This window comes from Triticum aestivum, chromosome 6B, assembly GCF_018294505.1.
Source record: "Triticum aestivum cultivar Chinese Spring chromosome 6B, IWGSC CS RefSeq v2.1, whole genome shotgun sequence".
NCBI lineage: Eukaryota > Viridiplantae > Streptophyta > Magnoliopsida > Poales > Poaceae > Triticum > Triticum aestivum.
In genome coordinates this window covers 216,197,184-216,269,272 of record NC_057810.1, presented here as the reverse complement: position 1 = coordinate 216,269,272, position 72,089 = coordinate 216,197,184, and the positions used below count along the sequence as shown (strand labels likewise).

Genomic DNA, 72,089 nt, shown 5'->3' with positions numbered 1-72,089 from the left:
TCTTGCAATTTTACGATGCAGGTTTTGCCATGTGACATTCATCACAAAATAAACCGTTTGGTTTGCTCTACGATGGCTATTTTTTGTAGGTTTCACTTCTTATGTCGTGTCAGTAATGAAGGCACTGTCCATCACTTATATAACTAGAAAAAATTAGATCAGTCTGTTGTCTTAGTACAAGCTGAATCCCTATGATGAACTGCAGTTTGGTTTAACAAAAATGCTACAATTAGTCCTTCTCGCGTTTAAAAGAAATGAAGAAAAAAACTGGATCACGGTCACGGATCCTAGTCAAGTTAGAAAGCTGATCATAGCAGACCAGACACGATTGCCGCTGTCTCGCACATCGGTACCACCTTCAGCAACGGATCGAGCACCGGCAGTTGTTCTAGCACTGACAGCGGCAACAACTCAGTCTGATCCAGCTGAGGATTGGGCACCGACCGCGTCAGCGGATCAGTCTGATCTACCGGAGGATCGGGCATCGACACTAGCACCTGCTCCGACACCGGCACCAGCTCTACAAGGAGGACCATCTCCTGCAGCAACGGTGGCTTCGGCACCTGCACCAACACTTGTACTTGCATCTGCTCCGACCCATGTAGCGGCAACCAAACGAGCAGTTGCACCGGCAACAGAGTGGGCTGCAGTTCGCACTTCACATACCAAAGTCCTTACAAAAACCGACATGTCCACCTTCTTGGTAAGCATTGGCCGCCCAAGTGCTTTGTTCTTTTTTCTTTCCATGTTGTTTCACATGATTCACTGTTTTGATCTAACTGTTTGGGTATGTCTTCTTGTTTGCAAATAGAGAATTCCTAGAGCAACGAGGGAGTCGTTCAACAATCCGGGCGACCGCGGCCAAGTATCTCTTACCATGTGCAGCCTTGGTGTGAATGAACCTGCTCAATATACCATAAGTACAAAGGATGGTCGCATGATGATTGATGCTAAAGGATGGTCAAGGTTCAAATCTAAATCATATCTTGCGGTAGGGGATGATGTCAAAATCTAACTTTCTCGGCAAGGAGAGCTGGTCCAAATCAACTTTGAAATTTTTCAGTAGCAGCACACAACTGCCGAACTGATCTATCCTCCGAGAGATTTTGATGTAATAATCTGGCATGGTGAAACAAGTGTCCTTTGTGTATAAGTAGTACGACAATATTATTTATCACATGGTATATCGTTGAGAGAGTTGCAACTCTCATTGCTGGTTAGGAACTGTCGTTCGATTTCATTCCAACAGCTGCCGTGCTTTATTCAATTTTATGTATTCGCCTTGCGACATCATCTAAAACCAGCGCCGTACCGATCGCTTGCAACATGAAAAGCGCTGAGGTAGAACACATGGGCCCCCAAACATGCAAGGTGGGCCTGCGGCCCAAAGTCCAGAACCATGAGCCTGTCTGAGTATTATATTCTCAGCTGAACCCCCATAATGCCCGTGCATTGCACGTAACATCAAGATGCATTTATATGAGTATTTTATCTTGTGAGAGAAAAGGATGAACGTGGGAAGGCCTTATTTGCAAATGTGGAGAGGTGTGTGGGTACCTTTTTGCAAAATTGCCATAGTTTCCTTCCTATTCGTTAGATATAAATCGGTCGGCCTATATTGCAGGATGGCAGGCACACCATCATCACCAACTCGTCTATACTGTGTTAAAAACAACTCTATTTTTTATAATTATATATGTTATATATATATTCCCCTTGATTTTTCTTATGTATAAAGTTGTGATGTAAAAGATTTGTATATTTCTTTACACAGGGAGTATCTCTCTATCAAAAATATATTTATATGTAACTAGTTACTCCTGTCTTTCTACTTCCTTTCGCTGATATGTGGGGCAACCGGCAATGGGGTCCACATGCCATATGCACAAATTAGAGTGCACAACTGCACGGTAGACACCCCCCTTTCCAGCTTTAACAGTAAGCTGGATGGACGAAGCGACAATATTTCACTGGGCCTGAATCCCCTTCTCCCTCGTCTGCTTGTTCAGAGAAAACCCCCTCTCGGCGATTGCATAGGGTTTTCTCATGGAGAACCAGGTACGAATTCTTCATCCATCCCCAATAAATCCATGTCCCTTGGTCGCAGGTAATCCTAGGATGGCAGCCGCCGCCGTTGATGCATTTTTCTTCCTACTGAATCTAGTGTGTTTCATTTGCAGTGCCCAAAGTGCGAGGACCCTACAGGTTTCTGCGCCCCCGGCAAGACGCCACACTTTTTCCTTCTCATCCTAACACAGTATTTTAAACCGCGCACAATATGTTCCTAGAATCCTCTTTTCTATCCGGTAGGGTGGGGTTTTTTTGAACATGTTGTCGACTAATTTGGAAATTTGGATTGCTATATTTAGATAAAAGGTACTACAAGTACGATGGTCAACACTGACGTGAAGGAGGAAGTTATTTCTAGATTTGGATAGGGAATACATTGTGTTCTCATATTATTTTTCCTGCAGTGCATTGTTTGCTCTGCCAGAACACATGTACTCAAGATGCTCGGCCTTGCCATAACTGAATACACTAGTTTAATGGTCACAATGAAGACAAGCCATGGATATAAGTTCCGAGTTGGGTTCATGAACCAAGAAGATCGCTGCTTTTTTATGGCCGAACTTGGATAAACTTTCTCAAGTGTTACGGACTTAAAGTTGGCACATGAATGTTGATGGAAATAGCAGAACCTGGTCTCATTTTCACTGCGATCTTCCACCCCGACGTCATTCCAATTATTCATCCATGTTAGTTTTGTATCTGGTTCTTCCTTGTAGCCTCGATTACTTCTTAACCCAACTATTCTGTCTAACTAATCACAATTTAACTTTAGAAGTAGCAACGAATCTCTCATGAAGATGCTACTTCTAACTAATATTTTCTTATAATTGGTGGCACATGTAGGTTTTTTCAGAGTTAAGCAGGCTGCTCGTTTGTTATTCTGTAATAACTTGGCTGTTACTGATGGCACTGAAGTTGACTGGGACGACATCCACAGGTTCCTACACTTTATTGATCGTCTTGAGGTCCTTGTGGGGCGTTTCAATGGTGGAAGGCCACGTGGGACATGTGTGCCACTGCTGCACTCGTTGAACAGGTCCAACTGTGTCAAGAAACTTATGGTATGAGCTATTTTCTGTTATATATGTTGTTCATAAACTATTGCTTATACACAATTTTACAGATGTGATCTTCTTGAAACAGAAACTGCCCAGTTCTATTGTTCCTATATAGATGCCTGACCATGGTCGGGCTAGACTTGCCCTTGGTCACAACATGATGTTTATGTCGACCTACTCCATTCCCCTTGGAGGTGAAAAGATACTTATTCATGGGTGGTCTAAAATAATGAAGGCCCGTCCATCTTGGAGAATAGGACAGAAGATTATGTTCATGCTTTTCCATGGCTCTAAAGCGAATATCCTGTTTATTGACCACATTGCGAGATGAAGCCGCTTTCAGAAGGTTGTGGATGTGCGGGGTGGCACCTGGGCCTTGTCCTGGGGCTTGGCGGCCTCACCCTTGGTTAACTGTAGGCAAAGTAGCACTGTTCGAGGCGTGCTTTGTATAGTTGAACCTGTATAAGTACTCATACTGCTTTCAACTTTGGTTGTTAAGTGCCCCTGCTGGTTTCAGTTAAGGTTGTTAAGTACTCCTGCTGCTTTTATAGTCTGTCGTGTTTCTTCAGTCATGTCTTCCTCCAGCCGCCAAAACCAAACCAGCGCCGGCGGGGCCGCCTGCTTCCGCCTTCCACGGCTAGTTGCGCCTCAGCGCACGATCACCGCCCCACCGTCTCCTAAATCGTTAACACCTACGTCCTCCACGCACTTTGGTGCGCTCGCCGCGGCTCCGCCCTCTCGTGTTGTCAACATGGTTAACAAACAACAGGAATCGGCAGAAGTATGTGGAGAGGATGACAGTAGGGACCCACCATGTCAGCGTATGGAAAAATAAAATGCTTCCTCCTAGTGTTTTCCTAACATCTGGGACCCATGACATTGTGAGCGTATATAGTCAATAGACAAGAGAACAGCACAAGATCGGCTGACACCTGGGACGTAGCTGCTCGAGCAGTACTTTTTTTTGTTATTCTTGAGACGGAGCAAGGTTTGAACTGGGTTGTGGCCCGTCTAGCCCAGGCTTATATTTTATGTTCACCATGTGACTAGCCTAGCTATTTTTTCTTTGTGAAAATGAGCCTAGTTTATTTTTTCTGAAGAATACCTAATCCAGGCCTACTTATTTTTCTATGCCCTGATGGGCTGCAACTCTTTCAAGACGCCTGCAAATCTTGAAAGTAATATGAAATGGGTTGTAAATATAAAAACAGATGACAAATTGGCAATTACTTTATAATTTCTGATTTTTTTTTCACATTTTCAGATTCCTATTTCACTGGGCATTAACCTAATTTAAATATATCTTCAAAGTACTTTAAATCTGGCTCGACATTTTGGTATTAAAAATAGTTTGGAACCCACAGAAATATGCGAAATTGGCCCTGGCCAACCAAAAAAATGACTCCAATAAATTGCATAAGAAGTTGCAATGAGCTATATATAAATTATTAAAAAAAAGAGGGAGTGGTTTGACTTGTGGGCCTATTAAGTTGACACGTAGGCAAGATTTCTTTAGTTATTATATACGTCAACAAACGATTCTAGCCCATGTAACCGTTGGATGTCAATCAAACGGCCGTCGTGTTTCTTCAATCTCTGATCTTCTTGCTCCAGCCGCCAAAGCAGCGCCAGCGGGACCGCCTGCTCCCACCTCCCGTGACCGGCTGTGATGTCGCACAGGCCTCAGCGTCCCGTACTACTCCCACCGCTGGCCAGGGCATCCCTCTACTCACCCACACCCCCTGTTATTCTGCGGTGCCGGCAGCCTCACACCGCAACCGAACTAGTGAACCCTTGTACTCCTCTCTGCGCGGGCTTCCGCTGCCGTGTCTTCCCCAGCTCCGCGTAGTCCCCTTCCTAGGCCTCGCCGTCGTCCACCGCCCTGGTGCTCTCGGCGCGGCGTGGTCAATGTGGTCAACGATCGACTTCCATCGGAAGAGTACTGTACGTGGAGAGGCTGACAACTGGGTCCACGGCAGCCGCAAGGAAGTGCCTCCTTATTACGAGGAAAATAATTATTCCTCCACCTGATAGCAGGGACCCACCGGACGGGCCACCAGTATTTCGCGAAAAAACGTTTCTCCCTGACTGCTGGGACCCACCGGACGGGCCACTGTATTTCGCGAAAAAAACGTTCCCCCTGCTGTCAGCTCGGACCCACCGGAAGTGCCTCCTTATTACGCACAAAAAAATGAATACCCCGTGCTAGCTGGGACCCACCTTGGTGGGAGGCTGACTTGTGGGCCTACTAAGTTGACTGGTATGGAGGCCTTTGTCAACTTTAGTCAATATGAACGATTCTAACTCCAATGACCGTACGGTGTCCATCCAACGGCTGTAGTGCTTCTTCAACCTCTGGTATTCTTGCTCCAGCCGCCCAAAGCAGCGCTGGTCGTGCCGCATGCTCTTGCCTCCCGGGGCCGGCTATGATGCCGCAGAGGCCTCATGCCCCCCTACTACTCCCACCGCTGGCCAGGCCATCCCTCTACTCACCCACACCCCCTGTTATTCTGCGGTGACGACAGCCTCACACCGTAGCAGAACCAATGAACCCTCATACTCCTCTACGCGTGGGCATCCACTGTCGCGTCTTCCCCTTCCTAGAACTCACCGTCATCCACCGCCCTAGTGCTCTCGGCACGGCGTGGTCAACATGGTCAAGGAACGACTTCCATCGGACGCGGACTGTACGTGGAGAGGCTGACAGCTGGGTCCATGACCGCAGCAAGGAACTGCCTCCTTATTATGCGCAAAATAATGATTCCTCCACCTGACAGCAGGGACCCACCGGACGGGCCACCGTATTTCGTGAAAAAAAAACGTTTCCCCCCTGACTGCTGGGACCCACCAGATACATCTTCGCACGCAAGGAAGTGCGTCCGAAAAAAAAACAATTCGCCCCCCTAACTGCTGGGACCCACCAGCTACATCTTCACACGCAAGGAAGTGCGTCCGGGCAAAAAATAAAAAAACGATTCGCCCCCCTGACTCCTGGGACCCACCATCTACATCTTCGCACGAAAGGAAGTTCCTGACAGTCAGGACCCACCTGGTCGAAGTGTACGTAGCGTTGTCATTCTGGTCGCGAATGTGTACGTAGAGGCGCGCACGTGTCGTAGTAGAGGCGTGCACGTAGCATGTACATGTACATACAGCAGCCAGTGTGCACGAAAGAAAATACGGTCACGTATGTACATATGGGTGGGGTCTCGAATGCCTACTCGCGCATATATACGTACGGCCAGGGCTCGTGTACATGGCTGAGTTGGAACGGAGAAACATCATTGTCATCGTGTTCATGGGGAGCCAACCGGCTGGGTCAGAATGGAATGTGTCTTCATGTTCATTGGGAGGGCTTGGACGGAACAGGTGATGGAAACGAGGCCTGGCGTACCGCAGAACAGAGGAAACAGCCTTGTGTTCGACCGGCCACGTTCGAAACAGGATCCTGTTCATCGGGAGGGGTCTGGCGTACCGCAAAACGGAGGAAACGGACTTGTGTTGGACCTCCTACGGTCGAAACGGGGTCCTGTTGATCGGGAGGGGTGTGGCGTACCGCAAAACGGATGAAATGGACTTGTGTTGGAGCGCTACGGTCGAAACGGGGGTCCTGTTCATCGGGAGGGGTGTGGCGTACCGCAAAACAGGACTCCACGGGATACTGTTCATCTCCACCGTCGACCTCCTCCAGCCTCCACGGGCTACTATTCATCCACCGTCGACCTCCTCCAGCCTCCACGGGCTCCTGTTCATCCACGGGCTCCTGTTCATTCAGCCTCCACCGCGCGCTACTCCACCGGCTACTGTTCAACCACCCGTCTCCATGGGCTCCTGTTCAACCACCCCTCCACGGGCTACTGTTCATCCACCCCTCCACCGACTACCGTTCATCCAACCCTCCGCGGGGTCGTCTTGTTCATCCAGCCCTCCACGGGGTCCTGTTCATCCTGCCCCAACCGGCTCGATCGATCGGGGTCCTGTTCATCCAGAGGCAACACCACGGGGTCCTGGTCATCCACCCCACTGCTCACTGTTCATCCACCCCCCTGCAACGCTCACTGTTCATCCAGAGGTAGCATCGATCGGCTTTAGTTAGCAACAGTAGCGAAGGAATCAGTCGATCACTTGGGTTCAGTAACGCGTAGCCTGTAGTGCAATCGCTCGGATTCAGTTAGGCGACGCCTTGCTCGGGTTCAGTTAGATCCCAACGCCTCGCACACACGCGCGTACGTGTATGAGAGAAACGCGCATCGCTCGACCCCGACCACCCATCGTAACCGGGAACTCCCCAAAATTTTCCTCGCCCTCGCTTCTACCACAGTTTTTTCCGTCATGGACGGCCCAAAGAATGTCATGCAGCTACGTCTGTAGCCCGCCCAGGACTAAAAGCCCATTTTCTATCATGATTTTTTGTCATAGAAGTAGGAGCCCACCACATCTACGATGATACCGGGTTTTGTCACAATTATCATCATAGAAGTGTCATAAGTATGATAGAATTTTTTTCGTTCGACCCAAAATGTCACGGTTGTGTCTTCTTTTTGTAGTGTTTGGAGGGACGATGATTAGCAAGCTCCCCCGGGTCGAGTGGCCGGAAGGTACCTTCATAGATACCATCAAAATCTGGCAAAAAGACAGGTTTTATATCACCGAACCACGTGGCGCCAGCTGTGCAGGAGCCTCAAAATTCATATCGGACCTCCCACAAGGCTGGTGCCATGGACCAAGAAGGGCCTAGACTGGGGGTCGCCAACGGAGGTGGAGTCATGATGACCCACAAGTGTATGGGGTCAATTGTAGCACTTTTCAATAAGTAAGAGTGTCAAACCCAACGAGGAGCAGAAGGAAATGACAAGTGGTTTTCAACAAGGTAATGTCTGCAAGTGCTAAAATTGTAAGTAGCAGAGTAGTTTGATAGCAAGATAATTTGTAACGAGCAAGTAACAATAGTAGTAACAAAAGTGCAGCAGGGTAGTCCAATCCTTTTGAGGCAAATGACAGGCCAAAATGGTTTCTTATGATAAGCAAAGTGTTCTTGAGGGTACACGGGAATTTCATCTAGTTACTTTCATCATGTTGGCTTAATTTGTGTTCGGTACTTTGATAATTTGATATGTGGGTGGACCGGTGCTTAGGTGCTATTCTTACTTGAACAAACCTCCTACTTATGATTAACCCTCTCGCAAGCATCCACAACTACGAGATAAGTATTAAGAATAAATTCTAACCATAGCATTAAAATTTTGGATCCAATCAGTCCCTTATGGAATAGTGCATAAATTGGGGTTTAAGCTTCTGTCACTCTCGCAACCCACCATCTAATAACTACTCCACAATGCATTCCCTTAGGCCCAAATATGGCGAAGTGTCATGTAGTCGACGTTCACATGACACCACTAAGAGAATGGCAACATACATACCATCAAAATATCGAACACATATCAAGTTCACATGATTACTTGCAACATGATTTCTCCCGCGACCTCAAGAACGAAAGTGACTACTCACAAATGATAAACATGCTCAAGATCAGAGGGGTATTAAATAGCATAATGGATCTGAACATATAATCTCCCACCAAATAAATCATATAGTAATCAACTACAAGATGTAATCAACCCTACTAGCCACCCACAAGCACCAACTATAGTTTTGACACAAAGATTCAACACAAGAGATGAACTAGGGTTTGAGAGGAGTTGGTGCTGTGAAGATGTTGATGAAGATAGCCCTCCCCAAGATGGGAAAGTTGTTGGTGATGATGATGGCGATGATTTCCCCCTCCGGGAGGAAAGTTCCCCCGGCAGAATCGCTCCGCTGGAGGGCAAAAGTGCTCCTGCCCAAGTTCCACCTCGAGGCGGCGGCGCTTCGTCCCGTCCTCTCCTGATTTCTTCTAGGTCAAAATGACTTATATACTAGAAGATGGGCACCAGAGGTGGGCCGAGGAGGGCAGCACCCACCAGGGCGTGCCTGGGCCTCCTGGCGCGCCCAAGTGGGTTGTGCCCACCCGGTGGCCCTCCTCTGGTACTTATTTGCTCAAATATTTATTATATATTCCATAAAAAATCCTTGGGGAGTTTCAGCTCATTTTGAGTTGTGCAGAATAGGTAGCTTGACATAACTTTTTCAGGTCCAGATTTCCAGCCGCCAGAATTCTCCCCCTTGGTGCATACCTTGCACATTATGAGAGAAAAGGCATTATAATTACTCCAAAAATCATTATATGATACAATAAAACAACATAAATAATAGTAGAAAACATGATGCAAAATGGACGTACAACTCCCCCAAGCTTACACCTCGCTTGTTCTCAAGCGAAAACCGAAATCGAGAAACATGTCCACATGCTTAGAGAGAGAGGTGTCAACAAAAACAAAAATACGACATAACAACATCATGTGACTTATTATAACAACAAAAAACTTCAATATAAAATTTTATTATAGAACTTTTATCATAGACTTCTCATGAACAAGTGACAATTCATCACAACATTGAAGTATAAAGCATAAACTCTATTGTAAACTAACAAACTATGTTCTCAGTCAACTTTGCAACTACAATTCATCATCTTTTCAGGAAGGGTCACGTATCAGAGCCTTTAAGCAAGTCCACATACTCAACCATCATTTAGTCTTCTATGATTGCTAGCACTCACCGTGTAGACATGAGCAAAACGTTTCAATCGGACACAAAGAAAGATGGGGGATTATAGTTTCGCCTCCCAACACACTCACCTCAAGGGTGATGTCAACAATAATAACTTATGCTACCCATATTCAACCAGACATATGTGCCTAGATCTTTCCTCACCACATGATGCTTGCCAAAGGAGAAAAAAGGAATAGAGAGAAAAACTTTGACTCTTGCATAAAAGTAAATATGAAAGTAAAAGATAGGCCCTTCACAGAGGTAAGCATAGGTTGCCATGCCCTTTTTGTTTGTATGCTCAACCCCTTAGTGCAAGAGAACGTCACATTATAATGCCCCTTATGATGTAAAACTTTATTATGCACTCTGTGGCTTTTATTCTTCACCATCACAAGTTCGTACAACGCTCAATTTTCCCTTACACTAAATGATCTCACATTTTTATAAGCAATTTTTATTGCCCTTTTTGCACCGATTACAACTTACTTGAAGGATCTTACCCAATCCATATGTAGGTATGGTGGACTCTCGAACAATATAGGGTTTAAGGGTTTTGGATGCACAAGTAGTATTTCTACTTAGTGCGGAATTTTTGGCTAGCAAAGATAGGGGCAAGGACCATATGTTGAAGGATCTATGACAATATAACTTCTATGTGAATACGAACAAACATAAATCATTAAGTTGTCTTCCTTGTCCAACGTCAACAATTTTGGCATATAATATTTTGATGGGTGCTCACAATCACAAAAGATTTCCATGATAGTGTATTTATATGTGAATCTTCTCTTCCCTTGTTAATTCTTTCATGTGTTGCATCATTGACCAATGCTATGTTTGTCAATCTACAATAAAATTTTCTACATATACTTTTCCTTGTGTAATGTCATCACTTACCATAAGATTAGCATATGATCTTTTTCTTTTATTTCCTTTCTTTTTATTGCAGCAAGAAAGTAAAGAAGGTAAAACTCAAACTAAACTTTATTATATCTCGAACATGATTACAAGGATTGATCACTAAGCAAACTCACAAAAACAAAGGATAAAACTAAACTTTTATTCATCTAATAGCAAAATATAACCATGGATCGAACTATGAAAGTAAAGGCAAAAGGTAGTAGGGATGATACGATACCGGGGAACCTTCCCCAAGCTTGGCGAAAGCAAAGGGGAGTGCCCATACACAATACTCAGTTTTCTTTTGGTGGTGATGAAGAAGATGATGGTGATGAAGTAGAAGGTTTCTTGTCTTTCTTCCTTAGCTTACGCTTGAGGACGGAATTCTCATCTTTCAGTTCGTTGATCTCCCACTCAAGTTCCAATACCTTGTTGCATAAATCTTGCTTGCATTCCTGCAAAAGACGAAAGGGGATAAACTGGATCTTAGGCTTCTTTGCTTTATTTGGGAAACTCGATTTCTTAAGTTCAATGTGCATGTCCCCAAGTTGGGGCAATGGGACTTCGTATTCCTCTGAGCTCGTATCCTCCTTCCTCTTAGGCTCATAGTCTTCTTCTTCCTTCGAAGTCCAGCTATAGTGCTCCACATCCCCATATACCTTGGAGTTTCCAATATAATCAACAACGTAGCTCTCACCCTCCGAGTTTTGAGACGACATAATTTCATATCTGTCAGAGAAACAACAAGGAAAGAAAACAGAAGATTTCTCCGCAATACAAAGGTTAACAGGTTTGAGAGGATTTTTTTATCTTGGAGAACAAGCAGAATGGAAGAAAAACGGAGACCGAAAAGTACCCAAGGTGGGCACAACCCACCTGGGTGTGCCATGCATGCCTGGTGCACACTGGTGTATCGTGCCCACCAGGGTCACTTTCCTGGAAGTTTCTTATTTTCCTAATTTTCTAAATATTCCAAAACTGACAGAAAATATTTTTGCGGATTTTTCGGAGTCCTTTTACTTACCGTATCACGTACCTCCCTTTATTTTCACGATTTTGGAGTGTTCCGGAAGGACTCTTTTTTGTGTTCTTCTGGTGTCAAAGTTTGGATAACATTGCTTTCAACATTAATGGGCATACCTAGATATAGTGTTTTATTCGTTTCCCATTGACAACCTTCGGGTTAGTCCCTTCGGCATTATTTATTTTGATAGCTCCGGATTGATAGACCTCCTCGATGACATAGGGTCCTTCCCATTTGGAGAGGTGTTTTCCTGCAAAAAATTTGAAAGGAGAGTTGTACAAAAGAACATATTCTCCGACTTTGAACTCACGCTTTTGGATTCTTTTGTCATGCCATCTTTTAACTTTTTCTTTGAATAACTTAGCATTTTCACAAGCCTAGGTTCTCCATTCATCTAATGAGATAATATCAAATAACCTCTTTCTCCAGCAAGTTTGAAATCATAGTTGAGTTCTTTTATTGCCCAAAATGCTTTGTGTTCTAACTGAAGAGGTAAATGCAAGCTTTTCCATAAACCATTTTATATGGAGACATACCCATAGGATTTTTGTAAGCTGTTCTATCAGCCCAAAGTGCATCATCTAATTTCTTAGACCAATTCTTCCGGGACCTATTAACTGTCTTTTGTAAGATTAGTTTTATTTCTTTATTGCTAAGTTCAACTTGACCAGTAGACTGAGGATGATAAGGTGACGCAGTTCTATGGTTAACATCATACTTAGCAAGCATCTTACGGAAAGCACCATGAATAAAGTGTGAACCACCATCAGTCATTAAATATCTAGGGACTCCAAACCTTGGGAAAATAACTTCCTTTAGCATTTTAATAGAGGTGTTGTGATCAACACTACTGGTTGGAATACCTCCTACCCACTTAGTAACATGATCAACAACAACCAAAATATGTGTGTGACCATTAGAGGAAGGAAAAGGTCCCATAAAGTCAAATTCCCAAACATCAACTGGTTCAACAGCAAGTGAATAATTCATAGGCATTACTTGACGCTTACCGATATTACCTATTCTTTGGCATTCATCACATGATGAGACGAACTACGGGCATCCTTGAAGAGAGTAGGCCAATAAAAACCATATTGCAATACCTTATGAGCTGCTCTATCTCCCGCGTGATGTCCTCCATAAGATTCGGGGTGACATTTCTATAGGATTTGTTCCTGTTCATGCTTAGGTACCAAATGTCTAATAATACCATCTTCTACTTGATGAGGGCACGACCTCGGTTGTGCCGCTGATATGGCCCGATCTTTTACGATGCAATAACCTCCAAAATCCACCGATAAAAAATACTCCCAATTACACGAGCAGTACGTGTAACCTGAGGCAGGGGTGACGATGACCAACAGACAATCCCTCGACACAGGAGGAATTTCCCGCCATAGTAGATGTAACCAACGCGCAACCCGTCGGTGACATCGGACCTCGAGCCAAGTGCAACTTTCACATAGAAAATTCACACAAAATAAATAACGACGACACCCAAAGAGGGTCGCTTAATTAATAGTCAATACACATGTTGTCTACACCGAAGAAAAATAACCTAACCTTTTTATATGGCCGACGGCCTTTTATTATGCACGCAGGCACAAGAAATCCTAACCGAATAGGACTTCTTGCTACGTAAGGAAAAATATAATTAAATATTTATTGCCCTATAAACTGACTTTCAGCGTGTAAATAGAGGCCACTGAGGCGGCGTGCGGAAGTTAGGATTGACTTTGACTTGTGCCTCCTCCTCTTTTATCTCATGTCCGTACTTCTATAACAAAATTGATTCTGTTTCCTATTATATAGGAAGGCAATCTGATTTGTTTTGCTCAAAGGTGTATAACCACCAGTACTTCTATTATGCATGCTACGTGCATGCTCATATGTGCCCATAGACCAATGTAAATTCATGTACGCCAACTGACATAGGTCCCTCTTTTGTACTGGTACATTATACTCAATATGCCTTCTCCCATTATTAATCCCATTATTAATTATGACCGGGGCAATACATATCACGTAGTCCTTGAAGGTGACCATCAAGGCCTCTATTGAACTGAAACAAAATGTTGCTTTTCTTATGTTGCCCGTCCTCCTTCAACACCTATTTCGTGTTTAATATCTTGTCAACCGACATAATCGCCTCTCTAATGACCGCGTATGTTTCCACACGATTATCAAGGGTTGGCATAGACGGTGCACTAGGTGTGATTGGTATTGGATGTGCCACATCATCCTCCCCCACTTGAAGAGAAACCGTCCTCGGTTTCATGTTGTTCTTGAGAGCCCCCTCCTTCCACACCGGCAATACCACATTTGAGCAGATTAATTTCTCATCCATTGATTTCAGTATCCTTTGCCTCCCATCATGAATAAAAGTGTATGTGTTGCTCCTTCCAGCATGCTGCACACTGCGGTCATATTGACAAACCACAGACTTCCTGCGGCAAAACATCGCATTCCACCTCATCGACATACTGCCCAACTGAAAATGGTACACGCACCTTATGTGTAATTTTGAGCTTTCCACAATTGTTCAACCACTCCAAATGATATGGTTCTTCATATCGCCATGTGGACAAACTAAGCTTTTCCACCAATGTCTTGCTGACGCCATTAGTGCAGCTACCTCCATCAATTATTAACTTGCACGTTGTACCCTTAATATCACACTGAGTCTGAAATAAACTTGTGCATTGACCTCCACTCACTGCCATGCTATGTCCACCATCTACCCTTTTAAGTTGTACATTCAACCCACTCGGTGGTACTGCCCTGTTCTCCTGTTTCTCTTCATGTGCAGACATAATTTTAGTGATAACAACACCATCCTCAGTCTTTCTATTTTCTAACAACACCATCTTTTCTTGTTGTTCCTTTACATCAATTGCAGCCTGTGCATGATTGCGTCGCTGACGATCTTCCAAATATTCTTTAGAATTGTATGCTTCAAAAGGTGCCCACTGTCCTTCATGGAAAAATTTAATTTTTCTCCAAGAAAAAGTGACAGATTTATCAATCCGCAGATCCCGCTTCTTTGTCCATGGTTGGCCCAAAATCAACGAACATACATGCATATGATGGGGAAGAACATCACAAATGACCAAGTCGGTGTGTCCACATAATTTGAAGCGTACCTTCACTTGATGTTTGATAGTTAGGAATTTTCCCTGCCACGAGAGCCTATATGGATCAGGATGATCCATCAAGGACAGCTTCAAAGCATCAAATACTGTTTAACTGGTCAAATTTATTTTTGAACAACGATCCATCATCGTACCACAAGAAATTCCTCTCACTTGTACTCGTGTGTAAATCTAAAACCAAGAAAGGGCCCGTGATGGGTCCTGCTCACTCAGGGACATCTCACCATCAAAGTAGTGTTCCGTTCTCATCGTAGTTCTAGGATCTATATGAATAAATTATGAGGAAAAAGATTGCACCGTAATAAACCTAGTAATCTTGAACCAACTGATGAGGGAATGACCTCGGTTGTGCCGCTGATATCGCCCGATCTTTTACGATGCAATAACCTCCAAAATCCACCGATAAAAAATACTCCCAATTACACGAGCAGTACGTGTAACCTTAACCAGGGATGACGACGACCAATAGACAATCCCTCGACACACGAGGAACTTCCCCCCGTAGTAGACGTAACCAGCGCGCAACCCGTCGGTGACGACGGACCTCGAGCCAAGTGCAACTTTCACGCAGAAAATTCACACAAAATAAATAATGATGACACCCAAAGAGGTCCGCTTAATAGTCGATACGCATGTTGTCTAAACCGAAGAAAAATAACCTAACCTTTTTTACATGGCCGACCGGCCTTTTATTGTGCACGCATGCACAATAAATCCTAACCGAATAGGACTTCTTGCTACGTAAGGAAAAAGATAATTAAATATTTATTGCCCTATAAACTGACTTTCAGCATGTAAATAGAGGCCACTGAGGCGGCGTGCGGAAGTTAGGGTCGACTTTGACTTGTGCCTCATCCTCTTCTATCTCACGTCCATACTTCCTTGTATAACAAAATTGATTCTGTTTCCTATTATATAGGAAGGCAATCTGATTTGTTTTGCTCAAACGTGTATAACCACCAATACTTCTATTATGCATGCTATGTGCATGCTCATATGTGCCCATAGACCAATGTAAATTCATGTATGCCAACTGACAAATGTCCCTCTTTTGTACTGGTACATTATACTCAATATGCCTTCTCCCATTATTAATCCCATTATTAATTATGACCGGCGCAATACCTATACCACATAGTCCTCGAAGGTGACCATCAAGGCCTCTATGAACTGAAACAAAATGTTGCTTTTCTTATGTTGCCCGTCCTCCTTCAGCACCTCTTTCGTGTTTAATATCTTGTCAACCGGCATAATCGCCTCTCCAATGACCGCGTATGTCTCCACACGATTATCAATGGTTGGCATAGGCGGTGCACTAGGTGTGACTGGTATTGGATGTGCCATATCACTCCTTTATAAAGATGTGGGTCATCCCAAAAGTAATGTCTTAAATCATAGAAGAATTTTTTCTTTTGTTGGTATGTGAAGCTAGGTGTTATGTATTTAGCAACAATATAATTAGCATAGTCAGCATACCAAGGTGTACTATGAGAAACATTTATTGTAGCTAGTTGTTCATGAGAGGGAAGCTATCATTAATTGGTTGTGGGTCATCAAGAATATTTCTAAGTCTAGACAAGTTATCAGCTACGGGGTTCTCTGCTCCTTTCCTATCAGTGATATGCACGTCAAATTCTTGTAGCAGAAGAACCCACCTAATGAGTCTAGGTTTAGCATTTTCTTTTCCATAAGATATTTTATAGCAGCATGATCGGTGTGAACAATTACTTTAGAATCAACAATTTAAGATTTGAATTTATCACAAGCAAACACCACTGCTAAGAATTCTTTTTCAGTAGTAGCATAGTTTCGTTGAGCATTGTCTAGAGTTCTACTAGCATAATGAATAACATTTAGTTTTCTTATCAACTATTTGTCCTAGAACAACACCAACAACATAATCACTAGTCACACATAATCTCAAAAGGCAAGTTCCAATCAGGTGGTTGAACAACAGGTGCAGTGATTAAGGCTTTATTTAGTGTTTCAAAGGCTTCCATGCAATCATCATCAAACACAAAGGGAATATCCTTTTGCAAAAGATTAGTAAGAGGCCTAGAAATTTTAGAGATGTCTTTGATAAACTTCCTATAGAAACCAGCATGACCAAGGAAACTACAAATACCTTTGATATCTTTAGGAGATGGCATTTTCTCATTTGCATCAATGTTGGCTTTATCCACCTCAACGCCTCTTTCAGTAATTTTATGGCCCAAGACAATACCTTCATTAACCATAAAGTGGCACTTCTCCCAATTCAAGATGAGATTTGTTTGTTCACATCTCTGCAAAACTCGATAAAGATTGCTTAAACAATCATCAAAAGACTTCCCATAAACAAAAAAGTCATCCATGAAAACCTCAACAATCTTTTCACAAAAATCAGAGAATATAGCAGGCATACATCTTTGAAAGGTAGCAGGTGCATTACATAAACCGAAAGGCATACGTCTATAAGCAAAGGTTCCAAAAGGACAAGTAAAAGTGGTCTTTTCTTGATTAGATTGTAAAACAGGTATTTCTAAGAAGCCAGAGTATCCATCAAGGAAGCAAAAATGTGTGTTCTTAGATAATCTTTCTTACATTTGATCGATAAAAGGCAGAGGGTAATGATCTTTTGTAGTAGCTTTATTTAATTTTCTATAATCAATTACCATTCTATAGCCCGTGACAATTCTTTTTGGAATAAGCTCATTCTTATCATTAGGAACAACAGTAATACCTCCCTTCTTAGGGACACAATGAACAAGACTTACCCATCTACTATCAACTATAGGATAGATTATACCTGCTTCCGGAAGTTCCAATATTTCAGTTCTTACCACTTCTTTCATTTTCGGGTTTAACCGACATTGGTGATCAACAACGGGTTTAGTATCAGGTTCCACATTAATCTTGTGCTGACATAGAGTGGGACTAATGCACTTAAGATCATTGAGAGTATATCCAATAGCAGCCCTGTGCTTCCTTAGAACTTTCAATGATCTTTCTTCTTCATGTTCTGAAAGGTTAACACTAATAATAACAGGATATATCTTCTTTTCATCAAGATAAGCATATTTCAAAGTATCTGGCAATTGTTTTAATCCAAATACAGGATCACCTTTAGGTGGAGGAGGACCTCCTAAAGTTTCAATAGGTAGATTGTGTTTAAGCTGAGGTGGTTATTGGAAAAGATTCTATCTATTTCATTTCTTTCACGCATATGCAAATCATTTTCATGGTCTAGCAAATATTGTTCCAAAGGATCAGTAGCAGGCACAACAATAGAAGCAAGACCAATAATTTCATTGTTACTAGGCAAATCTTTCTTATGAGGTTGTTTACTAAACTTGGAAAAATTAAACTCATGAGATTCATTACCAAAGCTAACACCGATAGTTTGTTTCTCACAATCTATTCTAGCATTGACGGTGTTTAAGAAAGGTCTACCAAAAATAATGGGACAAAAGTCATCTTGTGGGGTGCTATGAACAAGAAAATCAGTAGGGTATTTTATTTTCCCATACAAGACTTCAACATCTCTAAGAATCCCAATTGGTGATATGGTATCTCTATTAACAAGTTTAATAGTGACATCTATGTCTTCTATTTCAGCAGGTGCCATTTCATCTTTAATTTCTTCGTATAAGGAATAAGAAATAGCACTCACACTAGCACCTAGGTCACATAACCCATGATAACAGTGATCCCCTATCTTAACTGAGACAACAAGCATGCCAACAACTGGTCTATGGTTATCTTTTCCTTCAGGTTTAGCAATTCTAGAAGCTTCATCATAGAAGTAAATAACATGCCCATCAATATTATCAACTAAGAGATCTTTAACCATAGCAACACTAGGTTCAACTTTGATTTGTTCATAAGGTTTGGGTGTTCTAACATAAATTTTGTTAATCGCAGTTGAAGCTTTAGCATGTTCTTTCATCCTAACAGGAAAAGGAGGTTTTTCAATATAAGCAGTGGGAACAACTGGATCAACATTGTAAATGATAGTTTCTTCTTTAGCTTTTTCCGGTTATTTAACTTCTTTTTTAATTGGTGGGTGATATTTAAACCACTTCTCCTTAGGGAGATCAACACGAGTAGAAAAAGATTTACAAAAGGAAGCTACTATCTCAGAGTCAAGTCCATATTTAGTGCTAAACTTTCAGAAAGCATCGGTACTCATAAAAGATTTAACACAATCAAACTGAGGTTCAATACCTAAATTTGTACCTTCGTCGAGTTCCCAATCTTCAGAGTTGCGCTTAATTCTTTCTAAAAGATCCCACCAAAATTCAATAATCTTCTTCATGAAAGAACCAGTACAAGAAGTATCGAGCATGGATTGATCATTACGAGAAAGCCGAGCATAAATTTTTTGAATAATGATTTCTCTCGAGAGCTCATGATTGGGGCATGAATATAACATTGACTTAATCCTCCCCCAAGCTAGAGCGATACTTTCTCCTTCACGAGGCCAAAAATTACATATATAATTCCGATCATGATGAACTAGATGCATACGAAAAAATTTCTGACGAAATCCCAATTTCAAACTGTTCCAGTTCCAAGATCCAATATCATCGCATAGCCTACACCATGTCAATTCTTTTCCCTTCAAAGATAAAGGGAAAAACTTCTTCTTGGCTTTATGCCTGGGTAAACCTGCAAGCTTAAATAATCCACAAATTTCATCGACATATGAAATATATCAAGTGCATATCAGGATGTTCGGTTCCATCTCATGCGTAAGGATTAGCTAGCAGTTGCTCTTAACATACCCAAAGGAATTTCATATTCAATATTTTCAGTAGGTGCAGTAGGTTGAGGGGTAACTAATTGTGGTTCCGGTCGAGGTGAAGATACCCCGAACAAACCCCTCAAAGGATTGTTTTCCATAGTAGCAAGTGACAATAAATTTCAGCACGTAGTAATAATGTTCCCTTACCAATTTCCACTTACCAAGAGTGCTTCACTCCCCAGCAACGGCGCCAAAAAATTTCCTTGACCCACAAGTGTATGGGGTCAATTGTAGAACTTTTCAATAAGTAAGAGTGTCGAACCCAACAATGAGCAGAAGGAAATGGCAAGTGGTTTTCAGCAAGGTAATGTCTCTAAGTGCTAAAATTGTAAGTAGCAGAGTAGTTTGATAGCAAGATAATTTGTAATGATCAAGTAACAATAGTAGCAACAAAAGTGCAGCAAGGTAGCCCAATCCTTTTGAGGGAAAGGACATACCAAAATAGTTTCTTACGATAAGCAAAGTGTTCTTGAGGGTACATGGGAATTTCATCTAGTCACTTCCATCATGTTGGCTTAATTCGTGTTCGGTACTTTGATAATTTGATATGTGGGTGGACCGGTGCTTAGGTGCTGTTCTTACTTGAACAAACCTCCTACTTATTATTAACACTCTCGCAAGCATACACAACTACGAGATAAGTATTAAGAATAAATTCTAACCATAGCATTAAACTTTTGGATCCAATCGGTCCCTTACGGAATAGCGCATAAACTGGGGTTTAAGCTTCTGTCACTCTCACAACCAACCATCTAATAAATAATCGACAATGCATTCTCTTAGGCCCAAATATGTTGAAGTGTCATGTAGTTGACGTTCACATGACACCACTAAGAGAATGGCAACATACATACCATCAAAATATCGAACACATATCAAGTTCACATGATTACTTGCAACATGATTTCTCCCGTGACCTTAAGGACGAAATTACTACTCACAAATGATAAACATGCTCAAGATCAGAGGAGTTATAAATAGCATAATGGATCTGAACATATAATCTCCCACCAAATAAACCATATAGTAATCAACTACAAGATGTAATCAACACTACTAGCCACCCACAAGCACCAATCTATAGTTTTGACAAAGGTTGAACACAAGAGATGAACTAGGGTTTGAGAGGAGTTGGTGCTGTGAAGATGTTGATGAAGATAGCCCTCCCCAAGATGGGTGAGTTGTTGGTGATGATGACGACGATGATTTCCCCCTCCGGGAGGGAAGTTCCCCCAGTGGAATTGCTCCGCTGGAGGGCAAAAGTGCTCCTGCCCAAGTTCCGCCTCGAGGCGGCGGTGCTTCGTCCCGAAAGTCCACTCCTAATTTTTTTCTAGGTCAAAACGACTTATATACCAGAAGATGGGCACTAGAGGTGGGCCAAGGGGGGCAGCACCCACCAGGGCGCGCCTGGGCCTCCTGGCGCACCCACCTGGTGGCCCTCCTGTGGTACTCATTTGCTCAAATATTTATTATGTATTCCATAAAAAATCCTCGTGGAGTTTCAGGTTATTTGGAGTTGTGCAGAATAGGTAGCTTGACGTAGCTTTTTCAGGTCCAGGTTTCCAGTTGCCAGAATTCTCCCCCTTGGTGCATACCTTGCACATTATGAGATAAAAGGCATTAGTATTACTCCAAAAAGCATTATTATACAATAGAACAACTTAAATAACAGTAGGAAAACATGATGCAAAATGGACGTATCAAGTCACTGCAGAAGCGCATCTCCCAGATGATAAAGAAGAAAGTCAAACTGACGAATATGGTTCAGGTCATGCTTCGCCGCCACCTCCTACCTTGCCAACATCGGGCTGCCCCAATGTAGTCCTACAAGCCCGAAGACCCTTCACCGTGCTCTTTTTCTACCGCACCACCTACGACAAGCTGTGGAAGGTGTTGTTCAAGCCCTAGAAGGACTGGTCGGCTAGGGAAGAAGACATCAGCCTCAACGCCGCACACCCTCTTCTGGAGGTACAATAAAGTTTTACTCTTATGGTCGGATACTATATTTTACAAGGAACTTGACCCCTTCTTCCCCACATTTGCAAAGCTGGCTAGAGAAAGCTGTGCAGATGATGGCCCGAACCCGCTGCCCGAGGGCCCCAGGATGGCCTTACTGATGGAGATATTGGCCGTGGTGCCGTATAAGTTGCGGAGAAGAAGGAGATGAAGAAGGGCGAGAAAAGGGAGGCCCGAGAAGGCCTCTACCCAAGAGGACCCCAGGATATATACTAAGTCCAAGGAAACCCAAGACCCTTCCGCTCATGAGGGTGAGCAGGGAGAAGATAGGGAGGAGAGCGGCTCCTCCCGAACACGGAAGAGGGTGGCATCAGACGATGCCGAGGAGGATCAGCCTCCTCCTACCCCGAAGAAGCAGCGCAGGGCCAAGGTGGTCTTGTCCGATGACAGCTTGGACTCCGCCGAGGAGTCCAAGGCTTTCGAAGAGGTCCCCTAGAGGAACCCCAGGGTCAAGCCCCCGGCCTAGAGGTATGCATCCGAAGACGCCTCCGTGCGTTTTAAGAAAGATCATTACTAACCGTGTGCCTGCCTTTCACATTAATTGTAGCCCTCCACGCAATCTTTTCATCGATCGAGTCTCGGAAGGGACTCCCCGCCAACCAAGCTGGCAGAGAGCAGGACCGCATTGTGCACTACACCTCCTTCGACCATCAAGGAGAACGGGGAGGTGCTGTCCCAGAATACCCCTCCTGGGACAAACACGAGGGGGGAGGCAATGACATCAAGCCGAGGTAAATACCTCAGTTGCCAAAGACCAGAAGGGGGATCCCTCCTGGTAAACAAAGAGGGGAGCTCAGTAGGTCCGAGCTCTCTCTGAAGACGGTCTCGGAGGCCCCAAGGCCCCCGGAGTCGTCCACTCTGACCCCACCGAAGGGGGAGCCAAGGTGTTGACACCAGTGCCACCCATAGCAGAGCAGCTCAAAACTAGCTAGGTGGTCGGCCGTGGTGGAGGAGGCTTTGAATAGTTCCTCCATCCTCGAAGAACACCACACTCTGATGGCGCAGTTTTACAAAGCATTCGGTTCTTTGATAGTGGATCGAAGGAGGCTTTCGGCGGCCTCTTGACTAGATTCAAGGTAAGTCATGTAATACCCTTTAACAAGGAGAATTTATTTTATGAGATTATGCAATCGTCATATATAGTAGCCCCCGAGCCCTGGGTGAGTTTGAAAAACTTAAGTGGGGGTCGAATAGTTCAAAAACACTGATGATAGCAAAAGTGAACCGTAGCCCCCGAGACTCTGGAAGTATTGAAGAAAACCTGGCAGAGGATCTAAATATCGATAACTCAGGAGTCTGACATGTTGTGCATGCCTCGTCTTCAGCGGCAGCCGCCAACACCGTGGAGCTGGCTGAGGTGAGTCAGAAGCTCAAGAGCTCCGACGAGGAGCTCGACCTTCTCAACAAGCTGTTCGATGAAGCACAAGGTGAGTCAGGACTGGACTGTTTTAATACATTGGGTTTCCTCATCAAGTGAGGTATTTAGGTTTTATCCCTAAGTGCGGGGTGCTCATTATAAATGCAATTTTCACCGCGGAGGTTGAGAACCTCAAGGCCGAGCTGAAGAAGGCAAAGCAAGAGGCCGCATAATAGAAGGCGGCAGCCGAACGAGCGGCCGCCGAACTTACGACGGTGAAGTATGTCAGTGACAAGCACAAGGCCAGAGTAGCCGAGGTGCCGCAAGAGCTCAAGGAAGCCGTCACTAAATGTGAGGACCTTGAGCAGAAAACTAAGTATCAAGCCACTGAGCTAACCTCAGTGAAGTTGTCGATCCAGGAGGCTAAGACAGAGGTGAGAGGCGCCCGAGAAGAACTCCGCCAAGTTAGGATTTTTGCAGATGGTAAGCCGTACTTACTTCAAAGTGTCTTTGGTGGTAACAGGTTCGCTTTGCTCACGCGAGTATGGCATTCCCCAGGCACTTTTGCGGATCTTCTGAGGATTGTGGTAGATGCGGCGAGGCACTTTGCGTCCCAGGAGGGCGATGCCGAGCATAGGTTGTTTTGGGTGCAGTTCCGGGCGCCCGAGCACCCTCCCCTCTTTAACAACCAGATGAAGCAGTTGATGGAGCTACATCATATGGCGGAGCTAGCCATGAAGGATCTCTATCCGGCCATGGCCTTCAGACCCATTGCCGAGCAGCTATGATGTCTACTATGCAACTTTGTTCTTGTAGACGCGTGTTGGGCCTCCAAGCGCAGAGTTTTGTAGGACAGTAGCAATTTTCCCTCAAGTGGATGACCTAAGGTTTATCAATCCATGGGAGGCGTAGGATGAAGATAGTCTCTCTCAAGCAACCCTGCAATCAAATACAAGAAATCTCTTGTGTCCCCACACTGGTACGTGTCGATGCTATACAAATGGTTTTTAACCCCTTTCCGCGATGGTGTTTGGAACCGTCACCTAGTGAGTCTAGGCGATAGGGGGGTCCTTCCCACACCAACCTAGAAACCGTCGGGGACATGCCCTCCTAGCACACATGCTCGGCGAAATGAGGTCGTGTGCGACCGATGAGCGAGCAAATACGGTTATACGTACAGTAGTGCTAAAAAAGCAATTATACATGCAAAATCGTTTCTGGTCATAAGTACATCCCACATAGTCAGCCCCTAATAAATGTTTCCGTTCATATGCATATTCCACACAGTCGATCCAAGGTATACGTTTCCATTAGTATGTACATCACAAACAGTCAATAATTTTGAAGCGTGTGGCTCCTGGGTTCAAATTAATGAAGGGGACACTGCCCTTTTTTGGGCTGATAATTGGAACCTTGATAACGCAGTGTCTAGTTTGCAGACAAGATTCCCAAGGCTTTACTCTTTTGCCAAGGATCCCTGGATCTCAGTTAAGGAATCTTTCAATACCCAGGATATTCATCAACTCTTTCACCTCCCCTTATCTGCTCAGGCCTATGATGAGTTGAACCAGATTCAGGAATTGATGAATTCCCACAGCAGAGACTCAAGTTTGAGAGATGTTTGGTTCTGGCAAGGATCCACCAAGTTTTTCAAACCCAAGATGTTCTACTCACACACTTCTGTGTCTGAATCATTTAATCCCTTGCTCTGTGGGGTTTGAAAATCCTCTTGTACCCCCAAGATCAAGGTTTTTGCATGGATGCTTATTATGGACAGGTTGAACACTAAGGACATGGTTGAGAGAAGGCACTGGCACATGGATGATGGGGTCCATTGTAGGCTTTGTCCTTTGCAGGTTAGAGAAACCAGGGATCACCTATTCTTCAACTGCAATTTCAGTGTCAGGGTCTGGAATTATCTGCAGATTGACTGGTCTACTGGCACCTCCATGATGCAGCAGGTTACTCAGGCTAAAAGAAGTTTTGATAAACCCTTTTTCTCTGAAGTGGTTTTCATTGCTTGCTGGAATATTTGGATCATCAGAAATGCCAAAGTATTCAGAAATGAGAGAGCTAGTTTCAATAAATGGAGGTTTGCTTTTAAGCATGATATTAGCCTTATGCAGCACAGAATCAAATCTGTTTACAAGGATGAACTGCTTAGATGGATCTCTTTTCTCCCACCCTAAGCTAGTTTTTGTAAGCCCCCCTTTCTTGTGTTACCTTGTACCCTGGTTACTCCTTGTAATCACCCTGTTGTATTACTTATTCTTTTTTCAATAAAGTTTTGATATGCTGTGGGGGTTTTGCCCCACAGTTCCTAGTCAAAAAAAAATTTGAAGCGTGTGTGATAAGGTGACTATCTCAAACATTTAATAAGAAAGAACTGTGTGCAATGCTGTTGTTAATCACACACATTTTTTCTTGGGTGATCATGTGTGCAGTGGAGATTGATCGCACATGTTTTTTCCTGGTTGATCGTGTGTGCAGTGGAGATTGATCACACACATAGTGGATCCTAGAAACATGTCTGATCTCCACGTCTATCGCAGACATTTCGCTTTTGCAAACCGTGTGTAGTGTAATCCCTAATTAATCCCTGATTGATCCCTAATTAATCCCTTATTAATCCCTAATTTAAAAATCACATTTTTGAATTTGAAAGTAGGCAATCACTTATTTCATATCCAACCAGGTTTATTACAAATATAGGTTCAACCACGAATGCATAATTCGATGCACAGGTACATATACTGAAGAACTATAGAAGCACCAAGTAAAGAATGAAACTACAAAAAAATACACTTCCGTGATGATACGTGTTTGTCATAGTAGGTCGCGTTTCTTGTCATGCATGTACATCCATGACGATTTTATGAAGTGTTCCATGACATTACCAAAATTATCATCACGGAAGTGTCCACTTCCATGACGATAAATCGCGCATCACAGAAGTGCTTTCATCAAGGGTGACCGACACATGGCATCCACCGTAACGGAATGCCGTTAAGCTATCGGGTCGGGTTTTGGATCCGATAACCCGTTAACAGCCCTGACCAATGGGGATTTTCCACGTGTAAAATCATCATTGGCTGGAGGAAACACGTGTCGGCTAATCGTTGGGACAGATGTCATCCACATATTGGACAGAATGCGCCTATGATAGATCGACATGTGGCACGACCCAATAGAGGCCCATTCCTGTGAAAAGGCCGGCCCGTTTGACTTGGTCAAAAGGTGGCGGGCCGGCCCATGGAAAGCCTGTTAACAGCCTATTCGCATATAGCCCATTTACAGCCCGCTAACCCAAGGCCCATTACGCCCTATCCGAATTAGGCCCAGTAGCATCATCTGGGCCATCCAATATGGTTCCAGCCTGTTTTCACTTCTGGCCCATGTATGGCCCATGACGTCTTTCGGCCCATATGAGGCCCTTTGTAACTCTTGGCCCATTAACGACCCATGGTGAAACTGGCCCGTAATGAACAGTGTATCACTTTACACCCATTAACGGCCCGTGGTGAAACTGGCCCATAATGAACAGTGTATCACTTTATACCCATTAATGACCCGTTATTCCGTTTGGCTGTTTCCAGCCCAAGTTATCTTTCGGCCTTCTGAGGGCACATTTATTCTTGGACTCATTTGCGGCATTCGGTTACTTATGGCCCGTTACTGTCATTTTATGGTTGTGGGCCAAATTCAGCCCGTCGTTACGGTCGGCCCGTTTGTGGACCTTCATCTGTTGGGCCATTTTCATAGCATCACCAAATACGGCCTATTAACGGCCCGTTATGGTCATCCCATAAAACGTACAATTTCCACTCTAGCCCGTCTACGGCCCATTAAAGGCCCGTACAAGGCCCATAAATGAGTCGACCCTTACAAGGCCCATGGATCCTACGAGACGTAGAAGGCCCATGGATCCTACGAGACGTAGAAGGCCCATGGATCCTACGAGACGGCCCATTGAAGGCCCATGGATCCGACGGCCCATTGAAGGCCCATGGATACAATGGCCCGTACATGGCCCATGGATCATACGGCCCGTGGAGGGCCATGGTCACTACAACGTTCGAGCGAGTTGGCCCCAGTTTGAACGATATAGCATATTCAAAGAATTATCCTACTCAATACTATCACCTCTAAAAAACATACACTATACAACAAAGAGACCAAGGCATAGAAACGTAGAATAATCCTACACTATACAATAAAGAAATTACAGCCAATTATACCCACTGGGCATTATGGTTCGGCATAGGTGATAATAAAGCGTACACAAAGAGCAAATTACATATACTGCGCGAATACAACTCATACATCATGGATGCGCATCAACTTAACTCCATTTGAACTATAATCTCTTCAGAAAATAGGATTGGCCGGATTTAGATAACACAATTTCAAGTCTACAAAATCTCCAATTCCTTCATGGTTACCTCAGTGTCTTGTTTCATTTTTTTGACTCCTGCATCTAATACCTGCATGTCTAGTTTCAACTTGTTGATTATACGTTGACAATCATGTACACGTTGTCTTGCCATCTCTAGTTGATGCTCAAGAACATCAGCACATTCCAATTCCAATCCATAATCATTCGGTAACGACCGCACTGCTCGCAGATCTTTGTGTTGATGTCACTTCATCCTGAAATGTTTCTGTAAGTACACATGACTAGGGCAAAAATATAGTTACAACAGTGAAGCGAGCAAGATATTATTTTGTACTACATGGCAAAACAGGACTAACAATAATGTTACACGTCATGAAGAATAAGCAGGTGATATTTTAAAAATTATAAAAAAGATAGTCTGTGCAGCCTGCATACATAAATCCCTCTTAGCTCACCAGAGGAGCATGATGTTGGGGCCCAATCCAAAACACAAACAAGTTACAAATTTAGACAGCATGTTGCGTATCAGTAAGCAAGCAGTTGGCCATTCTGTTGCTCAATTAAAGTCTTAGGGAGCATAATGAACAATAGAGGGTTTCATACAAACATACTACAGCAGGCAAAACTATGCAATCATTAGCCTAGTATAAACTAGATTGTGAGCCTCATGCAATAATAGTTGGTTAATAGACTTCAAAGCTTCAGGCACACTTCGGCGGATTAATTAAATGGTAAGGCCTTTAACTATGTCAACTAATAGTTATACAAGTACCCAACATTAGGCATGATTCTTTGGGCATCTCATTAATTAAGGACAAATAAAGCAATTGAAACGAGCAAATTAACTATGCCTGAAACAAACAAGGAATTGAACTGCTGAGTTGCATACAGTGACTTACCTTAACAAGTTGAAGAGGCTCAGCGCAGCTCCTACTTCTCTTGCAAGGCTCCTTCCTAACATCTTGTACTTGGAAATCCTCAATCTTATCTTCATTGCATCCCCTCTGCAAGGTGACACAAACTAGTTACTCATCTCCTTGGAAGATAAATATGCATACTTTCCAGTATGTGAACACAAAAGGATGAGATTATAACAAAACAACACCACATAATGAAACATGCCACATCTCTTGCACTTGCACACAATGAAATGAGCATTTACTATGTCTGCACTATGTAAAAACTAGGCATACCTTCGAACTGAATCTCCAGGTACTCTTGGAGAGCCTACTTTAGTGTACAGCCAAACCTTTATGTCACCTATGAGTTAGGCAAGGCCCCACTACAGTAGCCCTTAGTGTTTAAATCGTTGACAAGCTCTATTATAGTGTTAAGTAAAGAACATCAAGTAATCAAAGCAAACAGTCCTAGTATGGCTGGCTGATGCAAACAAGCAATTGAACAGATGTGTGAGCAAATCTTACATATCAAGAAAAGAAGCAAAGAAGGAGGCTTAAAGACCATCACTTGACTGACCAGATTTAAGGGGCATTTAAACATCATGTGCAATGTATGAACTAACATAAACATTGCATAGTCCAGATTCTACAATGGAATGCACATGTATTAGGTTATGCCATGTATGATGATGCCTAAATGTACACTATAGCAGGCAGGAGTGATTCATCATTGCACGCACAATTGAATTACAGGTTAAGGGCCAGTTCGATTCCGCCTTTTCAGGGCTTATTGTCAAAATAAGCCATAAAAGATGTAAAGATGTCATTTTTGAGTTATGGGCTTGGGCTTAACTAATTTCGCTTTGGAGGGGGGTGTTTCAGGTAGAACCTCACTAATAATTGAAGGAAGGGGAATAGTGAAATGACTTTGTTGTCTGCCTATATTACACTCAAAATACAACTGCTGACGTGTTGGGGAACGTTGCAGAAAATAAAAAAATTCCTACGGTTTCACCAAGATCCATCTATGAGTTCATCTAGCAACGAGTTATAGGAGTGCATCTACATACCCTTGTAGATCGCGAGCGGAAGCTTTCAAGAGAACGGGGTTGAGGGAGTCGTACTCTTCGTGATCCAAATCACCGATGACCAAGTGCTGAACGGACAGCACCTCCGCGTTCAACACACGTACGGAGCGGATGATGTCTCCTCCTTCTTGATCCAGCAAGGGGGGAGGAGAGGTTGATGAAGATCCAGCAGCACGACGGCGTGGTGGTGGATGCAGCAGAGTTCCGGCAGAGCTTCGTCGAGCTTCTGCGAGAGGGAGAGGTGTAGCAGGGGAGAGGGAGGCGCCAAGACTTCAGGGTGCGTCTGCCCTCCCTCCCCCTCCTTTATATAGGCCCCCAGGGGGGGCGCCGGCCCTAGAGATGGGATCTCTAGGGGGGCGGCGGCCAAGGGGGGTGGAGCGCCCCCTCCCCTAGGGTTCCCAACCCTAGGCGCAGAGGGGGGCCCAGGGGGGCGCACCAGCCCACCAGGGGCTGGTCCCCTCCCCACTTCAGCCTACGGGGCCCTCCGGGATAGGTGGCCCCACCCGGTAGACCCCCAGGACCCTTCCGGTGGTCCCGGTACAATACCGGTGACCCCCGAAACTCTCCCGATGGCCGAAACTTCACTTTCTATATATTATTCTTTACCTCCGGACCATTCCGGAACTCCTAGTGACGTCCAGGATCTCATCCGGGACTCCAAACAACTTTCGGTTTGCTGCATACTCATATCTCTACAACCCTAGCGTCACCGAACCTTAAGTGTGTAGACCCTACGGGTTCGGGAGACACGTAGACATGACCGAGACGGCTCTCCGGTCAATAACCAACAGCGGGATCTGGATGCCCATGTTGGCTCTCACATGCTCCTCGATGATCTCATCGGATGAACCACGATGTCGAGGATTCAATCAACCCCGTATACAATTCCCTTTGTCAATCGGTACGTTACTTGCCTGAGACTCGATCGTCGGTATCCCAATACCTCGTTCAGTCTCGTTACCGGCAAGTCACTTTACTCGTACCATAATGCATGATCCCATGACCAGACACTTGGTCACTTTGAGCTCATTATGATGATGCATTACCGAGTGGGCCCAGAGATACCTCTCCGTCATACGGAGTGACAAATCCCAGTCTCGATCCGTGTCAACCCAACAGACACTTTCGGAGATACCTGTAGTGCACCTTTATAGTCACCCAGTTACGTTGTGACGTTTGGTACACCCAAAGCACTCCTACGGTATCCGGGAGTTACACGATCTCATGGTCTAAGGAAAAGATACTTGACATTGGAAAAGCTCTAGCAAAACGAACTACACGATCTTGTGCTATGCTTAGGATTGGGTCTTGTCCATCACATCATTCTCCTAATGATGTGATCCCGTTATCAACGACATCTAATGTCCATAGTCAGGAAACCATGACTATCTGTTGATCAACGAGCTAGTCAACTAGAGGCTTACTAGGGACATATTATGGTCTATGTATTCACACGTGTATTACGATTTCCGGATAATACAATTATAGCATGAATAAAGACAATTATCATGAACAAGGAAATATAATAATAATCCTTTTATTATTGCCTCTAGGGCATATTTCCAACAGTCTCCCACTTGCACTAGAGTCAATAATCTAGTTACATTGTGATGAATCGAACACCCATAGAGTTCTGGTGTTGATCATGTTTTGCTCGCGAAAGAGGTTTAGTCAACGGATCTGCGACATTCAGATCCGTATGTACTTTGCAAATATCTATGTCTCCATCTTGAACATTTTCACGGATGGAGTTGAAACGACGCTTGATGTGCCTGGTCTTCTTGTGAAACCTGGGCTCCTTGGCAAGGGCAATAGCTCCAGTGTTGTCACAGAAGAGTTTGATCGGCCCCGACGCATTGGGTATGACTCCTAGGTCGGTGATGAACTCCTTCACCCAAATTGCTTCATGCGCTGCCTCCGAGGCTGCCATGTACTCCGCTTCACATGTAGATCCCGCCACGACGCTCTGCTTGCAGCTGCACCAGCTTACTGCTCCACCATTCAACATATACACGTATCCGGTTTGTGACTTAGAGTCATCCAGATCTGTGTCGAAGCTAGCGTCGACGTAACCCTTTACGACGAGCTCTTCGTCACCTCCATAAACGAGAAACATGTCCTTTGTCCTTTTCAGGTACTTCAGGATATTCTTGACCGCTGTCCAGTGTTCCTTGCCGGGATTACTTTGGTACCTACCTACCAAACTTACGGCAAGGTTTACATCAGGTCTGGTACACAGCATGGCATACATAATAGATCCTATGGCTGAAGCATAGGGGATGACACTCATCTCTTCTTTATCTTTTGCCGTGGTCGGGCATTGAGCCGAGCTCAATCTCACACCTTGCAATACAGGCAAGAACCCTTTCTTGGACTGATCCATTTTGAACTTCTTCAAAATCTTATCAAGGTATGTGCTTTGTGAAAGACCTATGAGGCGTCTCGATCTATCCCTATAGATCTTGATGCCTAATATGTAAGCAGCTTCTCCAAGGTCCTTCATTGAAAAACACTTATTCAAGTAGGCCTTAATGCTGTCCAAAAGTTCTATATCATTTCCCATCAAGAGTATGTCATCTACATATAATATGAGAAATGCTACAGAGCTCCCACTCACTTTCTTGTAAACGCAGGCTTCTCCATAAGTCTGCATAAACCCAAACGCTTTGATCATCTCATCAAAGCGAATGTTCCAACTCCGAGATGCTTGCACCAGCCCATAAATGGATCGCTGGAGCTTGCATACTTTGTTAGCATTCTTAGGATCGACAAAACCTTCCGGCTGCATCATATACAGTTCTTCCTTAAGATGTCCGTTAAGGAATGCCGTTTTGACGTCCATCTGCCATATCTCATAATCATAGTATGCGGCAATTGCTAACATGATTCGGACGGACTTCAGCTTCGCTACGGGAGAGAATGTCTCATCGTAGTCAACCCCTTGAACTTGTCGATAACCCTTAGCGACAAGTCGAGCTTTATAGATGGTAACATTACCATCCGCGTCCGTCTTCTTCTTAAAGATCCATTTGTTTTCTATCGCTCGCCGATCATCGGGCAAGTCTGTCAAAGTCCATACTTTGTTTTCATACATGGATTCTATCTCGGATTGCATGGCTTCAAGCCATTTGTTGGAATCTGGGCCCGCCATCGCTTCTTCATAGTTCGAAGGTTCACCGTTGTCTAACAACATTATTTCCAGGACAGGGTTGCCATACCACTCTGGTGTGGAACGTGTCCTTGTGGACCTACGAAGTTCAGTAGCAACTTGATCCGAAGTACCTTGATCATCATCATTAATTTCCTCTCCAGTTGGTGTAGGCACCACAGGAACATTTTCCTGAGCTGCACTACTTTCCGGTTCAAGAGGTAGTACTTCATCGAGTTCTACTTTCCTCCCACTTACTTCTTTCGAGAGAAACTCTTTTTCCAGAAAGGATCCGTTCTTGGCAACAAAGATCTTGCCCTCGGATCTTAAGTAGAAGGTATACCCAATGGTTTCCTTAGGGTATCCTATGAAGACGCATTTTTCCGACTTGGGTTCGAGCTTTTCAGGTTGAAGTTTCTTGACATAAGCATCGCATCCCCAAACTTTTAGAAACGACAGCTTAGGTTTCTTCCCAAACCATAATTCATACGGTGTCGTCTCAACGGATTTAGACGGAGCCCTATTTAAAGTGAATGTAGCTGTCTCTAGAGCGTATCCCCAAAATGATAGCGGTAAATCGGTAAGAGACATCATAGACCGCACCATATCCAATAGAGTGCGATTACGACGTTCGGACACACCGTTACGCTGAGGTGTTCCAGGCGGCGTGAGTTGTGAAACGATTCCACATTTCCTTAAGTGTGTACCAAATTCGTGACTTAAATATTCTCCTCCACGATCTGATCGTAGGAACTTTATCTTTCGGTCACGTTGATTCTCTACCTCATTCTGAAATTCCTTGAACTTTTCAAAGGTCTCAGACTTGTGTTTCATTAAGTAGACATACCCATATCTACTCAAGTCATCAGTGAGAGTGAGAACATAACGATATCCTCCGCGAGCCTCAACGCTCATTGGACCGCACACATCGGTATGTATGATTTCCAATAAGTTGGTTGCTCGCTCCATTGTTCCGGAGAACGGAGTCTTGGTCATTTTGCCCATGAGGCATGGTTCGCATGTGTCAAATGATTCATAATCGAGAGACTCTAAAAGTCCATCAGCATGGAGCTTCTTCATGCGCTTGACACCAATGTGACCAAGGCGGCAGTGCCACAAGTATGTGGGACTATCGTTATCAACTTTACATCTTTTGGTATTCACACTATGAATATGTGTAACATTACGTTCGAGATTCATTAAGAATAAACCATTGACCATCGGGGCATGACCATAAAACATATCTCTCATATAAATAGAACAACCATTATTCTCGGATTTAAATGAGTAGCCATCTCGTATCAAACGAGATCCAGATACAATGTTCATGCTCAAACTTGGCACTAAATAACAATTATTGAGGTTTAAAACTAATCCCGTAGGTAAATGTAGAGGTAGCGTGCCGACGGCGATCACATCGACCTTGGAACCATTCCCGACGCGCATCGTCACCTCGTCCTTCGCCAGTCTCCGCTTATTCCGCAGCTCCTGCTGTGAGTTACAAATATGAGCAACGGCACCGGTATCAAATACCCAGGAGTTACTACGAGTACTGGTAAGGTACACATCAATTACATGTATATCACATATACCTTTAGTGTTGCCGGCCTTCTTGTCTGCTAAGTATTTGGGGCAGTTCCGCTTCCAGTGACCCTTCCCTTTGCAATAAAAGCACTCAGTCTCAGGCTTGGGTCCATTCTTTGACTTCTTCCCGGCAACTGGCTTACCGGGCGCGGCAACATCCTTGCCGTCCTTCTTGAAGTTCTTCTTACCCTTGCCCTTCTTGAACTTGGTGGTTTTATTGACCATCAACACTTGATGTTCTTTCTTGATTTCTACCTCTGCCGACTTCAGCATTGAAAATACTTCAGGAATAGTTTTCACCATCCCCTGCATATTGTAGTTCATCACAAAGCTCTTGTAGCTCGGTGGGAGCGACTGAAGGATTCTGTCAATGACCGCCTCGTCCGGGAGGTTAATGTCCAGCTGGGACAGGCGGTTGTGCAACCCAGACATTTTGAGTATGTGCTCACTGACAGAACTATTTTCCTCCATCTTACAACTATAGAACTTGTCGGAGACTTCATATCTCTCGACCCGGGCATGAGCTTGGAAAACCATTTTCAGCTCCTCGAACATCTCATATGCTCCGTGTTGCTCAAAACGCTTTTGGAGCCCCGGTTCTAGGCTGTAAAGCATGCCGCACTGAACGAGGGAGTAATCATCAGCACGTGACTGCCAAGCGTTCATAACGTCTTGGTTCTCTGGGATGGGTGCTTCACCTAGCGGTCCTTCTAGGACATATGCTTTCTTGGCAGCTATGAGGATGATCCTCAGGTTCCGGACCCAGTCCGTATAGTTGCTGCCATCATCTTTCAGCTTGGTTTTCTCTAGGAACGCGTTGAAGTTCATGTTGACATGAGCGTTGGCCATTTGATCTACAAGACATATTTGCAAAGGTTTTAGACTAAGTTCATGATAATTAAGTTCATCTAATCAAATTATCTAATGAACTCCCACTCAGATTAGACATCCCTCTAGTCATCTAAGTGTTACACGATCCGAGTCGACTAGGCCGTGTCCGATCATCACGTGAGACGGACTAGTCATCATCGGTGAACATCTCCATGTTGATCGTATCTTCCATACGACTCATGTTCGACCTTTCGGTCTCTGTGTTCCGAGGCCATGTCTGTACATGCTAGGCTCGTCAAGTTAACCCTAAGTGTTTTTGCATGTGTAAAACTGTCTTACACCCGTTGTATGTGAACGTAAGAATCTATCACACCCGATCATCACGTGGTGCTTCGAAACGACGAACTTTAGCAACGGCGCACAGTTAGGGGAGAACACTTTCTTGAAATTATTATAAGGGATCATCTTATTTACTACCGTCGTTCTAAGTAAACAAGATGCATAAACATAATAAACATCACATGCAATTATATAGTAGTGACATGATATGGCCAATATCATATAGCTCCTTTGATCTCCATCTTCGGGGCTCCATGATCATCTTCGTCACCGGCATGACACCATGATCTCCATCATCATGATCTCCATCATCGTGTCTCCATGAAGTTGCTCGCCAACTATTACTTCTACTACTATGGCTAACGTTTTAGCAATAAAGTAAAGTAATTACATGGCGTTAAATCATTGACACGCAGGTCATACAATAATTAAGACAACTCCTATGGCTCCTGCCGGTTGTCATACTCATCGACATGCAAGTCGTGATTCCTATTACAAGAACATGATCTCATACATCACAATATATCATTCATCATTCATCACAACTTTTGGCCATATCACATCACAAGGCAATTGCTGCAAAAACAAGTTAGACGTCCTCTAATTGTTGTTGCATCTTTTACGTGGCTGCAATAGGGTTCTAGCAAGAACGTTTTCTTACCTACGAAAAAGCCACAACGTGATTTGTCAACTTCTATTTACCCTTCATAAGGACCCTTTTCATCGAATCCGCTCCAACTAAAGTGGGAGAGACAGACACCCGCTAGCCACCTTATGCAACTAGTGCATGTCAGTCGGTGGAACCTGTCTCACGTAAGCGTACGTGTAAGGTCGGTCCGGGCCGCTTCATCCCACAATACTGCTAAAGCAAAATAAGACTAGTAGCGGCAAGAAAGTTGACAACATCTACGCCCACAACAAATTTGTGTTCTACTCGTGCAATAGAGAACTACGCATAGACCTAGCTCATGATGCCACTGTTGGGGAACGTTGCAGAAAATAAAAAATTTCCTACGGTTTCACCAAGATCCATCTATGAGTTCATCTAGCAACGAGTGATAGGAGTGCATCTACATACCCTTGTAGATCGCGAGCGGAAGCGTTCAAGAGAACGGGGTTGAGGGTGTCGTACTCGTCGTGATCCAAATCACCGATGACCAAGTGCCGAACGGACAGCACCTCCGCGTTCAACACACGCGGATGACGTCTCCTCCTTCTTGATCCAGCAAGGGGGAAGGAGAGGTTGATGAAGATCCAGCAGCACGACGGCGTGGTGGTGGATGCAGCAGAGTTCCGGCAGAGCTTCGCCGAGCTTCTACGAGAGGGAGAGGTGTAGCAGGGGAGAGGAAGGCGCCAAGACTTCAGGGTGCGACTGCCCTCCCTCCCCCCTCCTTTATATAGGCCCCCAGGGGGGCGCCGGCCCTAGAGATGGGATCTCTAGGGGGGTGGCGGCCAAGGGGGGTGGAGTGCCCCCCAAGGCAAGTGGAGGCGCCCCCTCCCCGAGGGTTCCCAACCCTAGGCGCAGAGGGGGGCCCAGGGGGGCGCACCAGCCAACCAGGGGCTGGTCCCCTCCCCACTTCAGCCCACGGGGCCCTCCGGGATAGGTGGCCCCACCCGGTGGACCCCCGGGACCCTTCCGGTGGTCCCGGTACAATACCAGTGACCCCCAAAACTCTCCCGATGGCCGAAACTTCACTTCCTATATATTATTCTTTACCTCCGGACCATTCCGGAACTCCTAGTGACGTCCAGGATCTCATCCGGGACTCCGAACAACTCTCATCCGGGACTCCGAACAACTTTCAGTTTGCTGCATACTCATATCTCTACAACCCTAGCGTCACCGAACCTTAAGTGTGTAGACCCTACGGGTTCGGGAGACACGTAGACATGACCGAGACGGCTCTCCGGTCAATAACCAACAGCGGGATCTGGATACCCATGTTGGCTCCCACATGCTCCTCGATGATCTCATCAGATGAACCACGATGTCGAGGATTCAATCAACCCCATATACAATTCCCTTTGTCAATCAGTACGTTACTTGCCCGAGACTCGATCGTTGGTATCCCAATACCTCGTTCAGTCTCGTTACCGGCAAGTCACTTTACTTGTACCATAATGCATGATCCCGTTACCAGACACTTGGTCACTTTGAGCTCATTATGATGATGCATTAGCGAGTGGGCCCAGAGATACCTCTCCCTCATACGGAGTGATAAATCCCAGTCTCGATCCGTGTCAACCCAACAAACTCTTTCGGAGATACCTGTAGTGCACCTTTATAGTCACCCAGTTACATTGTGACGTTTGGTACACCCAAAGCACTCCTACAGTATCCGGGAGTTACACGATCTCATGGTCTAAGGAAAAGATACTTGACATTGGAAAAGCTCTAGCAAAACAAACTACACGATCTTGTGCTATGCTTAGGATTGGGTCTTGTCCATCACATCATTCTCCTAATGATGTGATCCCGTTATCAACGACATCTAATTTCCATAGTCAGGAAATCATGACTATCTGTTGATCAACGAGCTAGTCAACTAGAGGCTTACTAGGGACATATTATGGTCTATGTATTCACACGTGTATTACGATTTCCGGATAATACAATTATAGCATGAATAAAGACAATTATCATGAACAAGGAAATATAATAATAATCCTTTTATTATTGCCTCTAGGGCATATTTCCAACATGACGCCCGTGTCACACTTGACCCTCAAGTAAAAAAAACACGCAAGCGTTCATTGCCCTGCCCGCTTGCATCTCATCTCCCCTTTCCCTCTACCTCGATCCCCTGCCTGCAACACTAGGGTTCCTCCAGCGAGCCGTCGCCACTGGTCCCATCTGGCCTGGTCCTCGATGATGCTATGTCCAGCTAGGCTACAAGGCCGGCAGGTAGGGGCAAATCTCCCTGGCTGCTCGTCCCTCTGGCGCCACCCCTCATTCTCATGGTCTCCAGTAGCTGCTCCATTGTGGTTAGTCCAACGCACTACTCCGGCGGGCGCTGCACAACTACGGCTGATGCCACACTGCGGTAGAAGGCACCTTATTACCCCTCCCCTGCTCCCAGGCCATGGCCTTGAGGTGCTGTGGAAGGATGAGCTCATCCAACAAGGTGAGGATCTCCTCTGATTTTTTGCCAAACACTACAAGAAATATGTCAACTAGTGACCTTCTGTCAGTGACCCTGGAAGAATTGGTCATAGATCTATGACCATTTGAGACCAATTGGTCAAAAGATGTTCGGGGGGCTCCAAACCCTAAACCATTGTGACCATTTTGGTCAGAAAGGTCATAATTTCCTTATAGAAAATGGCCATAAAGCAAACGACGCTGGTCTGCTGCCTTATTTCTAGTTGTTAACGACCAATATAGATGGTCATAGCCTTGTAAATTGTGGTGGGTTGTGATGACTAGGCGCCATCTCATCAGTTTTGCTTATGTGTCATGTCCATGTGTCAATTTTTGCCCTAGGTTGTGAAGCAACCTATATTTCTGTTATTCCAAAAATTCCCAAAAAATTCTCATAAATTGTTTGGATCATATTCATCAAATATGTCAAAAACCTTCCTTGCTTAGTTCAAAAATAGTTCAACAATATTCATTTTCCTATTCTGTTCAGAGCAACACTTTGTGAAGGAAGTGTTATTTATATATTCTTGATTTCCCTAAATATTTGTGAAGACATTATTCTTAGTATATGATCATCCTCAGCCAAAACTCATTCCCATTGGCCATGTGCATTTCCCGTACCGCTAATCAAACACTTGGCTGCTAATTCATGTTTGAGCATAGTTCGGTCTCCTCATGAGAATCTTATGTTATAATTTTCTTCCTATCACCGACCTGGGGAGTGCCCAACCTACTAGACATTCCTAGTCCGCCCAGAACGCATGGCAACACCACGGTCACGTGGTGACCACGCGACGGGCATGCGAGCTTACGCACTCTACAGTTGGGGCCCTCGGTCACCATCCAAACCTCGATGTATCGCCATCAAACCATGTATTTCTAATTAAATAGGTACTTATGTACCTAGAAATGATTTTTGGAAAAAATAAAGAGCAAACTATGAGGCAACTGCAGTTCAAATTTGACCCGCTTCCAACTGAATCGACGGAAATTTGTCTTTTTCACGAGAGGTGGATCAAAACTTTTGACACCCAACCATTTTGTCAATTGTGCATTATATATGGCCTAGTATTTTTTTAAATTGATTAGGTCCAATTTTGCAACAAATATATTGTAGGTCCTTCACAAAAAAACTCATTTTGGGCACTCGAAAAAATGGAAAATGAATTTTTCGTCGAAAAAAATGAAAACTTCCTTAGGCAACATTGTTTGTTATTCCAAGATGCGCCCTTGTGCACGATATGAGTTCATTTGAACAAACTATGCCATGAATGTGGCCATAAGATTGATCATTTGGCTTGAAAGCCATGAATCTTCACACATGATAGCTCATTTCTGATAACACTTTTTTAAAATAATTACCGTATTACAAGTTTATTATTTTTTTCTGGAAACTTGGTCACATATAATGACACAATGCGGAGGTTTTCCAATTTTTTGATATTTTTCAAATTTTTATGCCCGTTTCAAAATGTGGTCAGAACGGCGGGAATGACCGTTCCTAGCTAGTGGTTGAATCTTGGAAATTTTTTTGGTGTTTATCTGATTAAATATATACTTATGTACCTAGAAATGATTTTTGGAAAAAATAAAGAGCAAACTATGAGGCACCTGCAGTTCAAATTTGACCCTCTTCCTCCTGAATCAACGAGAATTTGTCTTTTTCACCAGAGGTGGATCAAAACTTTTTACACCCAACCATTTGGTCAATTGTGCATTAAATATGTCCTAGTATTTTAGAAAATTGATTTGGTACAATTTCGCAACAAATATATGGTAGGTCCTTCACAAAAAAACCTCATTTCGGGCACTCGAAAAATGGAAAATGAATTTTCTGTGCAAACAAAATGAAAACTTCCTTAGGCAACATTGTTTGGAATTCCAAGATGCACCCTTGTGCACAATATGAGATCATTTGAACAAACTATGCCATCAATGTGGCCATAAGATTGATCATTTGGCTTGAAAGTCATGAATCTGCACGCATGATAGCTCATTTCTGAGAACACTTTTTTAAAATAATTGTCGTATTACAAGTTTATAATTTTTTCTGGCAACTTGGCCACATATGATGAAACAATGCGTAGGTTTTCCAATTTTTTTATTTTTTTTATTTTTTATGCCCGTTTCAAAATGCGGTCAAAATGGCGGGAATGACCGTTCCTAGCTATTTGTTGAATCTTGGAATTAATATGGTGTTTCTCTGAGTAAATAGATACTTATGTACCTAGAAATTATTTTTGGAAAAAATAAAGAGCAAACTACGAGGTAGCTACAGTTCAAATTTGACCCGCATCCTACTGAATCGGCGGGAATTTGTCTTTTTCACCAGAGGTAGATCAAAACTTTTTACACCCAACCATTTGGTCAATTGTGCATTAAATATATCCTAGTATTTTATAAAATTGATTTGGTACAATTTTGCAACAACTATATGGTAGGTCCTTCACAAAAAAACCTCATTTCAGGTACTCGAAAAATGGAAAATAAATTTTCCGTGCAAACAAAATGAAAACTTCCTTAGGCAACATTATTTGGAATTCCCAGATGCACCCTTGTGCACAATATGAGATCATTTGAACAAACTATGCCATCAATGTGGCCATAAGATTGATCATTTGGCTTGAAAGCCATGAATCTTCACGCATGATAGCTCATTTCTGAGAACACTTTTTAAAAATAATTGCCGTATTACAAGTTTATAATTTTTTCTAGCAACTTGGCCACATATGATGGAACAATGCGTAGGCTTTCCAATTTTTTAATTTTTTTGAATTTTTGATGCCCGTTTCAAAATGCGGTCAAAACGGCGGGAATGACCGTTCCTAGCTATTTGTTGAATCTTGGAATTTTTTTGGTGTTTCTCTGATTAAATAGATACTTATGTATCTAGAAATGATTTTTGGAAAAAATAAAGAGCAAACTACGAGGTAGCTACAGTTTAAATTTGACCCGCTTCCTACTAAATTGACGTGAATTTGTCTTATTCACCAGAGGTAGATCAAAACTTTTTACACCCAACCATTTGGTCAATTGTGCATTAAATATGTCCTAGTATTTTAGAAAATTGATTTGGTACAATTTTGCAACAAATATATGGTAGGTCCTTCACAAAAAAACCTCGTTTCAAGCACTCGAAAAATGGAAAATGAATTTTCCATGCAAACAAAATGAAAACTTCCTTAGGCAACATTGTTTGGAATTCCAAGATGCACCCTTGTGCACAATATGAGATCATTTGAACAAACTATACCATGAATGTGGTCATAAGATTGATCATTTGGCTTGGAAGATATGAATCTTCATGCATGATAGCTCATTTCTGAGAACACGTTTTAAAAATAATTGCCGTATTACAAGTTTATTATTTTTCTTGGAAACTTGGTCATATATGATGATACAACGCGAAGGTTTTCCAATTTTTTGATTTTTTTTGAATTTTTTATGCCCGTTTCAAAATGCAGTCAAAACGGCGGGCTTGACCGTTCCTAGCTAGTTGTTGAATCTTGGAGACCTTTCTCTGATTAAATAAATACTAATGTACATAGAAATGATTTTTGGAAAAAATAAAGAGCAAACTTCGAGGTAGCTACAGTTCAAATTTGACCCGCTTCCAACTGAATCGGCGGAAATTTGTCTTTTTACACCCAACCATTTGGTCAATTGTGCATTAAATATGTCCTAGTATTTTAGAAAATTGAATTGGTACAATTTTGCAACAAATATATTATAGGTCCTTCACAAAAAAACTCATTTTGGGCACTCAAAAAATGGAAAATGAATTTTTCGTCCAAAGAAAATGAAAACTTCCTTAGACAACATTGTCTGCCATTCCAAGATGCACCCTTGTGCACAATATGAGATCATTTGAACAAACTATGTCATGAATGTGGCCATAAGATTGATCATTTGGCTTGAAAGCCATGAATCTTCACATTTGATAGCTCGTTTCTGAGAAGACTTATTTAAAATAATTGCCATATTACAAGTTTATAATTTTTGCTGGTAACTTGGCCACATATAATGAAACAATGCAAAGGTTTTCCAATTTTTTGTTTTTTTTAATTTTTTATGCCCGTTTCAAAATGCGGTCAAAATGGCGGGAATAACCATTCCTAGCTAGTGGTTGAATATTGGAATTTTTTGTGTTTCTCTGATTAAATAGATACTTATGTACCTAGAAATAATTTTTGAGAAAAATAAAGAGCAAACTACGAGGTAGCTATAGTTCAAATTTGACCCGCTTCCAGCTGAATCGGCGGAAATTTGTCTTTTTCACGAGAGGTGGATTAAAATTTTTTACACCCAACTATTTGGTCAATTGTGCATTAAATATGTCCTAGTATTTTAGAAAATTGATTTGGTACAATTTTGCAATAAATATATGATAGGTCTTTCAAAAAAAAAACCATTTTCGGGCACTCGAAAATATTTTGACAATAAACCGTTTGGTTAATTAGACATAAAATATGGCCTAATGATTTCTAAAAATGGTGTGGTGTCATTTTGCAACAAATATTTGGTAGATCTTAAAAAATAGTCATTGTTACTTGAAAAATACAAAATGCTTTTCTTGTCAAAAACCTTATTTTTATTAAATTACAACCAATTTAAATGGTCATAACAACTTTAAAGTGTTTACTGCGTTCTGATTGGTCTATAAGCCTCTCACACATCACGCGGATCATGCTCAAACACCGTCGGATACTGCCCGATCCGACGGCAGCCCTCGTCCCCCTCACACTCTCACCCCTCGTCCGTCTCACCCCCCCTAGTCCAAACCCTAGCTTCCCTCGCGCCGCACCCGAGCCATGCCTCCTTCCCTCCTCACGCCGCCACCCACCCACCGCCTCCTCCCTACCACAGCTCGCTGCCGACGGCCTCCCCTCTCCCATCCGCTTCCCTCCCGCCCCAGACGGATTGCCCCTCTCCTCTCCTGCAACCCCCCTCTCTCTCTCTCCCCACACTTCACAGTGACAGCAGGCACTCCCAGATCCATCCGGATGCCGGACATGGAGGAGTCCGCGCAGCCCAAGCCCGCCAACCCCTCGGAACCGGAGCTCTCCTCGGACCCGCCCAAGGGCGCGGGGACGAACGCGGATGGCTGGCGGCGAGGCCGCCGCCAGGAGATCCGACTTCGCCGACGGGAATGGGGCCGGATCCGCCACGCCCGAGCGCTCCATCCTCGTCGACAGGGACGACTACATCCTAGTAGGTCAGAGCGCTCCATCTGGTGGGTCCGAGCGCTCCATCCTCAACAGGGACGACGGGGACGACTACATCCTCGACAGGGCGGCCTACATCCGCCAGGTCGCCCGCCAGGGTGGCGGCAGACTTCGCCATGGGCGGCGCGGCGGCGGTGGTGGCCAAGATGGGGGTGGCGCCGAAGGAGCGCGTCAAGATGCTGCTGCAAAACCAAGCCGAGATGTTGTGCCGGGGTGCCCTCATGTAGCCCTACCGCGGGATCACCGATGCCTTTGCCCGCGTCCTCCGCGAGGAGTGTGCCGCCGCGCTCTGGTGCGGGAACCAGGCCAACGTCATCCGATACTTCCCCACCCTGGTCCGCCCCCTCCTCCCTCCCTTCCTTCCTTGACCATCCACATTTTCGTCTAACGAATCCACTCGTCTGCTCGGCCACTGCCGACGCCACGGAGCTTCCATGGCCTAGCCGGAAGGGGGAAGAAGAGACATCGGGATGGAAGGGAAGGAGGCCGCCGGGGAGTGAGCTGTTGTACTCGACGAAGATAGCTGACGCCCGGATAACCCCATCCTCCCAAGGTAACCCCTTCCTCTTCTCCTCTTGAGCGTCATCTTGTTCCGTTTCTTGGCCTGTTCGATCAATCCTGCAGTCCTCTCCGAGGACAGCTCTTGTTTCTCACGCCCTCTGTTCTTTTCAGAGGAAACGTCCTCCGTTATCTGCCACGCTAACAACCTTTCTTAATTCCTTTCCCGAAGGAAACTTTATTTACGTATTTGGAGGGATAAGGATGAAGAAATCTGTTCTATTATTTACATCATTTAGCCTCTGGATATAATGTCATCACGCATGGTAGCAGATATCGACGAATTGTTTACTGTATTGAGGCGCCATAATTCTTCATCCACCGACGGTGCGGATTGTATTATTACCTGCAATTTCAATGTTTGACCATTAGAAATTTTTTGTCCAAGATGCTGGGGTTACCATTGTTTATGTTCTCTTGTTGCTGACTAAATTGCATATCACTGTACATGGCTGCTGTCCTTTTAATTGCCTTTTTGTAGCTTATGAGAGACTTGTGTGGCTGAAATCGTATGACTTTGTAAATGCACTTGCTCTAACTTATAAGGATACTTTGGTTGTTGTCATTGTTTGAAATTTCTTCTCCTTCAAGATATCTAGTACATGTCAGCGGTCCATTCCCCTGCATTGCAACCTATCGCTAGCACTGTTAGATTAATTTCGGATTTGCTCGGGTGATGTATGATGCCCATGACTATGTGTTTCATAGTCTATTTGTGTAATACAGAGATCTGCTCTGCCGCTCATAGTTCTACCTTACCATCGCTTTTAGATTAACTCTATAAGTGGACAAACGACCACGGGTTATGGACGAGATCTTGTTTGTACCCTCGCCTCCCATCCATGGCAACCTCTTTCTCCTAACACAACTAGTATTTGTCTATTATTTACAATTCTAGATGGCTTCTCGTGGCATTCTTTGTTGAATAAGGGACTGCCGATCTATCGACGACTCAACTGAGTTAGTACTGATCTCATACTATCTCTGTAGCTTAATAGTATAAGATGGGTTTCTTTGACACTAAGGGAGTATTGTCTTAGTACTTGTATATCCATCAGCTGCTACTGTGCCTTTTTGGCACAGTCTGAATCTCTGTAGACCAATCATATCTGAAGCATGAGCCAAGCACAACATGTCTACAGTTTCAGAACGGAAAACCAATCATGCTATAAGTATTAAGCAACTCCATTGCAGTCTAATTTGTTCAGAATGGAGATGAAAACTTTGGTTGGTTCGCATCATACATTATAGCCATATATATATATATATATATATATATATATATATATATATATATATATATAAAGCTTGCATTTAACGTCCAAAGAATGCATACCTGATTTGAGTTAGACTCTAGTCTTGACTATTTTATGTAGGTGGCAATTGACAAGTTGAGTTTCAGTCTAGCTCATCTGAAGTTTCTCTGTATGCAGGAGGGCGAGCTGGAGGAGCTTGAGAAGGGCGTGGAGCCTGCGTGGGAGCGCTTGGTCCACATGCTCGAGCGCATCATCGACAGGCTGAACGTCATAGGCCACATCAAGGCCGTCAAGGACTCGCCCGACCTCCGTGCCACCGTCGAGGATGTCGAGGTAGTCCCTTCTTCTGTCACGCCACCTGTGATCTGGACGAACAAAGCCGTTGATTGGTTACCGCATCATCAGATGATGATGCTGTCTCTGTATTTCTTCTTACTCCATGAATTAATCCTAATGAATGCTGCTTGTTTTGCACAGGCTGACAAGGACACTGACGAGGTCTATGCACAGATGACTCTGCAACCAGTAAACTCTGTAAGTACTGTAAAAAACGGAGCTTGGTGAAGATATTCAGAACATGCTGAACTGCATTTTCTCTACAGTGTTGACTGAAAGTGTAAAACTATCACAACTGAATAGTGAAACTCAGCGCACTCCAAGTCTGCAACCGCCTAAACTGACGCTCTATATGGTTTGCTATTATTTTACTCGAGCGGATCTAGATTCCAGTACAGTACACCCTGTTGCTCTTGTTGTCACTCCACGTGCTCTTATCCTGATGTACTACTAGCTAGAGCGCACTGCCGCTCCTGTTCTTGCATGCAACATAATCTGAAATTCATTCAGTTCCACTGTGCGTAAACACTATAGTGTACAACTATCAACTTGTTTCACTATTCACTTTGTCTTCCATTCAGCGTACTTACTGGGGCATCTTTCTTTTAAGAGTTTACTTGATAATACAATATGTTAGAAGAAACTACCATGTCTCTGGAATGGATCATCAATCACTCTTTATACACTTGCAACTCAGTTTCTTTCATATAAGTTTTGCTGCCTTTCTTTAGGTTGAGCTACTGCCCTGTTAATTGCTTTAACAAACATTATTATTTGCCAGTTTGATCTGTGTTGGGAACTATGACCAGTAAGTTTTGTCTGCCAATTAGCTTTTTGTGTGCATGCTCTTAATCCCCATAGCACTAAGATAGGACCTTACTGAGCCTCACATTACTAATTTATGTATCAAACGTTACTATTTCTGTCCTCAACAAGTCGCGGCGCTATGTTCTCTTTTTTGTTCAGTTAGATCTGTCAAATATAATCAACCCGCCTATGTTCCATTTTCCTATTTGTACTTAGGTAAAGGGGGGGGGGGGGGGGGGGGGGGGCAGCCCCAGTGCATGTAGCTTCCGCTTGCGCAGGGTCTGGGGAAGGGTCCGACCACTTTGGGTCTATTGTACGCAGCCTTTCCCTACATTTCTGTAAGAGGCTGTTTCCAGGACTTGAACCCGTGACCTCATGGTCACAAGGCAGCAGCTTTACCACTGCGCCAAGGGTAGAAAAAGCTAAAATTTGTACATGTGACTGACTCTCCCGTGTAACTGCCTATGTCAAATATAATCATCAAGCTCTTCACACCGTTTGCCCTTGAATAACTTGTGCTTGACTCTGGCTTATGCAAAATCTCGATTAATTTGTTTGTTGTGTTTGTTTGTGTGCATGTTCCAGCGGCTACTGTGTCTTGGAAGTTGCTTAGAGCTGGAGGAATGGATGCATGCAGAGGTGGATAGAACGACAACTGCAGAGTAGAAGTTTGATAATCTCTAGAGTCAAGAGGTAAAGGTTTATTTTGTGTGTGTTTATACAATTAGGTTCTGGTTCTTACTGTTCTTGTTCTAGTATGTAAGGTGAACAAAAGTCAAAAGTCATGCATTTGACCAGATTTATCTTGTTCTTCTTCTGGTCGATCGTGAGGAGGTTCTTACTGTTCGCTGACTCTGTTCTGTTTTCATGGTGATACAACCTGGTTATGAGGAAAATGCCTCACCGGAACATGGATGGAACTGACGGGAGGTGGATCCCTGCTCACCGACGCCAACCTCATACATATCATCGTCGACGCCATCATTAACTAGTACTAGCCTATGTAGTCCCTTCCCTCCCTCCATGAAATAGATGTTGTCAGTTGAAGGGATGATAGTGGCAGTACGATAGTGTTTTTCTTCATGCGTTGTGGTGGGATTATTGCACTATTTGCTTGCTACTGTACCATTGTACCTACAGGTTATTAGTATTGTTGATCCTGACCATGAGCTTGAATGGTCTAGTAGTAGAAGAGCATCAGTTTAATTTGTAGCAGTCATGTCACAGATTTTTTTCCTATGGCATGGTACAATTATGATTGGAATGGTAGCCACTTAACATGTTAGAATGTACTGATTATTTGGGTTAATTACTGGTCTGTATCAAGGGTACAAGTTTGTTACTTTCTATCTAGGTTTATTAGTTTCTATCTGAGTTTTCCTGTTGTTGTTTACCAACAGGTATCTTAGTCTTGATATAACTCTACAGTTTACTTGAATCTGCACTTCTTTTCAAAAGTATATGCCAAATGTGTGTGTGTCCAGTGAGCAAATCTGTACTAATTACCGAGTATACTATCTCCTTTATTTTAGTGGCTATTTTCTGCCTTGTTCTCTTTTGACATATAGTTTGTTCTCTTTGAATGTGCAAATAGTATGCTGTGCTGGTGATGTTTTTTCGTTGCTGGGATCATTTGAACCTGGATGTCCTGTGTTATGTGATCTGAGCCATATGGCATATTTTTAACTTTTTATTGCTGTTTTTATGTATGATGTAATGAAAATGTACGTTTGGCATGCTACTTTGACAACAAAATTGTATTCCTGTGTACATCTTTCTTTGACATCTAAATTATGAAAAATTCTCAACAATATATATGGGTTAAATATCTGTTTTCCAATTTTCTATGCTTAAAGTTATACTGCGCCTAAAAAGGCTACAACCTAACTGATGATGTTGTTGTGGAGTTGTTTATATTATTTAAATAACGAAAATAATAATAATTCTGCCATAAGTTATAAAAAACAAAATGAAAAGGTCAACAAAACAAGAAATTTACTAGAAAAAGTAAAGGGCCCAAAAAAGAAAAGGGCTGTAAAATTGGGCTTGGCCCATTTAGTTGACCATCAAAAAAACATACGTTTGTTGAATTAGTGGGCTCGGCCCATCTAAAACACCTAATCGGACCGGACTGAATCTTGTCAGTGACCTTTTGAATTGGTCGTAATTTTGCCACGTCAGATTGCCACATCGGATCCGATGTGGCCTGGGCAGACAACCAGTGACCAAAACAAAAAGTCATGGGTTCAACGACCTTCTGTTTTGGTTGTAAACGTCTACGACCTTCTCACAGAGAAGGTCGATAATTTCAGTTTACGACCGCCAGCTTTTGACCTTCTATTTTTGGTCACAAAAAGGTCGCAAATGAAAAACAATGACCTTTCAGTGACCAATAGTCAAGGTCACAAGTTGACATATTTCTTGTAGTGAAATTTTCATTCTGATCCACTATATGATGAATTGCTATGAGCTGCTTCTGCTACTGCTATATGATGCATTGCTATGAGTTGTTCTTGCTGCTGCTATATGATGAATTGCTATGAGTTGCTCCTGCTGTATGTTGAATTGCTATGAGTTGCTGCTGCTGCTATATGATGAATTGCTATGACCTGCTGCTGCTGCTATATGATGAGTTTCTATAAGCTGCTCCTGCTGATGCTATATGATGAATTGTTATGAGCTACTTCTGCTGCTGCTATATGATGAATTGCTATGAGCTGCTCCTGCTGCTGCTATATGATGAATATCTATGAGCTGCTCCTGCTGCTGCTATATGATGAATTGCTATGAGCTGCTCCTGCTGCTGGTATATGATGAATTGCAGACTGCTGCTGCTGTATGATGAGTTGCTATGAGCTACTACTGCTATATGATGCTTTCAGGTGGTGCTGCTATATGATAATAAGCAGCCACTTGGACCATCGAATTTTAATAAATAATTGTTCTTCATTTAATGTGGGTCATGCGTTCTTCGTTTAAATTAGGCAATGGGATCTCTGTGGAAAACATTGACCAAAGTAGATTGTGCCAAGTAGATGGTATATTTGTATTTGCATTTTGAACAAATAGTGATGGTCTGTTTTCCTATCATATTAATTACTGCACTGGGTTCAATTTGTGATGTTTGCAAGTCAAATTAATTTTTATATGTGCAGCAAAATGAAAAATATATAATGCAATCTATACTTTCCACTGATCATACCAAAGATAAGCTGAAAACGCAATGAAAAGAACTGGTTGGCTTATTACATGGAGCTTATATTCACAGGTGCTTATTTTCTTAGGATAACTCATAATAACTATCCCTAAGAAACTTGGCTAATAGAACTGACATACAAATAACATGTCATGATGATTGCAATGGAGGAGTGACGTACCATAGCCCACTGTATAGGCTCACCGCTGCCTCTCCTTTTTTTCCGATGTTCCATGAAATTGCAACATACATCTTGTACTTTTTCATTGTGTAACCCCATCTGCAAGTTGACACGGCTAATTTCAGACATCTCTACATGATACTACATTGCATATCCCTTGCGCATATTTAAACCACCAATTAACGATTGTGTGCGTACCATAAACTTGCCATGACTCTGTATACTGGACTAGCAGGCACTCTAAGGGAGCCTAATGTAGTGCACTGGAATTCCTACATGCCACCTACGATTTTGTGTAATGTACTGCCCCTGTTCCTAAATATATGTCTTTGTAGAGATTCCAGTATGGACCACATATAGATGTATATAGATGCATTTTCGAGTGTAGATTCACTCATTTTGCTCCGTATGTAGCCTATAGTGGAATCTCTAGAAAGACTTATATTTAGGAACGTAGGTACGAGGTAGTATCATGTATGACATCTACATATCTAATTTAGCAGCCGGTAGTAGAAATCATTGTCTGCACAAAGGGATTACTGGTCGAAAATCCTAGCAAAGCACGCTGGCATGCATAGAACAATACAAGAGAGAGAGACGCACTTACAAGATCATAGCAATGCCTCAGTCCAGGATCTTGGTTGGACAAGCTGTTAGATCCAGAAGAAACATCATTCTTGTAGTTTTTGCCAGCTGCATAACAGGTAACAGCGACCGGTTAGTATATTTGAAGTATATCAGGCAGGTGATGCTGGACGGGATTAAAGGTGACAAGTACCTAGGCCGTGGCGGGTGCTTGGCATCTCTCCAGACGGTGGGAATCAGGTTAGAAACGTCAAGGGTGATGACGCTGCACTGGATGTCGGGGTCCGGTAAGGAGATCTAGAACCGTCGAGTAGCATGTTTGTGGAGCGGCTCCGGTAGGGTGGACTATAGTGTGGGCAAAGCGGATCTGTGGTCGCGGACGAGGGCGTAGGTGAAGCTGCTCCGGTGGTTGGGTTAAGGATGGTGTCGACGACGCGGATCTGCGGCCGTGGACGGGGCGTCAGAAGCTTATCCGGTGGTTGGGTTAAGGATGGTGTCGACGATGCAGATCTGCGGCCATGGACGGGGCATCAGAAGCTGCTCCGGTGGTTGGGTTAAGGATGGTGTCGATGATGCGGATCTGCGGCCGTGGATGGGGCGTCAAAAGCTGCTCTGGTAGGTTGGATGAGGATGCGAGGAAGCGGATCTGAGGCCGTGGACTTGTGAGTTGGCAAAGCAGCCCCGGTAGGGTTGAGAATGGTATAGGCGAAGCTACTCCGGTAGGGTTGACGATGGTGTCGGCGAAGCGGCTTCGGTAGGGCTGAGGAAGGTGTCGGCGAAGAGGATCAGAGGCCATCGACGGGGGCGTCGGTGGGGCGGCCCCGAGAGGTGTGGACGAAGCATCTCCGGTGGGGAGTACGAATGAGCCGCTGCAGATGCGTGGCGGTTGACGAGAGTACCGGCGAAGCAAATCCGGCGCCGTGGACAAGGCCGACACTGAATGGGCTGTGGTACAGTGGTGGATGAGCAGTCTACTTGTTTCTAGGGGAGGTGGGAGGGGTAGATGCGGCCGCAGAAGCAGATCCGGCGAGGTGGACGCCGCTGGCAGTGAATGGGCTATGGTACACCGGTGGATGAGCAGTCTAGGATTTCTAGAGGGGAGGGGAGAAAGGGCGATGAAGTATGGACGGCGTGATGTAAGATGCTTTGGTGCTGTGGAGATAGTCGGTTTTGCGGGAGGGGGAGAGGAAATGGGGGTGTCATGTACTGGGGGGAACCGGAAGTTACCAAAGCAGCCCCGACCTATCATGTAGATGAGGGCGGTATAGTAACTGTTGGTCTCCGTGCACCAAGGACAAAAGGGAAATTTCGCATGCTAAAGGCTAAGGTGGCGGAAATTTTAGAAGGAAGCGGGAGATTTTGCCTCCCGCGGGATCATTCGTATCCAGTTTCAACTAATTTTGGACCATGCTAGCGGGAAGGTCATGCTAGACTGTGTACACGGGGCACGCGTCAGCAGTTAATAACTGGTGTGAAGTCCACCCCAGAAAAAAAGACAATAACTCGGGATGATGCGCCGATAACTTGGACGTTCACACGGGCGCGGCCAATCGTACGGGTGTAGTGGCGCGTTCACAAAAAAGGGATCAAACGCTCAACCTATGTATTTCTCGTATAAATAGATAATTTAGTGCCATTGGTTATTTACTTTAAACATAATGCATTGACGTGGTAGTGTAGAGGCACACAAAAAGAGATGGATATTGTAGTCCGCTACTTAAAAGTGTTACCTCATATGATTACATAGCCTCCATTTCATAAATTGCGTACCCGTTGAATTCATATATGAATATTACATATATTACTTCAAAATAGAAACTTAAATCATCCAAGACTAATGAATTTTAATGCAAGAGTAACAATGGTGCATGTACATGATAGCTACATTGGTTGTTTGAAGAAACATCACTGTAACTTTGGCATGCACAACTGAAAAGGTTTATTTAAATAGAATTTTTTTGATATGTGAGTGTCCAATCTTTATAGCGTTGAATCGATATTGTACCTTGGGCCACGATACAAAGTAGATATTGACTTATGTTCAAGTGATGCACATCCACGATCGCTAGATAGTGATACGTGAATGAATTGTGCAATCTCTCACACGCATACATATCGCATTTCCCTGTGGGCATTGGAATCACACAGGTGCACTTCGTGTATTTCTCTCCCTCCGTCAAGGTTAAATTCGTACCCCGTCCTACAAGTCTCTCACGCAGAACCACACATGCTGTCTTTGTCTAACACACCCACCCCTTTAATTCCGCCCACCCGCAGCCACTAATATCTCAAAGTATAATAATGTCTCTCACACATATACCTAAGGTTAACTCGAGTTCCGGAACCATATGAATACATACAATGGGATTCCAACATAGCACCTTTTGTTTTGAGATTTCTCTCTCTCTCTCTCTCTCTCACAAACACACACACACACACACACACACAAACACACATTGTTTCTCGCTTCATTTTTTCCGGCACTTGCATGCACACACACACCGTTTGTTTATCTTCGTGAGGCTTTAAGTATGCCTCGCACAAATGCTATCTACCTATCCCTTAATATAGCTAGATATGTGTCACACAAAATCCTTCTCCCTACTAGCAAGATGCCCATGCGTTGCACGGAACATCAAGATGCATTTGTATGAGTAGTTTATCTTGTGGGAGAAAAGGATGAACAAGGGAATGCCTTATTTGCAAATGCGGAGAGGGATGTGGGTATCTTTTTGCAAAATTGCCATAATTTCCTTCCTATCTGTCGGATATAAATCGGATGGCCTATATTGCAGGATGGCAGGAACACCATCATCACCAACAATGTTTTTTTTATAAGAGTAGAGATATGTGAGTATCACTGCCCCCCCATAACCACACCCACACCCACACACCCACACTTCCCAACACCGAAGGAGTAGGGTGACACCTCGATCTTGATACTAATCTATCGACTGGCTTCTCTCTCAAACATACGCACACACACACACACACACACTACCTGGCACCGAAGGAGTAGGGTGGCACATCGATCTTGATAATAATCTATCTACTCCTCTTTCAAACACACACACACACACACACACACACAGTAGTTGTGCCTCTATGCCTACCGTGCGCACTCTCGATACGTCTTTCTCTCCCTCCCCCGCAACAATGATAGCAGAAGGGTGACAACTCGATCTGATCATAATTTGTCAATTGGTTTCTCTCTCAAACAATGTGTCTCGGTGCCTCGCTCGGTAGCCCCCTCAATATGTAGACTTCTCGCGCACGCAAAGTTGTAGTGACGATGACGCTGAACCCAGTGTGCCTTTTTTTTACCGGCCTCATGTGATAGTTTTCACCCTGTTTTCTGTTAATTAACAAGGCAACCTTTTCTTTGTTACTACTAGTGAATCTGAAATCATTCGGGGCAGACATAAAATATATCACTTCAACCCAATTATCCCAACAACTATTTTAAAAGAAACTAGCTAGTTGCCCATGCGTTGCACGGAACATCAAAATGCATTTGTATGAGTAGTTTATCTTGTAAGAGAAAAGTTTGTACGAGGGAAGGCCTTATTTGCGAACATGGAGAGGCGTGTGGGTATATTTTTGCAAAATTACCATAGTTTCTTTCCTATCCGTTAGATATAAATCCGACGACCTATATTGCAGGATGGCACGCACACCATCATCACCAACTCTCTTTTCTACTCCCTCCGTTCCTAAATACTCCCTCCGTCCGAAAATACTTGTCATCAAAATGGATAAAAAGAGATGTATCTAAAACTAAAATACGTCTAGATACATTTCCTTTTATCCATTTTGATGACAAGTATTTCCGGACGGAGGGAGTATTTGTCTTTTTAGAGATTTCCACAAGTGACTATGACCGGACCTTACCAACATACTGAAAAAAGTATTCCATAATTTTGATGTTACCCTCTTTTCTTGGCGGTGCAGTGCCATCTGGATACCTCATAAATAAATCAAGGACAAATATGACCCCTTCCTGAAAAGATATACGGAGCAAAATGAGTGAATCTACACTCTAAAATATGTCTACATACACATCCATATGTGGTAGTCCATTTGAAATCTGAAAAAGACAAATATTTAGGAACAAATGGAGTATAAGAGTAGACATGGAGATATATCTCCAGCATGGGCTACAACAAAAATGTGCTGGGTTGGTTAGCGCCGGATGCTCGCAACGCGATGACATGAGTTCGAATTCTGTCTTTTAACTTTAGATTTTTATATTATATATTACATATTTAATATATACTTATTTCGCTACTGTACTGACAGTGGAACCCACAGAGTACTTAGCATACAAGATTAAGGATGGACTTGTTTCTTTTTAACTTTCTGTACGAAGCTGTAGCCACCCTGCAAGTCATGTGTACACTGTACATGCAATTAACTTTTTATAGAGGGACAATCATACAGGCAGTTAACTCAAATGGATTGGATGTCACTGTTATTTCCATCATAAGAGCATCTCCAACGGCAGTCGGCAAATTTCCTCCCGCTTCCTTCCGCGGAGGACGACATCAAACGCCAGTGGCATACATTTTTACAACTCTAACCAACCAGATGAAATTCGTGCAAACACGGACTAATTTCATATAAGCATGAAGGATTTCGTATAAAAAAGCCGGATCTTCATATAAACATGATGGATTTTAGTATATTTACATGAACTAAGCGGTGCCAATCCGGCTCTCTTGGTATAATTAACACTCCCTCCGTCCAGAAATACTTGTCCTAGAAATGGATGTATCTAGACTTATTTTAGTTATAGATACATACAATTTATCCATTCTTAGAACAAATATTTCCCGCCAGCTGTAGAGGGAGTACATAATCTAAATGGCAGCCCGCGGATCCCTTTGTCTTCCTCATGTCCGTCAGGACACTTGCGGGGTCGATGAAGGTCCTTGGAAGAGACGAAGCAGCAAAGAAACCACTTGAATGCGCAGTCGTCACCTCGGCGGTGGCCTTTATGGTCCCAAGTGGCGGCGGCCTCCCGTGTTCTACTTCTCCTTGATGATGGCAGCGGACACGGAGAAGCTGGCCACCGACTCGTCACTCTCCATGCACCCGGCTTCTGTCTCTTCCAGCATGGCGCTGCCCCAGGCACGGGAGGCGTGCCGACAGACATGGGAGGAACGGTCACTGCAGACACTGGTGGCGCGGTACGACGCAACAGCGATGACGCCCGTACCAGCATGCTCGCCGCCGTGCCGGCGTGGAGCAACTCGCCACTCCTCATCGAGCTGAACTGGAGCGGTGAGTTGCTGAACCACGCGTCTGCTTGGGGCGGCAACTGGCTTCGTCGGTCCAAGCGAGGTTGGTGAAGAACCAAGCGGACTCGCCCATATCCGGAGGGCCCACCCAGCTGGGTAATATGCCGGACAACGGCTCCTCGAAAGCCATCGGAAGAGTGGAGAAAATGGTGAAGGAGGAGATGGGGGAGCGGCGGAGGGGTGCGATTCTTGCCCGCTGTCTGTCTGGCCTCGTGTAAATAGAGGGCGGATGGTAGGAGCTTGGCCGGCATCTGGCCTCGTTTAAACTGAGGTCGGATGGGAGGAGCTCGGCCGGTGTTGTGTTTAATTCCGGCCCGCTCATGAATGGACGTGTGGCCGAAGTAGGATTCTCGGTTTGCATGCGGGTTTAGCGGAGGGGTTTAATGGAGGCACCAGGCATGCAGCGGGCGACGCAGTACTATTCGATTTGATAGCAGTAATGAGTTGTCAAATCACAAAGGCCCTCGCCTCTCATGAAACCGACCGAGCTAGACTGCCCCGCCCTCTAGCCTTTTAAAAAATGTATATACTCCACTTTTGTACAGTAGTAGTATCGATAGATTGCGCCATGGAGCAAAACTTGAAATTAAAAAAAGGTGGTACATATAGAGAGAGCTCGTCGCCAAATTATGCATATAGTACTATTAAAAAGGCTAGTCACAATAATGGTGTCCAGCACAAGTGCACAACCCACCTCTCAAATAAAACTAAGCACCCTGGAATTCTTTGACAAAACTAAGCACCCTGAAATTCTTTGACAACTATACTGCTGGCTATATGATGTTGGCCATATATATTGTACGTATATAATGTGAAGAAATGAGTGGTAGTACTATACCAACTAAAAGACGAAATGTAAGAAATACTAGTATGTACGTACTGAAGAGTTAAAGTAACAAGAAGAAACATAAAATAGTTCTGCTGGGGGCTCAGCATAACACACCCCTCAAATTAAACTAAGCACACCTGAAATTAAACTTTGCAACTACTCTGGTAGACACTGCATTAGAACCACCATGAGCAACGAAACTGCCACCTTACTCGGAGTCCTCATCCACGTCCTCGACATCGTCCTTGTCCCTCTTCCTCTTGGCCGATACTTCTTTGCTTGAACCGCACACTTGGCTCTTGCTCTTCATCCAACCCTTGTAGATATTGAAACGAAGATAGCCATCCATTGCAGCGTCGTGGATGTCGTCTATATCTAGTACATTCCACTGCCATGCATAATGATGAAACGTGTATGGAGGTGTCGGTGTCAAAACCGGCAGATCTCGGGTAGGGGGTCCCGAACTGTGCGTCTAGGCGGATGGTAATAGGAGACAAGGGACACGATGTTTTTACCCAGGTTCGGGCCCTCTCGATGGAGGTAAAACCCTACTCCTGCTTGATTGATATGGATGATATGGATAGTACAAGAGTAGATCTACCACGAGATCAGAGAGGCTAAACCCTAGAAGCTAGCCTATGGTATGATTGTTGTTCTTCCTACGGACTAAAACCCTCCGGTTTATATAGGCACCGAAGAGGGTTAGGGTTACACAGAGTCGGTTACAATGGTAGGATATCTACATATCCGTATCGCCAAGCTTGCCTTCCATGCCAAGGAAAGTCCCATCCGGACACGGGACGAAGTCTTCAATCTTGTATCTTCATAGTCCAGGAGTCCAGCCAAAGGCAATAGTCCGGCCATCTGGACACCCCCTAATCCAGGACTCCCTCAGTAGCCCCTGAACCAGGCTTCAATGACGACGAGTCCGGCGCGCATATTGTCTTCAGCATTGCAAGGCAGGTTCCTCCTCCGAATACTTCATAGAAGATTTTGAACACAAGGATAGTGTCCGACTCTGCAAAATAAGTTCCACATACCCATGTAGAGAGAATAATATTTACACAAGTTCAATCTGCTGACGTATTTCGTGGCGTGACATCACACCACAGCCAAGCCTTTATTCGAATCATTTTTACTGTCCCACCTCAGCGTGTTTAGCGAGGCGGTTTCCTTGGCACGTCTTGTCAAAGCAGAGATCGTGTCCCCTTATTCCGGGATTCTCATCAATACGAGTATGGGTAACCCAGTCGTGCCCGTTGGCACGTCTCCTCTATCGAAGGCGAGTCCCGAACGGTCACGGGGAAGGCTCTTGGTATTCAACCTCTTTATAAAGAGACCAAGGCTCCACTCCTTTCTTTCAATCTCAATCGAATCCGCCCCTCGCCTCGAGTTCCAACACCCAAAGCTCCAGATTCAGGCGCTTCGGACCTTCGATGATGTCCGGCTCCGACCTGCAAGGCCGGTGGATGCCTTCCTCCGTTACGGAAGAAGACGTGCTAAAGCTAAGAGATGCTAGGTATCTAACCGGCGAAATTTCGCATAGGCTGCCTGCCCAAGGGCAGGTTATTCCCACTGCCAAGCTTGGTGAAAGAGTGGTGTTCGCGTCTCACTTCCTTCGGGGGCTAAGCTTCCCGACGGACCCCTTCGTGAGGGGGCTCATGTTTTATTATGGGTTGGAATTTCACGACTTGGATCCGGAGTCCATCCTCCACATCTCATCGTTCATTGTCGTATGCGAAGCCTTCCTCCGCATTACCCCTCACTTCGGATTGTGGCTCAAGACCTTCAAAGTGGAGCCAAAGATGATCAAGGGGAAGCAGGAAGAGTGCGGAGGGGCTGTTATAAGCAGGAATGCTGACGCTCCGTGGCCCGAGGGCTCCTTTCAAGAGGAGCTCAGCCTATGGCAACAAGAGTGGTTTTATATCACAGCTCCCAGGGGCACCAAATGGGTGGCGCCACCTGCCTTTCGCTCGGGTCCTCCACCGCGGCTGGCGTCATGGGTCAATAAAGGACTTGACTGGGGGCCGTCCAAGGACGTGCCCTTGCTGCAGGGCCGCATTCGAGATCTCCTAGAGAGAGATCACTCTGGTCATAGTAGCACAGGTCATGCTGATTCGTCGCATCCTGCCCTGCAGACGTCGCCCCCTCCGCCTGTGGGAATTTAACCCGGAGGGACCACGAGCTCTCCAACATTTTATGGGCGCGACGCCCGTGGAGATGTACAAGCTTTTCTTCGGATCACAAGCGATGTGTCCGGACTTGACCGAGGACGCAGGTCTGAGCTGCAATCGCCCGTATACTCAACTAAGTAGCCCTGTATCCGGACACGTTATCCCATATTTATCATGAATTTGCCCTCAAAAGAGCTGTCCCTTGAACAGGAGTGGATAGCGAAAGCAAAGCTAATTAGGTGTCCGGCCCCCCTCCCCGAGACCACGCCGGATCCCGTGTTAACCAGGATGCTGGAGGTGGCACCTTCAGAAGAAGGTGAAGGGAGGAACAAGGAAGCTACTGCCTCCACGAAGGAGGCTGTCAGGAAAGGAGGGATCGAGAATCCTCCATCCAGGGGAAGAAGAGGACCGCCTCTGAAGACCCGGAGACCATGGTCTCAAAGCGGGGGAAGAAATCTTTGTCAGAGGGTCCTGCGCTGAGAGATGCCTCGGCCGCATTATGCCCCCAAGGGGATCAGCCCTCCACCAAGCCGTAAGTAAAAAGGGGAGTTTTTATTAAAATAAAGGATATCCTTGCCCTATTTCTGATGAAGATAACCGAAGTTTTACCTTGTAGTTCGGATCTCAGCCCTTCTTAGCAGAGCTCATCTTCGGGGGATCTTCGTCCGGAGATGATAGAGAGCGAAATGCCTCCCCCTACCGTACCGTCGTGTGAGGCGGGCGACCCTGAGGTGTCGTCGTGGAGGGTTTCTCTGAGTCCGGCAGGGCCGGAAGGCAGTCGTATGTCCCCTCAAAGCCCTCCACATCCGGCCTTCAACAAAGGCCATCGGACGAGTCCGACACCACCTGGTGTCCGGTCAGAGGAGCTGAAGGATCTGCTCGGGCGAGCATCTATCTCAGAAGATCACCGTGCGTTAATGGGTACGGTGATTGAAAGGATTTCATCTGTTGAGAGCGGATTGCATGAAGCCGTCAGAAGTTTACTGACAGGTTTTGAGGTACGCAAAATGATGTACCTTCTGACAGTTCCGCATAAAAATGCGCCCTGTGTAGATAGTAGCCCCTGAGGCTCGGTGTGTTGTCAAAAAATGACAGCGCACCGAGGATCATAATCCCAGGTATAATATGTCGCCCTTCCTATGTAGGTGGAGAAGGGTCCGGTGGCTGGCCGGACTGATGAATTTGCCGAACTAAAGCGGCAACTTGACATGGCGGATGCCGACATCGCGCTTGTCAATAAGCGACTTGACGAGTCGCAAGGTATGCAATTTCTCCGCGGACACATGGTAAGGGGGCTTGATGACCGTGCCTTACAACATGTATGCTTGATGCAGATGGTGCCACTGCCATGGAGAACCTTCGGGCGAGATCGCCCGAGCTAAGGAGCAGGCCAGAAAGAGTGATGCGGCTGCCTTAAAGGCGGCCGAAGAGCTAAAAGCTGAACAGGATGCTCACTGCCGAAGCAAGAAGAAAATGGCCGAGATGGCCGTGAAGTTGAAGAATGTTGCCGACGTCTGCCAGCTTCTTGAAAGAGAAGACCGAGTGGTACAAGAGGACCTAAACAAGGCCACTATCGAGGCCAAGGATGCTCGCTTTGAAATGAGAGCTACAAAGGAGGAGCTGCGTCAGGCTGGAGATATCGCGGCTGGAAAGCCCTTTCCGCTGCGGAGGAAATTCATGGATCCTAAATATGCTCAGTTGGACCGGATGTGGAGTGCGGAGGATGCTTATCTGGACTTGGTGGCAAGTGCCGCGGACGCGGCCGAACACTTCCGAGATCAAGAGGATCACGAAATGGAAAAGGTTTTTTGGTCGCAGTTCCGTAATCGAGAGCGCCCACTTCCATTAACCGATCGCTTGGCCGAATGGGCGGAGCTGAATAGGTTATCCGGACTTGCCATGAAGGATGTCGTGAGTCTTTAGTGGCCGAAGAGGCCCGAGCCGAAGAGTTATTTTGGCTTGGTGCAGCAGTTTCTTGGTGCGGTGCCGCATATCAATGCAATGAGAAGGTCGGCATGCATAGAGGGTGTGCGGATGGCTCTTGCCCGTGTCAAGACATGCTAGGCGGAGATGAAGGCCACCGATGTTGCATCCCAAGATTCGGACGGAAGCCGAGTACCTGTCGAGCACTATTTTCAGGAAGTTCTGCAGGGCGCTCGTTTAATAGAGACGCAGTGCTCGAAGGATATTATGTTCGAATAACATGTATTATTGTGAAACAATGTTTCGATGAAATATAAAAGCTTTTTATACGTGTGCCTTCAAGAATTGAAATACCTCCTAAGCGGCCATTAATGTATATGTGTATATAACCTGAAAGATGGGAGTCTTCGGCTTCAGCCCCCACGCATATAATGCGGGGGTGTTTGCAAAAGGTGCGTTTTCACACTTGATCCAACGTCTTGGTCCTATAAAGGAGGTGGTAGCGCAGCAAACTAGGCAACCGGACTATAATGCTTTATCACTTTCACTTAGCCATAGGAGTTTGACAGTGGGGCTACTATATAGCCCCTAGGGGCACCGCGCTCACCCGAATTCGGGGCGCGTATGTGCCTGACTGGGAAACGACCCTTCGTCTATGCGGAGGAATCCTAAAGATTCCGGCAGGTCATCGAGTTGTTGACCAGTCTCACGCTATATCATGACAGTCAGTTTTCGGCTTTCTCTACTGAGGTGCTCGTCTGGACGAACTGGGGCACAATTGCAGTAGTTCTCCTGGTGCCGCGTTAGCCGATAGAGCGGAACGTAAGGAAGCAAAACACAGGAGCTGGGCAAACCCAACATTTGACAAAAGACATGATTCGAAGCTGATGCATATAAGGCCTAACTCGAGACGCCGAACACTCCCTAAGGTATTCGGTCTTTATGAAAACGGGCCGAACAACGCCCTTGGTAATAAGCCCCTGGTGTCCAGGTACGCGCAAAATTCTGACGTGGCCCATGCCAAAACGCCAGCCTCCTCCTTGGTTATAACAAGAAACCAGGGGATGTGTATCAACAAGAGACAGTAAAAAAGGTTTACGCAGGGTCTTAATCTGAAAAGAATCCTTGCAACGGGTCCCTACTGCACGTCTGCGCCTGTGTCTCCGTTGTGCCGTATCCTGTACGGGTGTAGCATGGTGTTCATTTGTAAAAGAGAGGAACTTAGTTAAAATGGATCATGCAAAAATGTACGTTATATTAAATAAACAAAGTACGATTCAAAAAATGAATAAAACTGAGCTTTATTGTCTCTTGCTGTATATGCGCAGAGCCCCTTGTGCGGGGGTATGCGGCTGGTAAGCCCTTGTATGTTTACGCCGGACTCGTCTAACCGTGTCCGGGGTCTGAACGACCTGTTTAGGTGCTTGGATTAGTGAAGCCGGTTTAGCGTGTGGCTGTCAAGGCAGTCACACAATCTTCCGCGCTCGAGGAACACTCGATATTTCCCTTTAAGGAGATGATGCCTCGCGGACCAGGCATTTTAAGTGTAAGGGATGCATAATGCGGTATTGCGTTACAGCGGGCGAAAGCTTCGTGTCCCAGTAGTGCTTGGTGGTTACTTGTAAATGGGGCGAGGTGGAAGGTTAACTTTTCGCGGCGGGAGTTGTCGGGTGAGCCGAACACAACTTCTAGCAGTACAGAGCCCGTACAATGCACATATGGGCCTGGCATTACCCCTTGAAAGGAAGTGTTGCTATGGCGAACTTTGGTTGGGTCTATCCCCATTTTGCGGATTGTGTCCTGATATAGCAGGTTTAGATCACTACCGCCGTCCATCAGGACTTGTGTAAATTGGAGTCCGTCGATTATTGGATCTAATATCAAGGCAGTCCACCTTGCATTCCGGATACTTCTAGAGTAATGTTGATGGTCAACGGTGATTGGTTTTAACAACCAGTGGCGGGACTCCTCTGGGATAGGCCGTATGGTGCATATCTCTATGGGCGCCATTCTGTTTTTCCCTTTGGTCACGCGAAGTGAGTTTACTATTTTGACTTCTTGTGGGAAATTCTTTTGCTTTCTGGTGCTCTGCTTGTGGGGTTCGTAATCGTCCTCGCTCGGTGTGTCGAGCCCCTTGTGTTCGGCATTGAGTTTGCAAGACTGCTTGAAGACCCAACAATCTCTGTGGGTATGATTTGCAGGCCTCCTGGGGGTACTGTGGATTTGACATACCTTGTCCAAGATTTTGTTTAAGTTAGATAGCTCGTCCCTGTTATCCTTAGGGGGCAGCTTTTTATGATTCTGCCGTGAGCTTTTGAATCCGGCGTTGACTGCCGTGCTCTTCGGGCTGTTTCCCTTGGTCCGACGCTGGTCCTTGCTGCGTCGCAGTTTCCCGTTTCCATCCCTGACTTCGGATGTACTTGGGTCGCTGGTACTGCATCTTGCCAGCCAGCTATCCTCTCCCGCGCAGAAGCGGGTCATGAGGCTTGTTAATGTGGCCATTGTTCTTGGCTTTTCTTGGCCGAGGTGTCTGGTAAGCCATTCGTCTCGGACGTTGTGTTTGAAAGCTGCTAAGGCTTCGGCGTCCGGACAGTCGACTATTTGGTTCTTTTTAGTAAGGAATCTGTTCCAGAATTTTCGGGCTGACTCTCTGGGTTGTTGAGTTATGTGACTTAAATCGTCTGCATCCGGAGGTCGGACATAGGTCCCTTGAAAATTTGCCCAAAAAGCATCCTCGAGCTCTTCCCAACTTTCAATGGTGTTTTCGGGGAGGCTTTTGAGCCAATGCCTGGCTGGCCCTTTGAGCTTGAGGGGTAAGTATTTTATGGCGTGGAGGTCATCTCCTCTAGCCATGTGTAGGTGGAGGATGTAGTCCTCGATCCAGACTCCAGGGTCTGTTGTTCCGTCGTATGCCTCTATGTTTACGGGCTTGAATCCCGCTGGAAATTCATAATCCAGAACCTCATCGGTAAAACATAGGGGGTGTGCGGCACCCCTATATTTAGGTGTGCCGTAATATTCGGATACTTGATGTGTTGCATTGCTTACTAGAGCTTGCTTTCTTGGCCCGTAGATAGATCTAACTGGGCCATCTTTTTGATGCGAATCCGTGTGCGGATCACGGGCCGGCTTGTGTGCGGCGCCATTTGCCGCTTTATGTTTGCCATGGGGTCGTCTATCCGACCGGGTGGTCTCCTTGTTCTTTCATTGTGGGGGCTCTACGGCCTCCTCATCGAATTCGGGCAGTAGTTTTCGCTTCGGGTAGCTCTTTGTTCGGCGACTATCGCCGTATTTGTCTGCGGTGTTGAGTACTTTGCTCCATCTGATTCTGAGCGCATCTTCCGCTGTTTTGAGCTTCCGCTTCTGCTTTTTCAGGCTACGTGCAGTGGCGACGAGCCTTTTATGGAGGTTCTTCTGCTCCAGTAACTTGTCCAGCGTGAGATCGCCCGGACTGTTATCTTCACCGGGGATGGGTTGTTTATCCAGATTGTCTTGTTCGGACGGTTGCTCAATATCATGTTCGTCGGCCACCGGTTCGCCCTGCTCTATGGCTGGGTCTGTATGGCTGCTATCTTTGCCGAGGCGGGACTTTGAGCGGCGCTTACGTCACCGTTTTGACTGCTTTTCGAGGGAATGATCCCTCGTGACGTCCCGTTGTTCCTCGTCGTCGCTTCCTTTAGGTGTGTCCACCATGTATACATCGTGAGATGAGGTGGCTGTCCAGTGCCCTATAGGTGCTGGTTCATGTTTGTCTCCTACATCATCGTCCATACCGTCGATGTCTTCGGAGTCGAAGTCGAGCATGTCGTTTAAACTTTCGACAGTGGCTACGAAGTGGGTGATGGTTGGGCTTCGAATTTCTTCGTCGTCCGCATCCCAACCTTCCCGACCATAGTCCGGCCAGGGCTCTCCTGATAGAGAGAGAGACTTTAGTGAATTCAGGATGTCGCCAAAGGGCGAGTGCCGAAAGATGTCCGCGGCGGTGAACTCCATGATCGGCGCCCAATCGGATTCGATTGGTGGGGGCGCAGAAGGTTCAGAGTCCGGAGGGGAGTCCGGCACCTTGGAGTCACGAGCTTCGCAAAGGACAGGGTTGGTGTTCTGCTCAATCGCCGTAGAGATGGCAGCCCCCGAGGCGGTGTCCAGCCACCCGTCCTCGATCGGCGCAGTCGGCTCCGAGCTAAGGGTCGGAGCGGACACTTGTGCGGCCTCCAGGGCACTGTCTGGCGGCAGAGCTAGATTATGCCCATCGTGACAGTGCGGCACGCTTGGCTGTGGCTCGAACCCGTCGAAGATCAAGTCTCCGCGGACGTCAACCGTATAGTTCAAACTTCCAAATCTGACCTGATGGCCAGGGGCGTAGCTTTCAATCTGCTCCAGGTGGCCAAGCGAATTGGCCCGCAGTGCAAAGCCGCCGAATACAAAGATCTGTCCGGGGAGAAAAGTCTCACCCTGGACCGCATCGTTGTTGATGATCGGAGGAGCCACCGGGCCTAAAGATGACGACACAGAGGAACTCTAAATGAAAGCACCAATGTCGGTGTCAAAACCGGCGGATCTCGGGTAGGGGGTCCCGAACTATGCGTCTAGGCGGATGGTAACAGGAGACAAGGGACACGATGTTTTTACCCAGGTTCGGGCCCTCTTGATGGAGGTAAAACCCTACTCCTGCTTGATTGATATTGATGATATGGGTAGTACAAGAGTAGATCTACCACGAGATCAGAGAGGCTAAACCCTAGAAGCTAGCCTATGGTATGATTGTTGTTCTTCCTACGGACTAAAACCCTCCGGTTTATATAGGCACCGAAGAGGGTTAGGGTTACACAGAGTCGGTTACAATGGTAGGAGATCTACATATCCGTATCGCCAAGATTGCCTTCCACGCCAAGGACATCCGGACACGGACCGAAGTCTTCAATCTTGTATCTTCATAGTCCAGGAGGCCGGCCAAAGGCTATAGTCCGGCCATCCGGACACCCCCTAATCCAGGACTCCCTCTTTCTCCAGTTTATGGTACGAAGGATGAACCATGGCTCCTGCCAGGGTCAGCATTGAAGGCTGACGAGAGGACACCAGCCCATTACTCTGGAGGTCGAAGGGGTTGCCTAAAACAAGGCCTATCCGACCCAGGACTTCTTTGTCGTTCATAAAGTCTACAATAACAAATTTGACTAGGTTGCTCTCGAGGAAGTTCTTAAAATCCAGGCATTCAACGTCGGCATGGCATATGTGGTAGACCAAGCATAAGTCATGCACGCAAACCTGGATCACGGCGGGCTTCTTCCTCTCTTCGTCCTTTAGATCCTTCTCTCGTCCCAGGACTGTGGTGTACTCAACATCTAGCCCAGCGACCCACTCATCATCTGAGTTTTTGAACATGCGTCTGAAGCGAGAAAGACATCCTTTCACCATCGCGGAAGAACGGGTGTAGATGACTTTGAACTCATCGCTGGTGATGGTTCTAACCTTGTACTCACCGCTGATCATGGAGATTTGGGACGCCATGGATTTGGGAGGAGGGTTAGGATTAGTGGAACTGCCGTAATGTGAAAGGACGGGACAACTAGGAGCAAACCGCCGTAGTATTAAAGGACGTGCGGGGATGAGTAGGAGCGAACTGCCAGCGTGCGAACGGCAGGGTAGTGGCTTTCCATTCTCCCATGATACGGGCTTCCGAGAGCCCTTGGATCTGAGATCGAATGGCTGCATGGCGTGATTCTAGACCTATGGGTGAATATCCTATCCTGGAGGGTTATTCTCCAAATTTTCAGCAACTTAGCATGCGACCGTTTGATCTCAGATCCAAGGGCTGCCAGCAGCCCGTATCATGGTCGCGCCCTTGGAGATTTAACATGGTGCGATAGGCTATCTGATGTTGGCATGTCATACATAGTCATCACTTAGTCACTCATACTACAACAAGGTTAGCTATAAGGTTGGCTATAAGTGTATTTTTTTACTTCTCTCTATCTCTTTCTTCGTACTCCCTCCATCCCATAATATAAGAACGTTTTTGACACTAGTGTAGTGCCAAAAACATTCTTATATTATGGGACACAGAGAGTAGTATTTATTGCGTTTGCCAAGGAGTGACCTCTTCCAATGAAATGGTGTGCTCATTAGTTTTTTGTTGCTAAGTTTGCTTCATTTAATTAGCTATAGACTCAAAATTTTCTTTTCACCTAGGTACACGCGCTTAGCACCATTTCTTCCTTGGGTCACCAAACTAGTCCCTCTCTTCTTGATTAACTTGCCACATCACACTTTATGCCTATGTGGCAAGCTTAGCACCTGTAGGAGCAAGTAAGTACAATAGTGCGCTTTACATGGCAATTTTTCATATGTGGAGGAAAGAGAGGCAAGGAAAAAGTGGAGAAGTGGGCTCTCATGCAAGAGCTAGCCTCTATTACATGGTGGAGCATTGGGAGAGGCACCTGTATGGAGGTGGTCAGGAATCGGGAGACTCACGCCGGTCGTAGCACCGCAGTTAATATGATAATGGCAAGTCAAATCATAGGGCCCCACCTGTCCAGCAGTAACACGCTGTCAAATCACATAGCCCTACGTTTGCAGCAGCCTACTCCCTCATCTCCTCGCTTCTTTGTCGAACTGACTAGGCGGAACTGCCCCGCCTACCGCACAGGAAAAGCCCGCGCAGTATACTCCCTCCGTCTAGGTGACCAAGGTGGAGAGGAAAACGAGAGAACTTAATGTTTATTTGCTAAGGTTGGTTGTAATGGTAGTATCATAGCTATATCATGCATGCAAACTAGGAAATTTTGATGAGGTGTCATAGAATTAAATGAAGAAAGAGAGAGAGTTGAGTACTATGTGTCATACATGGCAATAAATAAAGTACTACATGATACTAATATATGATACTAAGTATTATTAATACAGTTTTGCTAGAACTCATCTAGATGAGATACAATTTGGTCTCATTCATCTTTTATAGCCATTGGATGTGATGCTATACGATCCATGTGTGCTGACGTGGGTTGTATTTGTTCTTTTTTTCAAAATGGATGAGAACTAATTATATCTCATCTAGATGAGTTCTAGGTACTCCCTTATTAATATCATTGCGTGCAACGAACTAACCACTGCATGCCATGTTTGATAGTCTCAAGTCATTAAAAGCATACAAGCCCCACATCTCTTATTGGTTGATTCCTCTATTTATGTGAAAAAAATAAGAAACAACGTGAGAGTTAATGCACCACGCCTATGTCTTTACTATTTGGTTTTCATAAGATGACTTAATACTCACCTAGACGGAGGGAGTATTCAATTTGACAGCGGGCGGTGCAGTTCCTGATACGGCTTTAATGCAGACGAGGGAGGGAGTAGCGGTTCCTGAAATGTTGAACGACCAATGCATCCTCCTTTAATTAATGCATGAGGGAAGTAATGGGAGGAGGTCCGGGAAAAGAGGCTGCACGATGTGAATGCAACACAGTTTGCCCTCATTGCGCTCATATAAAGGCGCCCCTCCATTCCAATGCATCTACCACATCGTACGCACCTAAGCATTTGCTTAAGCACCTACACTAAGCGCAAAAGAGCTCACTCCAGACCCATGGCAGCGATGCGCGTGAGCGACCAGCCGCTGTACCAGATGGTCCACGACGCCGGCCTGCGGCATGGCGCCGAGGATCGTCTCCAGACGGTGTTGGAGACCGGCTAGTGGATGGCCGCCGTCGATGCCAACTACGACTCTCAGTTGGACCAGATGATCGTTGCCACCAGCAACAAGTTCACCGTCCTCAAGAAGCTCGCGAACAGCATCGCCGTACTCCTCCAGCCCGCGCGCCCAGGCTCCTCATTACCTGCCACCCTAATCGGCCTCCATGCCCGGAACCTCTTTCAAGCACTGGTGGACCTGCGACTGCCCGCCAACGCCATGAAGAATGTCCACCTGGAGGCCACGCTCGCCGCGAGGCGCCTCGTCCTGCAAGAATTCGTCGACCTACACATCCACGTGTACGAGCAAATCGTGTAGATAGGTATCTACAAGGCCAGTGAGGACACTACGGCGTTGGCCTTCCTCAACCGGATGGAAGCCTTGGATGCCTTTGCTGAGAAGCACCTCGGCCTTGCCACAAAAGCCACCGCTCCTTAGCCATCGGTCGGTGGCCCAACGCACTAAGTTGAGGAGGAGGAGGCCGTACGTTCATGGATCCATCTTTCATCTTGCCTTCTGTAACCACCACTGCGATCGCATCATCGTGGCCTTAATTCTTATCGTGATGTTGCATTCTCATTCTAGTCAATACCGACATGTGCGATACCTTTGCTTAATTATATGCATCACTGTAACTAGTACTCCATCCGTTGATTTATAAGTTGTGCTTACCTCTTCCATCAGCTTCATGCAACGCGCGGGCATCTTGCTAGAAACACTAAAATATTTCTATATAATCCGTATGTGATAGTCCATTTGAAATCTCTAAAAAGACAAATATTTAGGTGCGGAGGGAATAATATATTAGGAGTATATCAAAACAAGAGTGATTTCTTTCAAGTTTGTGAACAAATACTACTATTCTACTACTTTGGATCCGTTGCAACGCACAGGCACATTGCTAGTAAAAGGAAAAGGCCTGCCGCATTCACGTCGCACCCCCACACGCCCGGGAATCGGGAGTACTCCACGGTCCGTCCGGCACGCCACATAGCTTAGGGAAGGCGTGTTGCCTAGCATTTTCACTTTCATGTGGGACCGCCGTTGAGCAAACCGACTATTGGCAAACCGCACCCCGCCCGTCGCCGGGTTGGAAAACAGAAACGAGGGGAAGATCTAGCTGTAGCACAGAAGCCAAGAAATTTTGTGTCAGATGGGGCTCGTTGATAGAGTAGGAGCATTCCGTACTAGTACTACTCCTACTAGTACCAAGTTTGTACTCCTAATACTATATTACTAGTACTACCACTATACAACTAGTAGGTATGTGCACAACACAACATCGTAGGAACAAAAAACGGGAAGATCATGTTTTTGGGTGATTTATCTTTTTTTCAATCAACGTAGTTTGAATAATATGATGTGGGGGGCACCCATGAAGCTTATGTGGCTTGGTTGCATGGCTACGAAAGGTTAGAGAAAAATAAATAGATAATGTGTTTAGAGTGCACTCCACTAAATATATATACTTTGGATCCATTGCAACGGACCGACACATCTATATCTATACCCCCTATATAGTGCGTGAAAAACTTTGAAAGTTGGTCGTTGGATGAAGCCAATCCGACAGTAAAAAGATGGCAAATCCGAGCACTACTGGCTGTTGGATATCATCCACCAGATTCTGCCACATGTATAATCTAGAAGACTCCATGGTTGAACTTAGTTCATGACTAACTTTGCCACAACTAAGCTTAGGCCAAGTTATTAGTTCTTCAAAATGAGAGCCACAAGTTGGCAAGCCTAATGGAATCTTGCCACATTTTTGTGTGTATGTCATACGGGGCCTTAGTGTGGCTTGCCTAAGGTGTGGCTTGAACCAAACACTCACCTAAGTTAGTCAAACTTGCCTAACCTTATGTGTGGTAATCTTTGGCAATCTTAGTGGCTGTTTGGTTCCTAGCCACACCTTGCCACACTTTGCCACAACTAACCTTAGGCAAGTTTGACCAAGTTAGGTAGGTGTTTGGTTCTAGACACACCTAAGGCAAAGATTTTTTTATGAGCAGTGAGCCCCACATGTCATAAACACAAATAACTATGTGGCAAGATTCCCTTAGGCAAGCCAAAGTGTGGCTAAAGGGTCTGTTTGGTTCATGACTAACTTTGCCACCACTAAGCTTAGGCAAAGTGAGGCTGCCACAAAAAGTGTGGCTAACAAAATGGCCACCACAAGTGTGGCAAGATTTGGCAAGAAGTTGAGTCTATGACATGTGGACCATGTAACTAGAAAAGTATGGCAAGCCACAAGTGTGACAATGAACCAAACACATGCCTAAGATATTGTGGCATGCCTAAGCTTAGGCGTGGAAACCTTAGGATGCAAACCAAACTGGCCCAAAGCAACTCAACTAAGGCAAGTGTGGCAAGTGTGGCAAAAATCATGTGGCAATATATGGCAAAGATAGTCACAATTCAAACAGCCCTACTAACCAAACAACCCCTAACCTTAGGCAAGTTTGGCAACATTGTATGATAAAGTGTGGCATTGCTAGGCCTAAAACCAAACAACCCCTATGTCTACCACAAAAAATGTGGCTAACAAAATGGGAACCACAAGTGTGGCAAGATTTGGCAAGAAGTTGAGTCTATGACATGTGGACCATGTAGCTAGAAAAGTGTGGCAAGCCACAAGTGTAGCAATGAACCAAACACATGCCTAAGATATTGTGTCACACCTAAGATTAGGCATGGCAACCTTAGGCTGCATACCAAACATCTATATATCTATATCTATACCCCTATATAGTGTGTGAATAACTTTGAAAGTTGGTCCTTGGATGAAGCCAATCCGACAGTACAAAGATGGCAAATCTGAGCACTACTTGCCGTTGGATATGATCTACATTCCACCAGATTTTGCCACATGTAGAATCTAGAAAACTCCACATGTAGAAGCATAATGCACAAACCACCAGAATCTCATGCGTGCAATGCACGTGTACCTTACTAGTACTAGTTGGTAGTAGTAAGAAACAAATTCCAGTTTTGGCACGAGCTCGTACCGCGGGAGCACCGCAAGGCCTGCCGCAGGAGTTACATTTCTCTCTCGGGGCCCACGGGACCGAACTTCAGTGGCTTAGTGCTCGGCCTATGAGTCAATGACATGCAGACCTTAAATGCGGCTGGCCCACATGTCATTATCATGGTGGTGGCGTGGTTCGCGACTCACTCGTTCGAGATGAACCGACCGGTGGTGGCGTGGCCGTGGCGAGGGTGCTACAGCTGGGCGTCGGGGCGTTACGAGGCGTAGATGGCCACACCGGCGGGTACTACCTATAGTATAGAAGTACTCCAGCTGAGGATTGATGCCCGGGACGAAATGTGTCACAGCCGCTGGATGAAAATTCGATGGTGCGGGAGTACGGATCGGAGCACAGCAGCGGAGCAGGCAAACCGCGTCCAATCGGGTGTGTCTGTGGTAGAAAGTTGATGGTTGCCACAGTTCAGCTGGCCCGTCATGCACACAAAGGCAAAGGAGCGGTGGGGCCGAGAGGGATGAGGGGCATGTCGAGGGGATGAGGATACCCTGACGCGAACAATCCTACCATTCTGTCACTGACATGTGGGACCCACAAGCGTGGGTCCCAC

General features: G+C 45.1%; 1 protein-coding gene across 4 annotated transcripts; it reads left to right on the top strand.

Moving 5' to 3' along the window:
- The first annotated feature begins 43,188 nt into the window (after positions 1–43,188).
- On the top strand, positions 43,189–47,932 carry LOC123136643 (uncharacterized). Of its 4 annotated transcripts, XR_006467177.1 has the most exons (6): positions 43,189–44,219; positions 45,123–45,184; positions 45,658–45,813; positions 45,958–46,014; positions 47,209–47,316; positions 47,515–47,932. XR_006467177.1 is itself a non-coding variant. In XM_044556065.1 (4 exons), exons 2-4 carry the CDS (start codon positions 45,718–45,720, stop codon positions 47,287–47,289), a joined length of 234 nt encoding a protein of 77 aa, XP_044412000.1. In that variant the 5' UTR covers positions 43,227–44,219; positions 45,658–45,717; the 3' UTR covers positions 47,290–47,932. The 4 variants fall into 4 exon arrangements, 1 of the variants encoding a protein (XP_044412000.1); XR_006467176.1 differs by having other exon boundaries at positions 47,209–47,932; XR_006467178.1 differs by lacking the exon at positions 45,123–45,184 and having other exon boundaries at positions 43,217–44,219; positions 47,209–47,932.
- Positions 47,933–72,089: the final 24,157 nt, after the last annotated feature.

Coding starts and splice junctions, on each gene's coding strand:
- LOC123136643 (XM_044556065.1), top strand. CDS start 45,718: ATGCTCGAGCGCATCATCGACAGGCTGAACGTCATAGGCCACATCAAG. Junction 45,814..45,957: donor CCACCGTCGAGGATGTCGAG/GTAGTCCCTTCT, acceptor TGTTTTGCACAG/GCTGACAAGGACACTGACGA. Junction 46,015..47,208: donor CTCTGCAACCAGTAAACTCT/GTAAGTACTGTA, acceptor TGCATGTTCCAG/CGGCTACTGTGTCTTGGAAG.